This window comes from Pongo abelii, chromosome 6 (genome assembly GCF_028885655.2).
Source record: "Pongo abelii isolate AG06213 chromosome 6, NHGRI_mPonAbe1-v2.0_pri, whole genome shotgun sequence".
Classification (NCBI taxonomy): Eukaryota; Metazoa; Chordata; class Mammalia; order Primates; family Hominidae; genus Pongo; species Pongo abelii.
The window spans coordinates 54,310,690-54,367,391 of record NC_071991.2 but is presented as its reverse complement, the minus strand read 5'-3'; the positions used below and the strand labels follow the sequence as shown (position 1 = coordinate 54,367,391).

At 52.5% G+C, this 56,702-nt stretch overlaps 1 protein-coding gene across 4 annotated transcripts; it reads right to left on the bottom strand.

The window, feature by feature from the left end:
• Nucleotides 1-8,250: 8,250 nt before the first annotated feature.
• Nucleotides 8,251-56,285, bottom strand: CRHR2 (corticotropin releasing hormone receptor 2). Of its 4 annotated transcripts, none has more exons than XM_054559345.1 (13): nucleotides 56,196-56,285; nucleotides 45,553-45,646; nucleotides 38,278-38,403; nucleotides 23,519-23,604; nucleotides 21,822-21,928; nucleotides 21,362-21,479; nucleotides 18,998-19,151; nucleotides 18,460-18,520; nucleotides 16,877-16,949; nucleotides 12,246-12,331; nucleotides 11,898-12,033; nucleotides 11,359-11,400; nucleotides 8,280-9,915 (listed from the first exon to the last, which is right to left on the bottom strand). In XM_054559345.1, exons 1-13 carry the CDS (start codon nucleotides 56,283-56,285, stop codon nucleotides 9,775-9,777), a joined length of 1,314 nt encoding a protein of 437 aa, XP_054415320.1. In that variant the 3' UTR covers nucleotides 8,280-9,774. The 4 variants fall into 4 exon arrangements, with proteins under 4 accessions (XP_009241157.2, XP_054415320.1, XP_054415321.1 ...); XM_054559346.1 differs by lacking the exons at nucleotides 45,553-45,646; nucleotides 56,196-56,285 and adding exons at nucleotides 42,754-42,980; nucleotides 44,647-44,709; XM_009242882.3 differs by lacking the exons at nucleotides 45,553-45,646; nucleotides 56,196-56,285 and adding an exon at nucleotides 38,541-38,819 and having other exon boundaries at nucleotides 8,251-9,915.
• Nucleotides 56,286-56,702: the final 417 nt, after the last annotated feature.

Genomic DNA, 56,702 nt, shown 5'->3' with positions numbered 1-56,702 from the left:
GCCTGAGAGGCGCAGCCTGCAGCTTCGCCCTCTTGGCTAAGAGCCCCTTCACTCTTGCTGGCGACATGCCCCCCTCTTGCTGGATGGGCTATCCTTGCGTGTTGAAGGACACACCTTTGAAAATCTGTTGCCTCAGTAAAAGATGTTGGGGCAGTGGTTCTCAACCCTGGCTGCACATTAAAGTAACTTGAGCTTTTAAAAAAAAACTCATGTCTGGGCTCCTCCTTAAACCAATTTAGTGAGTTGAGGGTGGGGCCTGGGCATCAGTATGTTAAGTCTCTTAGGAGGAGCACCACTACCACTGTTGCACCTTGTGAACTTTCTAGCTGTGTGAGAGGCTGGACCCATTGCTCTCTCAAAAGGGGTTTCCTCTGAGAATATGAATATGTAAGACATTGTATCCAGTGAGACAATTAGAGAAGTAGATGTGAGAGTGGGGAAGTGAGCAATAGGATTTCTGTTTTTCCAGGGAATTTTAGGGAACCTTATTCTTGCTGGATGAGGGTAGTGGTGCCAAAGAGCAGAAGGGTGCTGTGAGCTCTGGGCCAGAGATAAAGTAAGCTGGCTTCTTGTCCTGACTCTTCTAGTGTCTGAACCTAATGATAGTTTCATGAACTTGAGGCTAGGAAGAGAGAGCCCTTCTCTCTTTGGGAGCCAAAGCTCTCTGCGCTCCTTTTTTTAATGTGCAAGACTTAGTGCACAAGTGAGCCTGCATAGAATTTGCCAGCCTGTGCCTGCGTTTGCTGGGTCTTAAAACTCAATCACCAGTAATTAGCACAAAAGCAGTTATGCTAACTAAAACAATTTAGGCAAATTGAAACCTTTTTGGGCTCATCAAAACTCACTGTTCTGCATCTAATTGTGAACTAATTGACAGAGAGATTAAGTACAATGAAATTGTGGGAAAGAAAAAACCCACTGGCAAGCTTTAGAAAGTCTTTATTAATGTTTTTTTAAAAAACTTGAGCCCAGATTTTCCATTTTTTTGTCCAGCCTGTCAACTCCACCTGCACTCTATATCAGAATCGGGCCACTTCTCACCACCTTCATGGCCACCAGCTTGGGGCAAGCCGCCATCATCACCCATCTGGTTTATTGCAAAAGACTTGTCTGAACTCCCTGTTCGTGCCCTTGCCCCTTCATCAGCAGTTTTCTACCTGGCACCAGACTTCATTGGTCCTCAAAACTCAGTGCCTTTCCTTTCCTTTCCTTTCCTTTTTCCTTTCCTTTCCTTTCCTTTTTCCTTTCCCCTTTCCTTCTCTTTCTTTCTTTCTTTCTTTTTCTTTCTTTCAGATGGAGTCTTGCTCTGTCGCCCAGGCTGGAGTGCAATGGCGCGATCTCAGCTCACTGCAACCTCCGTCTCCCAGGTTCAAGCGATTCTCCTGCCTCAACCTCCCGAGTAGCTAGGATTACAGTGCCTGCCACTGTGCCTGGCTAATTTTTGTGTTTTTAGTAGCGATGGGGTTTCACCATGTTGGCCAGGCTGGTCTTGAACTCCTGACCTCAGGTGATCCACCACCTCGGCCTCCCAAAGTGCCGTGATTACAGGTATGAGCCACCTCGCTGGTCCAGCTTTTCTTGTCCTGCAAGAATGGCGTAGATCTACACCCACCCCCGTGCCAACCACCCCCATGCTGGCCCTTTTCCAGTGGCCCCAGCATGCCCAGGACAGGACCTTGGTACTAGGTGATATTCTGTCTGCCAGCAGTGCTTCCTCCAAAGATAGGGTTCCCACAACCACTCCCTCATCTCGGGACGTCATTCAGCAGTCGCCTCCGTGAGGCCTTCCTCAGCTGCTTCATCTGAAGTTTCAATGTGTGCCACACCCCCCCTACAACCCCCACATTCAGACACATCCCTTTCATATCGCCTTCCTTGTTTTCTTTTTCCTCTTGAGCACTAAACACTTTAAACATATTTTACTTTTTTATTTTGTTTAATTTTTGGTCTCCCCATTAGAATGTAAGTTCCACGAGGACAAGGATTTGGGTCTGTTTTGTTCTTGGCTGTATCCTCATTGCCTAGGGAAGTGCCTAGCACTTAGTAAGTCCTCAGTAAATATATGAATGACTTAATGAACGAATGAATCTTTCCCTGCAGGGCAGCTCTACATTCTGTATTTTGGCATAAAAATTGGCTTACGTAGAAATGACTACTCTCACACACAACTCACCCCTTGGCTCAAGCCCCACGTCTACTCTGCAAAAGGCCTGCAGCCACTGAATGGTTGGGCACGAAGGCAGGTTTCCAAACTTAATAGAGTGGTGCCCTTTTTAAAGGAAACAAGACCTCAAAAGCCTCTGTAGTACACCAGTAGTCCCCATGTTGAGAAACTTTAGCTAATGTTGTATACTTACCCTAAGACCATCTTCCATTTGACACTGAAAAAGAGGTAACTGGTAAGAATTTTTAAGGATTATCACTAAAATAAAAGTAAATTTAAAAATATTTGTAACACTGGTGGACTCTGAGAAGAGGTTCCATGCAGAGAAACTGTAAGACTTCAAGTTACTGGGCTGGACGAGGCACCCTGAAAGGAACAGTATCACTGGGTAACTGGTATTGGCATTTCGGGGTTGGACCAGATGTGGCCCTGCCTTCGAGCCCTTTATGACCTGACGGTGAGGACTAACTTCACATACAGCAAGGGTGGCCACAGAGGAGGCTTGGCCCTGGGCCTAGAAAGGTGACATCGCCCCGTACAGTGGTGAGGTGGGTCCTGCAGGACACACGGCGAGCGCAGGGCCTCGTAAGCACTCCTGTAGCCTATTCACATGTGGGTCTATGCCTCCCAAGATGTGTTTCAGGGGGCCTGGGGTGGGGCATCTAAAACACAGCCAGGTCTGAGCACCACCAACTTAGGGAATTCTTGCTAGCTAAATTAGAGTGTTTTAATTTTATCTTGATGTTAGGGGTTTATAAACTTGGGTCTGTAGTTCCTTCAAGGATTTCTGTAGAGGTGTCATGCTCTATTTATACCCATCTGTTTTTCTAGGGGAATGGATCTATCCCATCTCCAAGGGGTCAGCTGCCCAAATGAAGTCCAGATCTGATTGCAGGTCATGGGGGCCTCTTTCTAGATGGAGCTCCTTTATGGGGAACCCCACCAGTATTGGCATCTCATTGCTTCAGATGCAAAGACCTTCACATTCAAGTCTGCAATGAAGAGGGAGGGGGGTGGCCCAGAATCTTTCAAGTTGAAGGATGAGATGGATCTGGAGACACCAGGCTGGGGTGTTAATTTGCTTAGGAATTGGGGGCCTCCATAGAGCACACGTGGAAAGTCCCTGAATGGCCAGAGGGAGTATGGATTCCCTTGTAATTGCAGGTACAGCATTTGGGCCAAGCAGGAAGCACAGGGAAAAGAGGTGGCTGCATGATCGCTCAGGGGCCCCCCACTGGCCTTCCCCAGAGAACACCGGACTAGAACTGGGGTTGAAGGAAGAAATGATGAGTCTTAGAATTTCTCCACCTTCCTGGGTGGGAGGGCCTCTGTGGGGATTCGTGATGCTGGATTGTTTATCATGGTTGGGCCTTAGAGAGCTAGAGGGGGCCTTACTTGGCGCTCTGCAGAGCTAATTAAGAAGCACAATTAATTACTTCGTCGTATTCACAGCAGAAGCTGAAGGACAGTTTTTTTCTGGAACTGGAATCATTAGCTCCTACTTGCCCCTGCTCAATCATTTGTCCACCAAGCAGACACTGAGATGGAACTCGGGACATCACCTCAGAAAATCCTTTTTACTCAGTTTCTCCTTCCAAAGTGCAGTAGCTAACGTTCAGAATTTCCTATGGATCTGGCTTTCATCATTCATTTATCCAAGCAGCGTCTGTGGCCCCTGCTGTGTACACAGACAAATGTGGGGTTTAAGTAGGGTGATCATATAATTTATTGTCCAGACCAGGACTCGTGAGAGTGAAAGGTATGCTATTAATTACACCAGGTCACAGGAATCATCCTGGACTAACGGGGGCAAACCATGTCTCGTCCCAGCTTAGGGAACTGCTGAAGGGCAGCCTGCATTCAATGCCAGTGGGAAGTCGAGGGCCACTGAGGCCTGGGGCCCCTTGGGGTGAGGTTAATCTGGAGACAGCTGCAGGAGAGTCTGCAGGGTGTGATGGAGGCCCTCCTACTCCCATCTGCTGTCACTCATGTGAAGTAGAGAAGAGGTGATGCCCTCTGTCTGGGACTGGCCTCTGGACTTTGGTAAGGGTAGGGTATGGAGCCACAGGCAGATTTCTCCCGCTGTGCAAAGCCAATAGATCTCTGGGACTTCTTTGTGCCTTTGGTCATTCTTGTGGGCTAACCAGCTCTGGGTGGGACAAATAGGAAAGGCTGGTTTATTTAATGAATGTTTCTAGGGTTTCTTCTGAGTGCAGAACTCTTGCTGTGGGCCTAAGAAACAGCACATGCCCCCTGGAATGACCAGCCCAGCAGTGGAGTCTGCGGAGACTGCTGAAGGAGCCCCTAGAGGGGACACTTCTGACTAATGCATAGGATTTGCAGGGTGATGGTTCTGTGACGAGGGAGGCCTGCTACAGCGCTGTGTGGGAGGGCCTCGAGACCTAAACAAAGAAATCCCTAAGAGGAAAATCTGGCAGAAACTCAGTCAACACAGGGCAGTGATGCCCTCTGCCCATTCCTCCTGCTAATTAACATGTCTAAGTGGCACAGCCCCCTCAGGAAAATTAATGGCACCTTCAAGGCAGAGTCTGGAAGCCATCCTGGGCATATCGATGAGTAGATTCACATGTTTTCTTTCTTTTTTTTGAGACTGAACCTCACCCTGTCACCTAGGCTGGAGTGCAGTGGTGTGATCTCGGCTCACTGTAACCTCCACCTCCCGGGTTCAAGCGATTCTCTTGCCTCAGCCTCCTGAATACCTGGGATTACAGACACGTGCCACCATACCTGGCTAATTATTGTATTTTTAGTAGATATGGGGGTTTCACCATGTTGACCAGGCTGGTCTCGAACTCCGGACCTCAGGTGATCTGCCCACCACAGCCTCCCAAAGTGCTGGGATTACAGGCATGAGCCACCACTCCTGGCGTCGCTGTCACTTTCTACAGCACGTGTGTGTGTGTTGGAAAGAAGAGACAAGGGGTGTGTCTTTTTTTGCTGGCCCACACCCCAGCTGTCAGAATCACCTGGGGGCTTGTGAAGCGTGTGGATTCCTAGACCCCACCAAGTATGACTCCTGAAGCCACCCAGTTGCTTCCAGATGTGCTCTCAGAACAGTGGGCCGGGCTCCCTGGCTGAAGGGGTCCCCCCGCTTCAAGCCCCTCCTATGCTTTTGGCCACCCCAGCCACTGGATCCACCTGAGGCACAGCTGTTTACCACCAAACCCTCCCCGACCCTGGCTGAAATGTCACTCTAGGAAAGGACTCCCCTTGGGCCTCCCAGCCCCAGGCCTGCCTGCATGCCCCATGATATGTGCAGGGGATACTTTGTCCTCCTGAGCGTGCCATTTTCTAGTCCCTTCACCTGTCCCTCATAGGACAGCTCCCTTCCCGTCCAGCTGCGTCAGCACACGTCCCCCACCTGCCCAGGGCTTCTGAAGATGCTGGGGAAAGCACAAGCGGCACAGCTAGGCCTCTTTCCCTATTCTGTTTCTGGGGCATCCGGAGGTCCGGGCCTGCATGGGGGTAAAGGGGAAAGAAGTGGGGAGGGCAGCTGAGGTCCTTGTGCCTAGAAGCCAGCTGGCTTGAGGCCACTGTGGGCATGGACTAGGACAGGGCAGGGGGCTGAGGACAGGCGCAGGCTGCAGGAGCCGATGTGTCTTTTGCCTGCCTTTTTCTTGTGCTGTTCTCAACCAAATTATGAGTTTCTTGAAACGGAAACTTGTCTTTCTGTTACTTCCATACCTGGCACACCCTGGTGTTCTGTGAATGGGAAATGATGGAGTAAGGTGTGTGCGCCTCCCTGTCTGGGTCTGTGTGTGTACTCCTACAAGTCTGTCTGTATTCCTGCCCTTGTGTCATTTCCATCTGGGCCTCCCTCTCTGTGGCCGCGGGAATGTCGGCCTCCATCTCTAGGGAAGTCTATATGCTGGAGAGACTTTCTGCGAGTGCCATCCCCCACAGGTCTTGAGGCTTCAGGCCCTCGGGTAGCACCTCCACCGTGGGCATTCCGAGCAGGGGACCAGGAGAGAAATGCCATCCCTGCCATTCACCTCCTGCCCCACAGATGTTCCACCACCCACCACTCCTGCTGCCGTGTGTCATTTACCAGCTTGTACCCCAGCAGGTACTTTCTAGCCGCACTTTGATGATGACCCAGGGACTTGGAGCTGTGCTGGGGTCAGGGCTCTGCCTGTTACTCTCTCTTGGAGTGGGGCCAAGAGGCTGGTGTGAGGACCTGCGGCTGGCTCAGGTCTTCCCCAGTTGTGTAAATCAGGGTGGGTGAAAGGGTTAAACAGGGACCCTAAGGGCCCCCAGGATCTGGGTGCTGGAACTTGCCTGCTAAGGAGAAGGAGAGTCTGCTAATGAGGCCACTTTCCAGGAAGGCCAGCTCCACGAGGTGCTGCCAGCGCCGAAGCAGATGCTAATGAGGACTGGCTTGGCTTGAGGAACAGGTGCCTAACGAGCTTAACAAGTGGGGACCCAGAGAGATGGCCTAATGGCTCTGGTGGCATTTTAAGGGAAGAGCTCAGTGGGAGCCATAACCAAGAGACCGAGTAATGAGGGATTCAGGGCTGGGGTGGGATCAAGGAGGAGCCTCCTCTGAACTGGACAGAGAGCATATCGAAGTGCCTGCTGAACAAAGGTTAGCAACTTTGATGCTCTTCTTGGTGTTGGCCTTGGCAGGCCTGGCCTCGGCAGGCCTGGCCTCCCAGCAGGGATCACAGGCCCTTGGTCCCTCCAGGGAGCAAAGGACAGTTGGCATAACGAGCTGGGGGCTGCATTAAGAAGCAGTGATGAATGCCTGGGACTTGGTGCCAGGCTCTGCAGCGTCTGCTCCAATAAGCACTTGCTCACAGCCTCATCTGGCCACAGAAATCTTCAAGTGGCTTCTTGGGGGCCAAACCATTTGCAGCTCCTTGTTCTGCAAGAGCCACGATGATGCTAATGGATGCGGCCATCATGCTGCCACTGGGTGTGGAGTAAGACTTTCTAAGATACTCTGAGTTCTGAGTTCTGTCACTTGAGAAAATAAAATCAGGGTGCCCCAACCTCCCTGCCCTCTTGACAAGACAAGCAGGGCTCACACTTAACCTGCAGTGCACTCCCGCACAGCTGGTGGTGAGAAATGGAATGAGCTGATGACATGGGCACCCAAAGCCTACTGCAAGTCAGATAACGTTCAGTTCATCTTTTTCAGCCAAATTGAAAGGACACTTAATTAAACAGCCAGCTGATAGGTCATTTTTGGTGACAGATCATTATGTAGTTTTGACCGTACATCTCAGCAGGAGGATAGAGAATTGACTATCTGGAGTGCCAGATCATCCACTGTATTGAAAAGGCTTCTCAGCACACCCCACTATAAACAATTAAAAAAGAAAAGAATTGATGCTGAGTCCTGATTTATTCTAGCAATAAATATTCACCTGTAGATTCATGAGCCATTAACTTCCTATCCATTTCATTAAGCTGTGTTTTCAATAAATTTTCCTTTTTAGGTTTAACTAGTTACTTATAAAAACTTCAGGTGTCTATGTTGTTTTAATCAGTGGCTTACTGTATTTTGTATCAAAAAATAATTGTAATAATTCAACCCAGAAGATTATTTTAAAATCCCTTGAAACTTTGGTCATAGAAAATGAAATATTTTAATTTTCATTCATACATATATTGTGTGGCAGAGAAGTATGACAAAGTGAGCAATAAAACACTTTCAGCCATAAAAGTAATGCATTAGTATAAAATTCTATAGGGCAATGGAATGAAGCTACACATTAAAGAAGGAAACAATGTAACATTTCCCACAATTAAAGCAGAGCTGGCCAGCCTGAGCAACATGAGGAGACCTTGTCTCTACAAAAAATACAAAAAGCAGCCCAGCATGGTGGTGCCTGCCTGTAGTCCCAGCTATTCGGGAGGCTGGGTTGGGAAGATCACCTGAGCCCGGGAAGTGGAGGTTGCAGTGAGCTGAGATCTTGCCACTGCACCCTAGCCTGGGTGACAGAGTGAGTCCCTGTCTCAAAAAAAAAAAAAAAAAAAAAAAAAAAAAAGAGCTGGGTCAGGTGTTTTTAAAATAGATGAGGGTGGGTGTTAAATCACCATGGTGTTCAGAATTCATTTGATGTATTTTAAATTGTTGCAGCAGTTTTATTTAAAAATGTAAATATTTACAAAATGGCAGAAATCACACCTTTGAAGGATTTAAAACTTAAGTAAAAAATACTACATGTCAACTTAAAAATGTGCCAGATGGGATACATGATTTTTCAAAATTTATTTTCGTAGGGGGTACCTAGAGCATTGGTTCCTTTTGGAAGCAATGGCCTGATGCTTTTCCCTCCCTGACTCCTGGGGCTCCACTGCAGGGACACAGGGACGGAAGCCAAGCCTGGAAGCTGCCCTGGTGGTCGACTGAGGGGCCATGTCTACCCTTCCCACCAGATTCCAGAGCCTTGGCCTTTGGGACAGGCCCTGGCTTGCTGGATGAGCTGCACACCTCCTCCAGGCTGAATCAAACTGCCCTTGGTTGGGGGCTGGGGCCAGGTATTAGCCTGGTTGGAGTGATAAGGGACAGACCCGCCTGCAGGTGCTTTGACCATAAAGACTCCAAACCTACCAGAGGTCAGAGAGAAAGAGAACTGGCCCAAGGCCAGGGCCCAAGTCCACTAAGGAAGATGGATGTGGCCCCTCAGACCCAGCCACGATCCTTGGCCTACACCACTCTTTGGGTGCCTGGGTGACTTGACCCGAGGGGAGGCCACTTCCAAGAGGCATGGTTTATTTCACAGAGAGCAGAGATGTTTCTGAAGGGGAGGCCGGAGGGCAAAGGGCAATGGGGTATGAGTTTCAATCACCGAAAACATGGTTGGTTTCTGCTATTCCCATCCCACGCCTCCCTCCTCCATGCCTCTGCTCCTCATTTTGCCCCGCACGATGCAACTTGTTGACCTAAGGATGTGGCTGCCCTGATGGCGTCTTCCTCGATTACCTAATCTGTGGACTAGGCAGAGAAGGGGTCTCCCAAGAGAGGAAGCCAGGCCTGGAAGCCCGCATCCTTCATGGAGCCCCCAAGGCGGGAGGATGGCTGGGGAGGGGACAGGGGAACAAGGGTGGGGTACAAGTGAGCCTCTCTAGGTGACAGCCCCTGGGATAAGGCAGCCAAACTGATCCTTTGCTCCAGCTGGCATACCCCACCCAACTGCAGGGGCACCACTGAGTGTGGAGGCCAAGGGCCGGTGCAGGGCCACACCATCGCCTGGCTGCTGGCTCCATGAGTAGGGCAGAGGAGCCCTGTGTCTGCTACCATAAATAGCTGTGTGTGTTGGACAGGCCCTTCTCTGCTCTGGGCCCAGTAAGGCCCTGGCCAGAGAGGCTGGGATGGGCAAATGCCTGCAGACATCTGACTGGCTCTTCTCAGGGGGTCCTGTGAATTCCCTCTGCTCCCTCTTGCGCTAAGCCTGGTGGCCCCCACTCATCCCTGTCCCTTGGAGTCCCGCTTGGCTGCCGCACCACCTCTTTCCTGCCAGGCTGGAGAGCTGGTCTCTCCCCTCCCATCTCCTGCCCCACGAGAGCCTGCCCAGCACGGAGAACCCAGAGGAAGAAGGTGGAGGAGGACAGGGGAGCTGTGCAGTTGGGCAACCGAGGGGTCACACGGCAGCCGTCTGCTTGATGCTGTGGAAGCTGATCCGCGTGGGTGATGTAGGGATGGACATGGCCCGGGCCACGGGGACTCGAAGGGAGTGATGGTCCTGCCAGCGGTGCCACCTCTTCCTCATGGCTGAGCGCACCTGTGGGGAAGGCAGAGGCTCAGCTGGCTCCCAGGGACCAACCCTGGGCTTCTGGGATAGTCCCCTCCCCTGCTCTCTGCTCTCATGGGTCGACTGCCACCCTCATGACAAGGAACTGACTGCTTCCAAAATCGAGGTCTTTCCCTGATGCTGTTGCCTCTCTCCAGGGGCCCCTTCCTTATCCTTCTCCTGGAGAAGCTTGACTCCACACCTCCTTTACTCCACACTGTCCTCCCAGATCATCCAGTTTCCTCTGGACACACTGCCTTCCCTTCCCTGACCCACTCTGCCACCTCAAAATTAGCATCTTGGGACCAGAGAGCGCAGCTTGGAGACTTGGCCCCCTCAGCCTTCTTGGGCCCCCGCTCCTGCAGGGTGTTGGTGGTGTGCGCCCAGCTCACACAGCTGGTGTGCCTCCTCCTCCCTCCTGAAGACCGTCCCCTCTGCACCCCTCACCTTCTCTACTTCCTGCTAGACTCCCCTGCCTGACTAACCATGGCGTTTACTGCCTGAAAGGGAAAGCTCTCTGTCCTGGTCATTTCTAAAGTTGGCTGTACCTGGTGCCATTTAAGCTTCATTTGTTTGGTAATTGAAGAATTTTTTTGGAAATTGGATGGTGTCTCTCACATCCTAGCTTGCACATGGTTCGAACAGAATAAATGCTCCATAAACATCCCTTGTTTGTTTGCCTTACTGGCCCTCTCTCTTCTTCTCATCCAGCCCACAGGACCCGTCTCTGCTGATGGACTTTGCAAGTGGAATGTGCTATCATCCACAGAGACACAGGCCTGCATAGACACCTCGCCAGTGCCCTGTGCAGAGACAGGCAAGCGTATTCCTCTGGAGTGTTCGGAAGCTCCCAGGCCCTAGGGGCTGTGTCTGCTCTTTGTTCCATGTCCTCATCCACCCCCGCCCAGGTACGAGTGCGCTTCTCCCCTGCGTCAGCTGCACTGGGGCTCTGGGCCTCATGGTTGGCTTGTACACGCCAAGCTTCATGGCCACCTGACTCCCCAGAGCCTGCTCTTGGTGTGTGGGCTTTTCTGTGGCAGGTAGCGGGGGAATGTGCTGGTCTCTCTTCTGCTCCCTGAGTCCATACAGACCTGAGTGCACGGCACACATCTCTTTCTGGAAGCTTCCTCCTGTCACCACCTCTGCTCTGGCTTCTCTCTTCCATGAGGCTCTGTGGCCTGGGCTTCCCTGCTCACCCAGCTCTCTGAGTGCACGTGTGGGGCGCTGGTATGTTATTTCGGGGCTGTATAGTTGACCTTCTAAACTGGCTCCAGCCCCTGTGGGAAGGATTCCTGTTCCCCTAAGGCCGGGTGGTATCTCAAGCCTTCCTCTCCCTGGCAATCCAGCAAGGCTGGGCAGCACCAGTGGAGCCGCCCTGGAGTGGGGTCTGAGGATCTGGATATCCCAGGCCACCCCGAGGGCCCGGCCTCCTACCTCTCCATTGAAGAAGCAGTAGAAGACAGACACAAAGAAACCCTGGAAAGGAGCGAAAGGAGGGAGTGGTCAGTGACCTGCCTGTGGAGCTGCTCTGCCTGGCGGGGTGGCGTTGGGGACAGGATGGTGGGGGGGACACTTTGACCCAGGAACCCCCGGAGTCAGAGCTGGGTGGGGTCCTAGCCTCAAGGTGCAGATATTCCACGGTCCACTCTGAGCGAGCAGTGGTCACAGGCCTGGAGCCAGGCAGACTCCAGTCTCCTCAATATTGTGTGACCTGTCCCAGGGCATTTGGCTGGGCTGCCTGCATCCTCAGAACAGGTGCTGGGACAGTAGGTGCGGGCTGGTAGGACGCAGACACAGGCTGGGATGGGGATGAACGGCCAGGCTCAGGCTGAGCATGTAAAGGCTTCTAACTCTGTGGTTGTAACTGAGCCATGGGTGTGCCAGTCCCACGGGACCCTCTTAGTGAGGGCATGGCTGCCAGAGCAGCCTCAGGAAAGCTCACTGTGGGGACCCCATCTGGTCACAGGCCCTACCTGGAAAGACTGCAGGAAGGAGTTGAAATAGATGAACACGATCTGTGACAGGTCGTCCTCCCCAGGATTGATGAAGAAGAGTATGTAGGTGATGCCCAGGAGGGGCAGGAGCACCAGGGTGGCCTTCACTGCCTTCCTGGGGACGAGAGGTGGACACAGGTCTGAGCCCATGCGGCAGGCAGGGCCTCACCTGGTGGGACGGCGGGAGACAGGGGCGGTGTTTCTTCTGGGAGCTTGAGTGAGCTCCTTGGGTGAGACCTGTGGCAGAGGGCTCTGCGAGGAAGCAGGGGGACGGCTCGATGACCTCCTCCTCTCCCCATTGTGGGGTCAAGGCACCCCCTCACATACCTGTATTGGATTGTCTCGGATGTGGTGGACGCGCGTAACTTTGTCATTAGGATCCTGACGATGTTGAACAGAAATACGAAATTGATCTGGAGGGAGGGTGGACATGGGAAAGAGGGAAAAGGAAGGAGCACATGTTTGAGATGAGCCGAGAGGCAGCCCCTTCCCCGCAGCCCCCTGGAAACCGATGTTCCACGCACACACCTATCCTATCTGTCCCCCTAGCACCTGCCAGCATCCCAAGGCCTGTGCTCCTCCCTTGCCAGGATGGGGAGACAGCCCCATTTTCCAGGGCCTGTGTCTCCAGCCCAGGCCTGAGGAGGAAAGGCGGCAGCCTCTGTGGGTCGTGACCGAGAGCACGGGGCACGCCCTCTGAGGCTGAGAAAGCCCCCAACTCTCTCCCCTGCAAAGGGACCCTACGGAAGCCCCCTTCCCCTCTCTGCCATGGGGTCCCTACTTGTTGACTGCGGGGCTCTCTGAGTCCCTTGCACTGTCACTGGCTCTAGGTCGGCCTAAGGTCCTTCTGACTGAGGACAGCGCTGCCATGGTGGGGCAGACAAGGCCAGATGGAGGGATTAAGAACTCAGTTGCCGAATGAGTGATTAATCTGCCAGCATCCCGCCCCTGTGCCCAGGAACTCCAGAGCCTTCACAGGTACCCTAGACAGGGAAGATTGAAGGGCTGTGGGGCTGGCTCTGAGGCCCCAGGAAGGACCTCATTTATCTTCATTCTGAGTTTTCCCTCAGCACCAGAGCCTCCCCACCCAGCCCCTGGCCCTGGAACTGGCCTGTGTGGCTCCCCAGCCGCTCCCTGCTGGGTATGGGTCCCCATGGGCCTGTGAGTGTCTGTTCATGTGTATCGGCTGTGACTGTGACTGTGTTGTCCCCTGGGAGCTGCGGTGTGGGTCTGTGGGTCTATCCTTTAAGCACTTGTGCAAGTGTGTTTGCCTCACAGAGCGTGTGCATGCGTGAGCATGGATCTGGGGCCCAGGCACATCTGCGTTTCTCTTCACCTGCCTCCGAGCATAGGCAGGCAGGCAGGCAAGGGAGTGCATGTCGGCCTGACACAGTGGGGCTGTTTCCTGACAAAGTGCTTGTGAGCCAGAGGGAGACAAATGTTAGCCCAGGGGTGTCTGCTGGCTCGTGTGTGCACACCCACACACACACACACACACACACACACACCTCTGACGCTCTGTCAAGAAAATCCATTGCTTCCTAAGCTTGGGCTGGGCCCTTCTAACCCTCCCAAGTTCTGAATCCTGGCTGGGAGAGGAGGGACACAGGATACAGGCAGATATCCTGAGACTGTCAACCTGTAGCCTCTGGATGCTCCCCACAAGCTTTTGGGTAGCCCTAGGGGCAGGGAGAGCTCACACCCCACCTCAGCCACTGCCTGCTGCTCTCTTACCACATAGTGGTATGGCCTGGGGGCCCCAGGGAGGACTGGGGATGGAAAGCCTTCAGCGGGGCTGCCATGACCTGATACCCCCAGCTTTCTCCTAGAGCTCACCTAATTTCCAGCTCCTGGGTCTCTGGCATATTCCCCTGGATCATGGGACACAACCTTAACATATAAGTGAATCCTAATTTTCTCATACAAGTAATACAAACTATTTGACCTTTTCTGATTCTTCCTGACTTCCCTGAGAGTAGAAACTGTTGTAATCAAAATATATTCTCATTTCTGCCACATTTTCTTGAATTCAATATTAATCTTCCAACATCCATCAACCCACTAATCAATTCAATTATCCACCCACTTTTATTCATCCATCCATCCACTTACCTACCAACCAATTCATTCAATTACCCACCTACTTTTATCCATCCATCCATTCATCCATCCATCCATCCATCCATCCATCCATCCTTCCTTCCATCCATCCATCTACCCAACAACCAATTCATTCAATTATCCACCTACTCTTTTATCTATCCATCCACGCACCCATCCATCTACCCATCCATCTACCTACCCAATAGCCAATCCATTCAGTTATCCACCTACTCTTTTATCTGCCCATCCACTGGCCCATCCATCCATCCATCCATCCATCTACCTAGCAACCAAGGCCTTGTCTCCATCCTTACACTTGGCAGGCATTTAGTTATGTGGCCCTACTCATCTCAGCTTGGGTCTATGTAACCTGAAAATCCTGCTCTCCTTTGAGCCTGTTTCCCAGCCTCCCCCTTCACACCACCACATGTACCTTCCTCTCTCTCCAGGGAGCCTTCTGGTCACCCTGCCCACACTGAGCTCTCCGGCTTTCCATTCTTGGACTGTACCTCCCTGCTAAAAACACACTCCAGTTCTTTAGTAAGAACTGTCTATTGTACCCTGCCCTCGTTCAGCCTGTTTCTGGTTTTATTTAATTGTTCATTCATTCAATGAATCAATGGACCATGTGTCAGGCTCTGAGCCAGGCATCAGCAATGGCGAAGTGGACAGGCAGTCACAGCCCCTGCTTGTAGAGGGCTTGTGGCCTAGCTGGGGACCTGGAGGGGTTGGGGGTGGGGGAGATGACATCTTTCCTAAGGTGTCAAAAAGACCTGGAGAAATGGCAGATGGGCTAAGAACTGAAGATGAGGCCCCCCTCCCAAGTGAACTGAAGCACCAAGTCCTAGTCTCATGGCTCAAATTTTGACTGTTTCAATTTGCAGTTGTGTGGCCTTGGGTAAGTTGCTTAACCTCATGAGCTCCTGCTTCATTGTCTGCCCCCAAGGGGGCTAACCACAGGGCTTGCCTTGGAAGATCAGCACAGGCTGAAATAGTCACAGAGAGCACTAAGACCTGTGTCTGGCCTAGTGACTGCCAATCCTTTCCCATGACACCAACAGTGACAACAGCAGCAAGAAGTCAGGCTTCCTGCAAACTCAACCACCTGATTCACTTCTCAGAACCAGAAATAAGTGAGTGTCTCTTAGCAGCAGAAATGCAGCTGTGAGCTGCTGGGGAGTGCAGGGATGGCAGGAACACCAAACACGTGTCCAGCCTCGAGGACAACAGGCAGATGGTGGGGACAAAGCAGGAGACCTGCCTTTGAGCCTGTGCTCTGCTAGCTATTAGTGGTGACCTTGGGCAAGCCACTTCGTCTCTCTCGGCTCCTTCCTCTGTAAAATGGAGAGCATAACTCTACTTCTTTTAGGACTTGAGCATGCAAGGGTTGGAAATAATGTAGATAGGGCTTCTGGAAGGGCTCAGCTTGGAATCTGGAAGCCCCTGTTGGTGCAAAGAGCTGGGCCCAAAGGAAAAAACGAAAAGGCTTGTGAGCACAGATGCAGGGGTGGAGCCAGAGAAGGGGTCTGGAAGAGGAAGCAGGGAGCTGGGTCTTGACACTGAGCTCTTGCATTCCTCGCCTCCCTTTCTCTTGGCATTTCCTCACCACCCGTCCAACATCTTTACAGTTGGGGCTTACTCTCTGCCACACCATTGGTCCCCCATCCAGGCCAGCCTTCCTTGGCTCAGTTCCAGGCTCATCAAAAGCCCTATTCCTCCAGGATGGCCCTCGGCAGCTGGTTGAGAGGGAAAGGATCTCATGGGGTTTCCGTACACACTGAGGGGTGAGTGACTCACTGCAGCTGGGAGTCCAAGGACAATCCTACTAGCTGCTGACAAAACCTGGATTCTGCCTCTGAAGTGAACCAAGCCCTGATGGTGGAATTTCCAGCAGTGGGTGAAAAACCTTCCTAGTCATCATCAGTTCACATATAACAAGGACACTCCAAAGATGGAGGTCAAATGAAACCCGAAGTCACAGAAAAAGGAGAGTAAGAAAATAAAAGAGATAAATAATAATTGTCTCCAAGGTAGACAAAAGAAAGCCCCACCAGGCACCTTCTGTGTGCAGGAGGAGATGGCACTCTCGCTGAGTCTCCCAGAAGGAACTGTGGCCCTTTAAGGAAGCTGGTACATACAGGAGCCTGAAATTACTGAGCCTGAAATAAGTCTTACGTAAATGCCAATTTCTTACGGGGCTTTTTTGTATGTCTTTCTTTCTTTCTCTCTCTCTCTCTTTTTTAAAGGTATGATATATAATGGGTTCCTTTTGCAGAATGCAGCCTCTACTTAAACTCTCTCTTAATTAAAGCTTATTGTGGATTAAAGATGTGTGGCAATTATACCTTAGATGCAAATACATTTGGCAAAGGGTGGGGAGCTGGACAATGAACAGTTGCTCATTATGCTTCATCCCAGTATTCACCGCTTCAGGCTGGGGGTGGTGGGCTGGACCTGGAGAGGGTCACTGCGGGCCGAGCGGAACGTAGGTCTGGAATGAACAGAAGCCCGCACGCTTCTCTTGTCACCAGCTGCCTGCTCACCTGGCTGTCTCAGCATTGTACAGTGTCAGACCGGGAGGGCACAGGAAGTCTACCCATCAGATCCTTTCTCCTCCCAGAGAAAGAGCCCTGAGGTCACCAGAGTGGTGCGGGGCTGCGCCAGGGCATCAAGCATGAGGAAGGGAAGGCCGGGTGGTGCTGGGGCGCAGGGTGGCATGGACAGGGTATGGGGTGGCATATAGAGTGTGTGCGCAGGGCTGCCCATGCCACATCTTTCCCAGCGTCTCTGCCTGGGTGGGCCCACTTCTGTCCTCTTGGCACCCAGTCCCATCCCAGCCACCACTGAGGACTTACCAGGAGCACGAGAATGATGGGGCCTTGGTAGACGTAGTCTACCAGGTCACCAGCCTCCTTGCCAAACCAGCACCTGCGAAGACGGGGTGGTGTAGGGGGCCTCCTGAGCTGGAACTGGGGGCCCCCCCAGACTTGGTCCTTCAGCTTTACCCTTCCTAAGACCCAACCTCCAGGACTGCCCCTTCCCAGAAAGCCTTGGTGGAAATACCAGCTCCACTGACCACCCTTACCCACCAGGCTGTCTTTTGCTCTGCATGGTGGGTCTGATCTCCCCAGCCCAACTGAGGACAGGCCATGGGTCTCTTTCTCCTCCTCTTTCGCCTGTCCCATTGCAGACTGCTAGGCATAGGACTGGGCATGCAGGAGGCACAGGAATAAAGGGAGAGCTGGGCTCCCCCTTGCTGGCCCAGGGCCAATTGCCTTAGGCCACCTGTTCCCATATTGCTTGAAACCCACTGTTCCGTGTGCCAGGCACTCACTTGGCCACACAAAGCAGCAGATGTGGAAGTGGAGCCTTCCTGCCTCCAGCCTGGGATTTTGCGTCTTTGAGCCAATGCTTGTGCACCCGGTGAGGGAAGCTGCTGCCTAGCTGGCCTCACTGGCTGTCAGAGGCTTAATTCATTCTCTGGGGATGCTGGTCAGGGGAAATGCTTTAGGGTCTGGGTCAGCCAGCAACTACTGGACCACAGGGAGGGGCCATCAACTTTGGGGAACTCACTCCTCTGAAATCTTGGAGGTCATCCAGTGCAGACCTGCCTCAGATAGGATTCTCCCTGTCTCCCAGGGTTTCTGGTCTCTGCTTGGACCCCTCCTTTGACAGGAAGCTCACCATCTACCAAGGCAGCCCTCTTCTTCTTGGGCAGCTTTTACTCTTACAAGCTCTTCCTAATGTTGAGCTCCTGGAACTCTATTCCATTCTTGCCCCCACTCTGAGAACAGATCCCCTCTGCTCTCTCCAGGCTCTGAGACAGACCCCTTGGAGATTTGCATACAGGCTAATGTTCCCCAGTCCCCGCTGCTCTCAGCTGGTGACACCTGACTTTCTGGCTGCTCCTTGGCTGACCCATGGCCAGAGTTGCTGTCATTTGGGCTGTGGCTCAGCATATCACAGCCTCTGGCATAGGGAGAACCTCAGGATGGGACACTGCACCCAGGCAGAGACTGAGACTTCAGAAAAAAAAAAAAACAAGCTCTGTTAAACGCTCATAGACTCTTCAAATGCTCATGGACAGCTCTGGTTGTCATGTACGGCCTTGGCCCCTTCCTTCACATGCCCTGGGCAAGAGCTGCCACATCGAAGTCTGAGGAGGCCTTACAAAGACCAAAGGGGTCATGCGTTGGGTGGGGGGGCACTTCAAGGAACCACAGTTCCTAACTTAATTCAGCAAAGTTCCTTGAGCCCTACCACGTGAGTACCTCTGAGTGCAGGGCTGTTTTTTTCAATTTAAGGACAACAGGAACGTGGATCTGTCTAGGTGTGGCTACAATTCCTGCTCCACGGCTTGGCCAGAGCCCAAGGCTGACCTGTCCTAACACCCCTACGCCCTTCCCCATGATCCTCCATGGCTGGCACATCCACTTACTGTTCATTCTCATAGTAGAGCTTGCCGATGGCCCAGGTGACGATGATGGGGAAGGGGATGCCTGAAAGAAGGACAGACTTGGGCTGCAGGGGACAGATGGACAGGGACCTTCTTGTAGGACATACTGTGGGGTACCACAACAGGGCTAGGATCATGTTTTTACTCTTCCAACAGCAGGCCACCCATAACCCCAGGGGTGCCCTGTCCCTCAACCCCTGGCCCATGCCCCTGCCCCTCTCTCCAAGCAGGGATGCATGATTTTGTGATAGAGAAGTAGAGCCAGCCAGTTTCTGAGCCAGAGACAAAGGCCTTTGGACAGGTCCTTCCTGGCAGGGGGAGAGGAGCTATTTGAGGAATATCCTTTGGAGGGATCCTTTGCTTGTTCCTCACCAGCATGGAGGGAAGTAGCTGCATCCACGGGACTGTGCTGGGGGTGGAGGGCAGGGCCGGGCTCTGGTCCTTGGACCCAAGACAAAGGGAAATGGCCTGGTGAGAAGTCCTCCCCCCAACTAGGCCCTGCTGCCCCCGGGACCCTCACACCATCCGATGAAGAGGAAGAGCCACTTGCGCAGGCGCTCAGTGGAGTAGGTCATGACGATGGCCGTGTGCAGGTAGCAGCCTTCCACAAACATCCAGAAGAAGTTGGTCACCACGAAGTAGTTGAAGATGGTGGTGATGCAGCGGCACCAGACCTGTGTGCAGGGCAGAGAGGCTGTCAGGAGGCAGCTTGGGGCCCAGGCAGGACATACCCATCCCCAGGCAGGGCAACAAGACACAGGACTTCCCAAATGGGGTTCGTGGACATGCCATCAAATACCAGCGAACCCCACTCTGAAAAGCCTCATCCTTCTCCAGTGCTCTTTCACTCTTGCAGATTAAATTAAGGTGCCATTCTCCACTGGGGCCAGTGTGTTTTTTTAACTTCTCTCTAATTCTTTCCAATTTTTCTTTCTAGTAAAGAGAGCAAGAGTCTGGCTCTGAGCTTTCTGTAGGCAGAGGCTGGAATTCAACCATCTTATTGTGTTTCCATTTTAGTTTTTTTGAGTCATTTTCAATTCATAGCAAGTCAGACCCGCTTCCTTTTGGGGATGGGATATGGAATTTCATTTGGAAAAAAATGAAAAAAAAATGAGTAAAGCGAGTCAAGGGTGTATGAAGTGGGGCTGCGGCCAGGAAGGGGATTCTCCAAAGACTCTGGGTTTGGGAACTTCTGGACTTGGCACAATCATTACTAGCTCTGGAGGGAGACTTGCAAAGTACACGGCCCCCGGCAAGTCACTGCACCTCTCTGAACCTCAAAAAGTAACCCTGCCTTCCAGGGTGGTTGAAGGAGATAGAGGACGGCAAAGACAGGCATGAGGGTAGCTGTGTTGTGGCTGTGGTTGTGCCTGCTGTGGTTCCGTGCCTTCCCAGCAGAGGGGAATTTGTCCCTGTCCCTCTGAGCAAGGCTACCTTCCCCAAGCACCAAGGCTACCTTCCCAGAGGAGGCAAGGAGGGGAAGACCCTGCCCCTTTAGAGCCACGCAGTGGGCCACAGCAGGGCCAGGGTCTACGCATTGGGCTTCCAGGCCAGAGCTCCTCTCAACAGACCCCACCTGGTCATCTTCCCCACAGGCTCATCCCCAGGGCACCCTGAGAGCCAAGGCTGGGACATGGGGAATGATGGAGCCAGCTCAAGGTCCGGGGAGCTGTGTGTCAGGGGCTCTACTTCTGCACACAGCCCATCCTCTCTGTCTGGCTCTGACAGCCCCAGTTCTCAGATAACCTTCCTGTGCTGAGCTGTTGGCTGCTTCTGGGCTTCCTTGCACAGTCCCTGTGGCTGTCTGTCTCCTTTTTTCCGAGAAAGTCCTGCTGAGGTGGGAAGCTACCAAGCCCCTCCTCCCAACCCTACTTTTTGTCCGTGGTTGATGATGTCCTATTAGCACAAGCCCACGTTGGAGCTGGAAGGCACCCTCAACTTGAGTGAACCTGTTTGGTTCTGAGGCAGGGTTCTATGTGGGGCCATGTTAAGGATCACATCAGGCTGGTGTCTGCTCAGGCACAGGCCACCCAAGGGAAATGTACTGAGAAGTCTCTGTTGGTATGCCACAGGGCTCTGTGATGGCCCAAGACTAGTCTACAGTTTCACAATGGCTTGGACACAGTACACAGCAATGGACAGAAATCCAGAGTGGACAGTTAGCATGTGGGATAGCCCCTTATGTAGGGGTATCATCACTGCATGTGACCTTGGCGAGTCACTTAACCTCTGTGAGTCTCAGTTTCCATGTCTATGTAATGGGGAAAATGATCCCTGTTGGTCTCATTGGGATTAAGTGAAAGAAAGCTTAACAGAGGTTAGTTCTAGCCTCGTTTTCTCAAAGGCGTCTTTGAGGGCACCTGAACCCACAAGATGAGGAGTGCACTAGGATAAATATGTCTAGAGTCAGCTTTGTGAAGCTCCCAGCCTGGCAGCTTCCTGCTCCTCCCAGCCCAGCTCTGGTGGGACAATGGGTAGGGTAGAGGTAAGCTCAGGTCTAGTTTTGCACCTGAGCCACAGCCCAGATGACAGCATTCTGGCCATGGGTCAGCCAAGAAGCAGCCAGAAAGTCAGGTGTCACCAGCTGAGAGTAGCAGGGACTGGTGAACATCAGTCTCTGTGTGCAAATCTCCAAGGGGTCTGTCTCAGAGCCTGGAGAGGGCAGAGGGGATCCGTTCTCAGAGTGGGGGCAAGAATGGGGTGGAGTTGCAGAAGCTCAACATTAGGAAGAGCTTGTAAGAGTAAAAGCTGCCCAAGAAGAGGGCTGCTTTAGTAGGTAGTGAACTTCCTGCCAAAGGAGAGGTCCAAGCAGAGACCAGACAGATGGGTGCCCCCGGATCCCAGAGCCCCCCAGGTCTAGCCCCGAGTCTCCCTGAGCAGTGACCTCATTGCTCTCGTGCACTTCATGGTCAATGAGCTGCAGCAGGAACCACATGACATTTCGCAGGATAAAGGTGGTGATGAGGTTCCAGTGAATCACATTCCGCAGACAGCGGATGCTCCTGTGGGAGGTGCAGGTCGAGGGTCAGCCAGGGTCAGGGGTCAACTGGGACTGGGTTCCCCCTGAGGCCAGGTAGAGACTCAGCCTGGGATGAGGGCAGGGCTGCACTAGGAGCCACTTCCCACCCATGGCGGCCACAGTTGGGCCTCTGAGTCCAGCTCCCACTCTGCACCCCACATGCCTGCTGGTGATACATGCCCTGGCACCCCACCCAAACCCGCCTTTCTCCACTGGCCCTTTTATCTGCTGGGCCCCAGAATGGAGGTGAGAATGTCTGGGAGAGGTGAAGGGGGTGCCGTAGGAGGAGGGATGAGGAGAAAGCAAGGTGGAAGGGTGGACTCACCGCAGGCCCAGGAAGAGCAGGAAGGCAGCCACCAGGGCTGCCACAGATACGCAGTGGCCCAGGTAGTTGACGACAAGGGCAATGTGGTAGTGCAGGTCATACTTCCTCTGCTGGACAGACAGACGTGGGCAGGGCAGATGGGGGCATGGGCACATGGGGGTGGGGCTGGGTACTCCAGCCATGGCCACCTTTGTGTCCTGACCTTGGGGGCAGAAGTGTTCCAGGTGTCATTGCGAGGCCTGGCTCTTAGAGTTTGTTCCTGTTGGCCCTGGTTGGCTCTTGTTGTTATAAATGGCTGTGGTCAAGCCTTCCAATATGCATTTATTTTTATTTTTTTAAAGATGGGGTATCACTCTGTTGCCCAGGCTGGGGTCCAGTGGCTATTCACAGGTGTGATCATAGTGTACCGCAGCCTTGATCTGCAGGCCGGAAGCAATCCTCCCACCTCAGCCTCTCAAGTAGCTGGGACTACAGCATGTGCCACTGTGCCTGGCACCAACACGCATTTTTGGGGGCACATTTTGAGAGATATGGGTACAGATTCTTTTAAAAACTTCTAGACTCTAGAATGCCTCTCCTGAGTTTAGTCTCAGCCCAGATCCCAGCTGGTGGAGTGACTGAGGGTGAGTTGATTTTTATCTCTGGACCTCAGTTTTGATGTCTGTACAATGGGGCCAACCTGCCATCCTATCTCAGAAGCAATGGCCTATGGGAGGCCTGGGGTGGGGTGCACTGAGATTAGTCTGCCCTGGAGACCACACGAGGGGGTGCACTGTCTATAGAAAATTTAGAAATTCTATCCAAACTGAATAAAAGTCAGTTGTCTTTTAATTATCACCAAGTGTTGGCAATTTGAAACAAAGTTAGTGATGAAATACTCCTTCCTGCCAGGGAGAGCCACCCCTCCTCCCTACCCACCTGCTGTGTTGATTCTCCACTGCTGGAGGGGCAGAGAGAGTGGGGGTGGGGACCGAGGGCTGGAGGACCCCCTGCCCCTTGAGTGGCCTCCCTGCAGAACCCCTGTGGCTCACATTTTGCAGAATCACTTTCTCAGGGCGGGTGAATGTTTTTCCCTCTCAATTTGGACTTCATTTGGGGCAAAGTCCCAGCCCCACTGAGGACTATGCTGGGTAATGAGGAGGGGATGGAGCTGAGATGTATCCTTTCAGGTCAGGAATGAGGCGTAGCGTCAAGGAGAGGAGTTCGGTGCCTCAGCAGCACCGAATTGAATTCCAGAGCGAGAGCTGGAGCAGGGCTCCAGAGAGGCAGATCAGGACCCAGCTTCTCATAGGGACAGCCCTTGGGGGGCTGCATTTGTTTCCATGTGGAATCACAGAATCAGAATGCCAGATGGGGAAACTGAGGCCCAGAGGGAGAGGAAGGTGTGCAGTCACACAACCTCTAAGATGTTAGGAGCATTGATTACATGGTCATTCCCTTTTTGTGTCACATGCCACCTTGGCTTTGTCCTCCAGCAGCCCAAGCTCTCTTGAAGGTAGGACTCTATGTCCCCCTTCTCTACTCCCCTACAGTGTCACTGAGCACAGGGCAGGACACTGGGGGCAGGGGCAGGAGGTACAGAAGGGAGTGACTGGGTGACACAAGGACTGGTCTGCCCCCCTTGGGATCTTGTGTGCTCAACCTGAGTCCAAATACCTGTGTGAGGCCTGGGGTCACAGCAGGTGAGGGCCACTCACCTTGTCATCCAAAATGGGCTCACACTGTGAGTAGTTGATCTTTGAGGCCCACGTCCCATTCTCCAAGCATTCTCGATAGGCATTCCCTACAAAAAATGCCAACTGCCAAGAGTCAGGTCACTCCCCTCCTCAAGAACCCTCCCTGGCTCCCTGGTGCCCACAGGATAAGGTGTACACACCTCAGCTCTCCCAGGGCAGGAAATACAATGTGCATCTGAAAGTTTACATGTAAGTCACTTATGTGAAAATAGTACAAAAGGCTCATCTTACAAAATAGCTAAAGGCATGCTAAAACCCATTTTAGATACAGTCTTTGACTAGCATTTTGTACACTTTCATTTTGTTCATTTGCTTCAAAACTGAATCCAATTGTGAGGAGTGGGTTGTGCCTGAAGATTCACTGCTTTCAGCATGCCACATAATTTACATCCTCATCTCAATTGTTTTATATTTATGAGATCCATACTTCACCAATATCAGTACTTCCATTTTAATAATAGCTACCATTTATATAGCATGTGTTTCCCATGTACCACTTCCTCTGCTAACTGCTATGGATACACATGTCCATTCAATCTCCACAACTACCCCATGAAGTAGGCATTAATATGAACCCATTTCAAAGAGGAGGAAACTGAGACATAAACAGATTAAGCTACTGGCCAAGGATACAAAGATGACAAGAGGATTCAAACCCAGAAGTTCTGGCTTCAGGTGTTCTGTTCTTAACCTTTAGGCCATATCAAGTAGTGGCAAACAGGAATGAGTGAATGCTGGGGACTCAGGGCTGGGCCACTGCCCTCCGGCTGCTGCTGCCTGGGAGGCCACCACATGATATTTCTAAATGTTCAAGAACCAGCCTCTGTATTCAAGTTGGAACATGATGTGTGAAAAGACGTCTCAAGCAGCAATGTCCTGTGCACAAAAGTGCAGGTTTTGTCAAGGGGGAAGGTAGGAAAGTTGAAAAATGCTCACATTTGCCTTTCTCTCTATCTCAGCTCCAACTGTCAAGGTCTGGCTCCTAAGCCACCCCCTCCATACGCCAGCTCCAATCAGGAGGAAGCCCTCCCACCTGAGAAGGCCTGGCGCTCTCGAAGCCTGCCTCTGCTCTGCCTTCATCACTAGTGTGTTTCTGACCTCCCGGGTGGGTTACAAATGCTGAACATTCCATTGTTTGGGGGTGATTTGTACCAGGGTTCAGCTCTCTGACTAATGGGCAGTTGTCTGTGAATTTTTCTTTCTAGCATATGTTAGATGTACAATGTAAAGCTAATTAAAATAAATAGCTCGCAGAGCACAGAGTTGCAGAGCTGGAGGGGGAACCTTAGGTTGTTTTTGGAAGCAGTGTGTTCTGAAATAATTAAGTTACTTAAAAACCCACTTCCGTTGAGCCCGATGAGTTGGAAGCAATGGAATTGGGAAGGAGCACTTGCCGAAGAGCAAAATCAATGGGGAAGATTCTATTAGCTTAATTGTTTTTTAGTTTGGTGCCTGGAGCTCATCCATTCTTCAAACCCGGGGACGTGACTGGCCTATTCCTTCCTCCTGGGCCAAGGCCCATCCCTGGCAGGGCCCTGCCCTCCCCCTGCCAAGTGAGTCAGGGAATGCCCTGGTCTGATGCTGATTCTGACTCTCAGGAAGAGGAAGCCTGCTCCCCACCCCTAGCCATGGCGCCCAACTCCCCAGGTGGGCTCTAATTTGATACCTAGGACTATCTTTCCTTACCAACATTCGTGCTCATGAAAGAGAGAGGCTACTTCAACTTGTGAGGGTCAGTGATGGTGATGTCATTGAACTAAAAAAGTAAAAGTATGTAAGGAGGATAAATTCTTTTGCGAAATGAACAGTCCCTCCCTGATGGGGGTTTACAGTGCCTCTGAACAGTCTATGTGAGGTGAGGCAGACCAGGATCCTGCCTGTGCTTCAAAGGGCAGAAAAATTTATCTTCTATGTGTTCATAGGTATTATCCAGCTCTCCTGAAACTCAGTGCTAGGCCCCTTCCTTCAGGAAGACCTCCGTGATTGCTTCCACTCTATAGCTCTCTCTGTCCTGAGCACCTCCAGTCCTGACTGCCTGAGCCCCCACACTCCAGCCCTTGCCCCATGACCAGCCCAGAGCTGTCCAGGTGAGTTAGTCTGGTCACTCTGATCAGTGTGGGGGCTCCCTGAGGACAGGGCCTCAGAACACTTGTTTCCCGAATATGATATCTCATGGTGGCACTGATCATGGGGTGGGCTTGCAGGTGGGAGGGGGTCAGGATAGAAATGCTGCACATCAGAGACCTTTCCTCCCCCTCACACCAATGCCCATGGGGTCCCAAGTTCCATGGATTCTGTCTCCTCCTTTTCTTTTTCCAGAGTCAACTCCCCTCCCGCCCATCCCTCCATCTGCTCTCTAGTCTTCTTGCCTGGACTGCTACAACAGCCTCCTCTCCTCTCGCCTCCCTGCTTCTTTTCTTGCCACCTTGACCATGTTGATTTCTGCTTAAAGCCATCAGTGGCTCTTTATTGCTCTCAAGGATAAAGTCCATTTTCTTAACATGATAGTCAAGGCCCTTGACACCCAGGTCCCAGCCTAACTGTCCTGACCCATCTCCAGCATTCTACATGGCCACTGGCATTGGCACAAATAGGCTTGGCACATACCCGCTTTGTGTGGATCCACCACTTAAAGCACCTGCTCCTTCTTACCCACTGCTTACGGATGAACTCCTACCCATCTTTAACCCCACACTCAAATGCCACCTCCTGCGTGGAGCCATCCCCAACACCCCTAGGTCTGAAGCAGTCCTTTCTTTGTTTCCTCCTCTATCCGTTCCTTTCTCTTGTAACATAGTTTTTCCATTTTACTGCCCTTGAACCACAATAACACATACATTTTGTGTTATAATCCAGTACACACACACACACACACACACACAGAATCCATTTTCAAAAAGCAAGATTTAGCTTGAGCACAGCTGTACTATTTTCCTTTCCAGCCTATTCTAACGTCTTCTATTCATTTCACACACACTGATCATGACCCACTAAATTGACTCCACAGTCCACTCTTGTGTCACAATCCATAGTTTGAAAAACACAAATTCTGTTTTAGTGCATTTGCCGTAATTCGCTATGAACTTCATCTCTTTGGACCTAATCCTTCCTTTCTTTGCTACTGGACTTGAGCTCCTTGGGGATAGACAAGTAAGTAGAAGCCATATTGGAGCCATCAGATCTCCCTCAGGACAGAGCCATTGAGGAAATGTCGACTGAACAGAATTGACTCAGACCTGCTGACCCCTGGGAAAGCAGGTGGGATGCAGAAGCAGGAGGGGACTTCCCTCTCTGGCAGCCCAGCCCTGCCTGCAGATGAGCTTCTGGTTACAGACACTGGGTATCAAAGGACTGGAGGACACATGTGCCCCACTCTTTGGGGGAGCTGTCTGCTATAGCTAATGAGGGCGCCAGGCCCACAGACACAGCCTCGGACAGGAGGGAGTAAGACAGAAAGAATCCCTTCCACCCCCTGGGAAATGTAGATGGATGGGCACACACTGTGACGGCTGATGGCAAGGCTAGAATTGTGGGACTGGATGCAGAGAAGTGGGTGCCTATTACCATAACAACACAGGTGCCCCTGCTGAGGATCAATGCTGATGATGTGGAGTATGGGCTTCCAGGGGCATTAGGGTCTGAATGATGCAGGCAGAGTCTTCTCTTGCAGGACTCTGTAGTCTGGGAGGCCTGGTTTCCATGCCCAGAGTGGCCCAGGCCTGCCAAAAACCCCCATTACAATGGGCTTTCCCCGTTTCAGATGCTGACACTTTGCAAAGAGTTCCTGGTTCAGGCAGTTACCTGGGGTGGTCCTGAAGCCTGGCTGGGACATGAGAGCCTATATTCCAGCTGTAGTTTTGTCTCTGGATAGTTAGGTGACCATGATTAAGTCCCTTCTCTCTTGGTCTCAGTTTTGCCTCTTAGAAAAATTACAGTAAATTGATTCTCTATGATTTTATTGGCATCTCAGGTGGATCAATTATATGTTATGTGAGACTCCCTAGTCTACTAAATGCCAGTTAGCACCCCCAAGCTATTGTGACAACTCCAAGCATCCTGACATCACCTTCAAATGGTTGGCACTTCTATCTCTGATACCTTCTGGAAAGACATCGACCATAGGAGACAGGGACCATGAGGGACTATTTTTGGTGGTAGTTTTGGGGGAAGGAGTACAAGGGACAGGGGTAGGCATGGGGAAAAGAGTTAATGGGACTGTGGTAAGGCACAGCAATGGGGTCATTGGCTATTTGCAAAGAAAAGGACAGGAAGTGAGGGAGAGGCTGGATATGGTGGCTCATGCCTGTAATCCCAACATTTTGGGAGACCAAGGCGGGTGAACTGCTTGAGCCCAAGAGTTTGAAACCAGCCTGAGCAACATGATGAAACCCCATTCTCAAAAAAAAAAAAAAAAAAAAAAAGCCAGGCGTGGTGGTGTGTGCCTGTAGTCTCAGCTACTCAGAAGGCTGAAGTGAGAGGATTGCTTGAGCCTGGGAGGCAGAGGTTGCAGTGAGCTGAGATTGTTCCACTGCACTCCAGCCTGGGTGACAGAGTGAGACCCTGTGATGATGATGATGATGATGATGACAGAAGAAGAAGGAGGATGAAGATGGGGAGGAGGAGGAGAAGAAGAAGAAGAGGTAGTACTAGCAGTAGTAGTGGTGAGGGAGAGAAGGTGATGACATTGAGGTGGGGAGGGCCAGAAGCAATATTTACAGAAGGAATGAAGTCACTACATGGGATCGGAACTTCCAGCACCGCGGACAGCACAACTCCATTCTTCATCCCTGCCTATCTCTAAGGTTGGGGACCTCGGAGAGCTCCTAAGAACCAGCCTTCCCACCCGATATTCAGACCTTGGCCATGGACCCAGCCCATTGAGGTCAAGCTAATTCATGCCCCTTTTCAAGGCCCAGCTCCAGCCCCAGCTCCTCCAGGTAGTTTCCATGACTGTTCCAGCTCCCCAAGGGTCCAGCTGCTTGTGTCTGCCTGGCTCATGCTAGGCTGGGATTGTTCTTTCACTGACCCCTATAAAGGTGTTGTACTTTCCTAACCAGCCCAGGTTCTCTGGAGCAGAAGTTTACCTTATTTTGTACAAGGCTGAGAACCCCTAAAGGCATGGCATGGGTTGCTGTCATCTCTGGCCCTTTCTTAAGCACTGCACAGAGCTGAGCACACAGGATCTCAGGATGGACCAAGGCTGATGCTGTTTCCTAGGTTACTTGGGAACTCATTGAAGGTAGGAGGCTCAGAGTGGGCCAGGAGGACAGTCTGCCACCTTGTATGCCCATGCTCCACCAAGATGCATGGCAAATACAAAACAGTCACACATACATGCAGGAGGAAGCCAGGTCTCACACCAAGACACCATGGGTAGGCTGACCCAGCTGCCAAAACTGCAGACATTGCAGTCCAACCCCAGATGGGGGAGGGATGTCAGTCTCAAACAGCAAACCTGTGGGCAGCATCCTCCAGGTTCCTGGCATGAAAGCTTTGACTGTTCCAAGGGAAGCAAGTTGGAAACTGAGTTATCAGGCATCTCCTTGGGAATTAGGAAGGAAGGCAACTTCTGCATTTGGTCTGGTGTGAGAGAAACTGACACATCTGGGGTCACTCAACCATGAAGAGGCAGAAGGTCTCTCTCCCCTGGGACACGGTTCCTCACAGGAGACCCTGGAGTTGGTGTACCTAGGAGAGAGAGGCTCTCCCTGTGACCCTGTGTTTCAGCAGGTTCAGCCAGTTATGCCATCTCTTCAGTGTCATTGCCAATTGGTGTCCAGATCCCCAGAAGATAATACCTTAGGGGCCAGATATCCCACCCTCAGTTCCCTTTACTGCTTGTAGTTAGGCCACTCCAGATCCAGCCATCTTCTTGTCTGGCTTGGGGCCTATTTAGGAAATCTTTGACCATGACTTTGAGTCACCTTTCTTACCTACTTTTTTTTTTTTTTTGAGATGGGGTCTCACTCTGTCACCCAGGTTGGAGGGCAGTGGTGTGATCTTAGCTCACTGCAGCCTTGAACTCCTGTACTCAAGTGATCCTCCTGCCTCAGCCTCCTGAGTAACGGGACTACAGGCATGTGCCACCATGCCATGATAATTTGTTAATTTTTTTGTTTGTTTTGTAGAAACGGGGTCTCACTATGTGGCTTTGGCTGGTCTCAAACTCGTGGCTTCAAGTGATCCTCCTGCCTCAGCCTCCCAAAATGTTGGGATTGCAGGCATGAGCCACCATGCCTGGCCATCTTTCTTGCTTTTTGTGGGAAAAACCTCTCAGTCAATGTCTCCTCCCAGCTTGGCCTCCACTTTCTGGACTGGATTGCTTTTCATCCCCTGTTAAGAGACTTTTGGGGAAGGCGGCCAGAGCTGGGGTGGTCAGACATATAGTCCTAGTACTAACAGCATGGTTTTCCTGAGCTTCCCAAACGAGGTGCATCTCCTTGAGTCAGCATCCTGCATTGCTTGGAGGCCACTGCAGGCTAAGGAGGACTGACCAACTTTGAGGCCCACCTTGCATATTTCTGTCTTGATCCGATCAGAGCAAATTGGTGGTCAGAGGGAAACAGGCAGCTGGTGATGTTCACCCAAGCTCAGACCCAGACTGATGTAGAAGTGCTGGATTGAGTTTGGGAGTCTACTATTGCCAACCCCAGCCACTGGGTGGGAAAGGCATCCCCAGGGCCCTTTGCTGGTGATGTCTGGGATTCAGGCCAGCGAGCTTGGATTCCATTTCTTAGTGTTGTATGGACACAGCTCTCTGAGCCTCGACTGCCTGTTCTGGACCTCCAGAGACCCTCAGCTCCCTATTTCCACAGGACTTTTCACTCATGGTGCCCTGCCATCCTTAAGCAGGATCATCTGTAAGCATACTTACAGGAGACAGTGGGGAAACTGAGTCATAGAGGCACTGAGCAGTTTAATGGAGACCATACTGGGTCTATGAAAAAGGGAAGGGGGAGTGGAACCCAGCTCACTGTGTAAGCTCTGCCCTCCCGAGAGAGGGGCAGTGGGAGGAGGCCCCTACCTCATGCTCCCGCCTCTACTGTACAGGGCTCCCTCCTTCCAGCCATCCTAGCAACACTCAGTGGGCTCGTCGCCATGACGCCACCCTGTGGAGGAAGGTGGGGAGAGGACAGAGGACCCCTGTGGCAGAAGCTGCCTTGGAACTGAGAAACATCACGAGAACTCATCAAGCCCTCCACCCACCTGGTGCAGATAAACTGAGGTCTGAAGAGGGGAGACAACCTGCCCAAAGTGAGAAAAGCAGTCAGTAGGATGGCCAGAATTAGAACTGGCTCTCAGTCCATAGTTCCTGTGAAGTAATGCAGGGAGATGACAGCTGGCTGGCAGGATGCCAGCAGCATCCCTCCAGGGGGACAAGGGGCTGCCTTTCTCTGCAGGCTTTTAGGGACCAGACCTTCTCAGTCTAGATAGACAGAATTCCCCCTCCCAGGACAACCCCAGAAGCCACAGAGTTCTGGGGGCTCTCAGAGACAGCAGGAGACCACCACCCCAGAATGAGGATAGTCATTCTTGGTGTGAGCAGGACTTTCCCCTACCCAAGGACATGATGGCCCCTCCTTCCAGGCCCCAGGCCACCTTCAACTCCCCTCCCCTTGCTGACAATGCCTTAGCTGTCCACAGGGAGCCCCAAGCAGCATCATCTCCCCTATGTGCCATGGCCCCACGAGGTCAGCATGTTCTCTGTCCCCTTCACACAGATAAGAAAACTGGGACTTGGACAAGGAGGGCCTGCCAGTCCCTCAGTGAGTCACGGCAAACCCAGGACTTAGATGCAGCCCTGCTAAATCTGAGCCCAGGTTCCTCCCACTCTCCGCTCTCCTGGCAGGTGCTGTGTGTGAAAGGGACCACCTGCCTGACTCTGGAGCACCTGGTGACGGTGGGCAGTCAGAGGGGCCCAAATGCCTGCACCTGGGGCCCAGCCAAGAAGCCCTGTGGGGAGCTCCCTGGGGATCACTGAGATGGGGCTCCTCCTTCAGCCCATCTTCAGGGCTCCAGGCTCTGCTGTGGCACTGGTGGTAAGGAGTGCACAGGGAAGGATGCTGGGACCTCTGACTTAAGGAGCAGGAGGGAGGAGAGGAAAGGGCCAAGGCCCAGGTCCCCAGCCAGCCCTTGATTGAGATTTAGATGGCACATTTTGAAAATCAAGCAGTATCCTTCCAGAGTATTCTGGTCCTATACCATAGGGCTACGGACAAGCAGCTGCTGTCTCTAAAGCCAGCAGAATGGAGGCCCTTGCCCTGGTCCAACATTTGAGGCCTCCATGACCTGACTTCTGCTTCCCTCCCTCCTCTTCCACTTCTGCTCCCACCCTCCCTTCCATCTGACACATCATTAGCTCAATTTTTCAAGGCACTGTTCAACAACACTTCCTCCATGAAGTCTTCCAAATTTACTCTCCCTTCCTCTTGGAATAACTCCGTTCCATGTGCTCTGACTGTCTTCACTGTGCTATTTTACTTGGGAGCATATATCAAAAAGTTCTCTTTGAGAGTCTTCCTGTCTGTCACTCTTTCTAGAACAGGAGCCCCTGGAAGGCAGGCTCAGGTCTTATGCATCTTTGAAAAGTTTGTCTCTAGGCTCCTCAATGCTTTCTGGGGGAAAGGGTAAAATACTTACAACCCCAATAAGGGGTGAGCCTGAGCAAGTTGATTAGGTGGCTGGAGGATTCCTGGGGAGAGCAGGAGACAGGAAAGATCAAGATGCATGCAGAGGTGGGTAGAAGCTAGAGCAGAAGCCAGGAGTTTCCAGAGCCAGCAGAGGCCTATCAGGGCCCAGACTTGCTTTAGGACTCTGGGCAGCTGTGTTTCCCTCTCCTGGCCGGTCATTTCCTACCCTTAAGTGGGGAGGGGAAGGTTGGACTCAGCACATAGAGGGCTCTGCAGCCGGGCAGCTCTGCGGTGTCTGGATGGCCACAAGGGCATCCACTTCTGCTCTATATCTCTTCCTTCCTTCTTTTCTTAGCTAAACCTCTGTGATGGCCATGCCTGTCCCACCTTCCCTCTCTCCCAGCAGGGAAGTTGTTCTCACACATGGAGTAACCTGTGGCCCTTGGAGAATGGAATAGAGTCAGGGTAGGATCAGGTCTCGCTGGAGTCTGAGAATGCAGACCTGAGTTTCCGGATTTACAGCTTCTACTTCTTCAACCCAGAGGGCAGGGTCTATCTGGGGTCCTCCTGAGGCTTGCATCCCTGCACTGCACCTGTCCTTAACAAATGCGGCATCCCAACTGCTCCAAGACCTTTAAAGTTTACCCCCACTCCCTCCAGAAAGCCTCACAGGAATGTCCCAGTGTCCACCAAGCCCCTCTTCCTGATCTCTGACTGTTGATTTGCAAAAGCCTCATTGATAAGCAGCCTGGGGCTTCCAGAGGGCAGGTCTCAGCCTTTCTTGTCACCTCTGACTCTTAGGGCTGAAGAAGGGATTCCTGCGTAAGCAGGCAGACCCAATGGGAGAGACCCCTCTGGGTAGAGACCACTCAGCTTATGTGTTTCCATTGTAACACAACCAGTGCTTCAGCATGTCTCTAGAATGGGGTTCTGGGAAGTGGGGACCCCTAACCTCCCCATGTGGCTAGGTTAGATGGGATGCCCCTTCTTCCCTGGTCCTGGCAGATGCCTCAGTACAGATGACCCCAGCCGTTCCCAGTAGGACATTGCGGAGCTTGAGGTCAAGGAGGCTGAGGCTGAGCCAAGCTGCACTTAGTGGTTCCACAGAAGGAAAATGGACCATGGCCAGGAGGGAGGTGGCAAGACCCTCCTTTGCAGCCAAAAGGACTGCAGGGACAGGCAAGATGAGGTGCAGGAGGAGGGCAGATAGAAGGAGGGATGGGAGTGGGGAGACAGTGGGTTTGGAGATGGAGTGGGGGGACGGAGAAGGCAGTAGGGAGAGATGGAGAAAGAGAGAGAGGTAGAAAATGAGAGAATCTGAGAAAGACATAGAAACATACACCCAGAAACAGAACCACACATAGAGAAAAACAGAAACAGACAGGGAGACAATGAGAGAGACACAGAGACAGAGATGTGGACACAGAGATGGGCTCAGAGGAGTCCGTGTAGAATGGGAAGAGGTGGGAGGAAAATGGAATATAAGTGCCCCACTTCTGGCCAAACCACTTCCATGCTAATCCACTTCCTTTCTGCCTACAGATAGGGAGACAGGCCCACAAAAGGGATGAGACTTGCCCCAACTAAATTGTATATGGACATTTAGGATTGTTTCTAGCCACCCAGGATTTGAACCTGGGTTCGGGGAATCCTGGGGGAAGACCGAGGCTATCTCCCCGCCTAGAGCTAAAATGCCAGATCCTTACTTCCCAGGCTCCCTTGTAGCCAGAGCTTTGGCATGGGATTTGGGGCTCCACATACTCCCCCATCCATCAGATGCACCCACCCGAGGGAATTAGTGAACTGGGGGCCCCCAGATGGAGACAGGGAGAAAGCCTCTCCAGAGATAACTGCAGGAAGCTTAAGACTCCAAGTTGGCCAGGTGCAGTGGCTCACGCCTATACTCCCAGCACTTTGGGAGCCAGAGACAGGAGGATCGCTTGAGTCCGGGAGTTCAAGACCAGCTCTGGCAAAATGGCAAGATCCCACCTCTACAAAAAAATTTAAAAATTAGCCAGGTGTGGTGGCATGTGCCTGCAGTCTCAGCTACTTGGGAGGCTGAGGCAGGAGGATCGCTTGGGCACAGGAGTTTGAGATTGCAGTGATCTTTGATCATGCCACTGGACTCCAGCCTGGGTGGTAGACTGAGACTCTGTCTCAAAAAAAAAAAAAAAAAAAAGACTCCAGAGTAGTGGTGGTAGTGGTGGTAGTGGTGGCAGTGGTGGTAGCAGGGCTGTGGCCCACCTGGTGGCTAGGGCTGGTGGTGTTGGCAGGGCCTTTCAGGGAGAGGGAGGTCCTCTCACTGGGCCAGCTCTGCCCTATGTTCTTGGCTTGGGGCCCCAAATCCGGTTCTCTAGCCCACTCAGTGATTCCATAAGCTCCCCAATATCTTTTTAAAAAATTTCTTCTCTGCTTAACCTAGCAGAGTTGCTTTTTGAGAGGCAGCAGAACCTGGGTTTGAAATCTTGTTCTGTTACAAGTGACTTAATTGCTCCACACCTCAGTTTCCCCATGTGTAAAATGAGGATAATGCCATGTCTCTGTCACTGGATGGTGCAAGGATTAAATGAGTTAAACCACAGTACAAACACGTGGAAGCTCAGCCACTGAAGCGCCAGCACAGGTTGTGTAGAGAACACCCGAGGAGACTCGTGTGCTTAACTTGGCTCTGTCACTGACTAACATGTGTGGCCATGCACTAGTCCCTTCCCTTCCCTTGGCCCTGCTGCATCTGGAAATAACTCTGGGTAAGATGGCTCAAGGCTCTGACCCAGCCTCCCAAACTCACACACTGTAGCTATTTGCTAACCCCACATCCTGAGGACTTCTAAATGCCTTATCTCCACTCTTGGTGCTCTCTTGAGCTTTTCCCCACCCAGCCAGCTGCTTCCTGAACATCTCCACTCAGCTGTCCCTCCAGCTCCTCAAAGTCAACACATCCCCAACTGTGCTCAGCTGTTTCCTGTGTGCCCAACCTTTACCTTGCCGTCTCTCACCATATCTTGTCAATTTCAAATGCCCAAGGTTGCTGGCGTCTTCACCCTCGTTTGCTCCTACAGCCTGCGGTCTACCTGGGTCTGTGTAGAAATCCCCTTACTTCTCCCTTCCCTCCAGAGGACAGTGTGCTCCCAAAATTGAGCTTCTCTGCTCACAAGCTCACCCAGGCTCCCTCTCCAGATGCTGAAGCCCTGTAGAATGGCCTGCATCACCTGACCGCCATGCCCCTCCCCAGCCTCATTGTTTCTTTCTCCTACTCCCTGTTCTCCATACAACACACTCCTCCCAAGGCACAAAGCCCAGCCTGACTCCTTACCTTTGCTCAGTCCCCTCAGCCTAGAGGGCCTCTCCTGTGCCTATTACACACTCACCTGCTAAAATCCAACCTGTCCCCAGAAGTCCAGCTCAGAGGGCTAAGTCCTCCCCGATCCTCCAGGCCGGAGGTATGAGTCTTCTTTCCAAACCTCTAAACTCTCCTCGCAAACCGAATGCCTCTTGTGGAGGCAGTACTGCCCCATGGTTAATAGCGAGAGCTGTGGATTTGCCTGCTTGCACTGGTGCATAGGAGCTGATTAGGACATTGAACAAGTTACTTCATGTGTCTGAGATTCAGTGTTCTTGCCTGCAATATGGGCATACAAGCAGTACGTATCTCAGAGGGAGTGTGGGTGAGTGGGATTATGGATGCCTGAGATATGGATACAAAGCTCTCTCAGTGGTACCTGGAAAATGATCAACACTTGATAGCTTTGTGGCAGATTCTCTGTGCTCAGCTGAGTTGAAAAATCGCAGAGACTAACATCTAAACTGTTATCCCCACCCGGGTGATTCCTGCTCTCTAAGGAATGAGGCTTCAATGCAGGTTTGGCTATAGCATAACAAAATTGGGGCAGGAAGTGGAGCCTGAACGCTGCTGTTCTTCCCCTAGGCTTCTCATGGAGTTTTCTCCCTCTGTCATTCTTTTTAAAGGAAGGGTCCCATGGAAAAGGCAAACAGAGAAGAAGGAAGCAGCACTGATGTGAAGAAAGGGGAGGAGGGAAATCAATCATGCATTTCCACAGCCATTAGCAGCCTCTGCTCTTCTCACCTAGGCTGACCTCACACCCCAGGTGCTGGTTAGTGGTAAGTGCTCCCCACCCTCCACAAGCTCCTCTCATTCTCCAGCAGTTGCAGTGCAGGCAGCACTTTGGTCTAAATGAAGAACATTGTTCATTAGATACCAGGGGCTAATTGGCCCTACTTTTACCAGCCTGGGTGGTGCCCCAACCTTTTATCAGCTTCTTATTAGACTTAATTGATATGAATGACCTGATATGTGCTGTCTGCAGCACCTTTGGGAAGTCTTTCTTGTCACCCCGCCCCCACATCCCCATCCCATAGACCTTGTGCTTCCCCCCTAATTAGGGCATTCATCATTCTGTTCTTTTTGTCTGTTGCAGTTGTGAGTGAGAGCCTCAATACAGTGCCTGTGCAGTGGCTGGCACATAGTGGGTGTTCCACAAATTGACTGAGTATTACTGTACTCAGCTTGGCTATGAAGAAGAGACCCAGGCCCTGCCCTGGGAAAGGGGGGCCTCCAGGCTGGTTGGGGAGAACAAGGCATAGCCCAGGCTGGGGTAAGAACAAAAGCAGAGCTCCCTGAGGTTCACAGGCTGTGGGCTGAGATGCTCCATCACCCCACTTTACCCTGGATGGCCCTTAATCTCCAGGCCCAGTCTGAATCAGGCACGCTGATCTCCATTGCCCCACCCCACACAGCTCACGGAATCCTAAAACTACAGTTTTATAAGGTCAGGACTAGGAAGGCACAGGGAAATCATTCCTTCTGCTTGCACACCTCCTAGCTTGGGGATCTTACTTCCTTCTAGGGAGATCTGTTTTAATCATGGATGGGAAGCATGTGCTCCCTGGGCCCACCAGAGCCCTCAGCTGGTGCAGCCAGGAGAGTGCGGCTTGGCATCAGGTGCAGGTACATCTCTCTTGCCTTCTAACCATCTCTCATGGCAAAGCCCTCAGCCTCAGCTTCTGAAAGCTTGTGTGTGTGTGTGTGTGTGTGTGTGTGTGTGTGTATGGGTGGTGGAGGTGGAGCTGGGCCACAGCTCAGACTCAGCGTGCTTGACAACTGGGGTCCGGCTGGAGATGTGAGGGGGGGTTCTAGGTGGGGCAGTGATTGCTGCCCCCACAGCCTCCCGCAGACCACACACCTGGCTCCCTTCCCATGTTCCACAGGGCACAGACAGGCACCTACACACACACGCACACACCTAGAATCCACACTGAACGACCCCACCTGGAGGCTGTGTAACTCCAGCAACCTCTACTGCCCTTTTCCCCAGAGCCTCAAGCCAGTCCATGATTTGCCAGGAGGAAGGCAGGCACAGGTTGTTCTCCTTGAGAGATGGTGTTGGGGTGCTGATTCAGACACCACTCATTATGGGGGCGCAGGAATAATGCTGCCCACAGCCCCTGACTCAGCCCAGCAGGTCAGTCCTGGGACCTCGGATTAGGGAAGATGCAACACCCCGCACCCTCTGGCTTGGCAGAACCTACGCCTGCATGTCCTCCCCTCAAAACATGCGCTCGCCCCAGCCCTCCTGCCTCCTACCCTCCTCCTCTCCTCTCTGGTAGTAGGGTCTGGTCACTGCACTCACTCTGGGGGATTTGGGACTTAGCATATCCGCCCTCTTGGGATAGGTCCCCCTCCTGGGCAGGGGAAGCATTGTCTAAACAATGAAGCCCTAATGGGGAACTTCAGGCAAGGGAAACCTACAATGAGGGAAGGAGGTTTACTCTCAAAGAGGAGGAAGTATTTCCTTCTCCCCTTTTTGGGCTGTCACCGCATGGAGCACGGGAATTGTGGGCAAATCACTGGCTTACTGAGATTAGACGCTGTATTGGGGGTAGAAGCAGAAGGACTGGGGGTAGAAGCAGAAGGCGCGCCCCCAACATTGTAAGGGGTCCTTAACGCCAGCGGTCTGCGGTACCGCGGCCCTCAGCAGCTTTGTGCCGCTGGGTCCGGAATCCTCTTTACTCCCTAAACCGCCTTCCCAGGAGGCCGGTGTAGAGCAGGCAGCGAGGGCCGGGGGCACTCACGGGTCGTGTTGTACTTGACGCCGTTGAAGTACTCGGGGCACGGCCTCTCCACGAGGGCTCCGGCAGCGCTGCGGGGCCAGCACGTTCCGATCTGGTCCAAGGTCGTGTTGCAGTAGGAGTAGGGACCTGGCAGCGGGAGAGAGCGCAGTAGGGCTCAGAGGGGCCCGCAGGGACGCGGGGCTCTCGGAGCGCGGGGTCAGGGGTGCACCCAGCGCGCGAGAGAAGGAGCCTGCGCAGCCTCCGACCGCTCGCCTCCCGCCTACCCTCGGGGTCCAGGGGTGGCCCCCAGCCGTCCAAGAGCAGCTCTTCAGCCAGCGCCAGGCTGCAGTTGGCCTCCAGCAGGCTGTGGAGCAGTGCCGCGTCCATCGCGCCCCGCAGCCGCGTGCGGAGAGGGAGTGGCAGTGCGCGCCCGGCGTGGCTGCGAGGGAGTGGACGCGAGAGTGAGCGGCCAAGAGGGCGCGGGGTCCTGGCCCCTGCCAGCCCAGCCCCAATCTCCCGGGCAGCCTCTGGGCGCCACCTCCGGTCGCCCAGAGCTGTCAAGTGGGGACCTTCCCGGAGAGGAGCCGGCGAGCGCACGGAGATGCGGGTACAGCCGCTCCGCCGCGGCCAATGGCTGTGCCGGGGGGCGGGGCCGGGCGGCTCCTCTCGGAGGGGCTCAGTCTCCAGCCCCCGGGCCCTCCACCCTGCCCAGAGTACGGCTTCTCAGTTCGCAGCTCTCTTCCAGTCGCGGCGTCCAGAGGAGGGCGGTGGGCTGGAGAGCGTGGGCCTGGGGTGACGGAATGCCCTGTGGGGGGATCTCAGGCCCCCGAGCTGCAGGGGGCAGCAAAGCACGCCCACCTGCCCGCCTGCCCGAAGAGAACACCGCAGCTCTGCTAACCGAGGGACAGCCGCGACCCAAAGTTCGGCAGCTGTCCGCCTGAGCTTCCCCTCCCTGAGCGAGGACACTGGAGGGAGGCAGGGACGGAGAGCCCATGGGCAGATCTGCATCCTCCAAAAGCCTCCATAGGCTCTGGGAAGGAAATGTATTGAGGAGGCTTGGAGGGAAGCAGGGAGACACCCAGGAGTCTAATGAGATCAAGTGGCCTGAGTGGGTTGAAGACCTTGGATCAGGCCGTGAAAGCTGGAATGGAGAGAGATTTCGGAGGGGCAGCCAGACCTGGTGAGGAGGAACTGGAGTGGGTGGCTGGTTTTAAGCAGGAGCCCGGAGGCAGGGATAATATCAGGTCTCCTGCTTGAGTGACTGGGTGGCCATTTAATCAGATGGAGTAAGTCTAGGGGAGAAATTGGCTGAAATTATCTGGAAGGCTTTATACACCTAGTTGTTAGTGCCTTGGGCACCAGAAAGAATAAAGGAAGAAGTGAGAATGTGTCTCTCTTCCTCGAGGCTTGGGCAGGGCCTCACCTGACCCTGGTTTCCACACCAGTAGCGGGGCAGGGGCGGGGAGAATCAGGCCCCACAGCAGGTGTGGAGGAGCTGGAAACCTTCCCAGAGAACTTGCCCAGGCCCCCCACCCCACCCTGGCCCAGAATGCCTCCTTGGTGATCTGCTGTGGCTGCACCCTCAGAGTGCCCAGGGCGGGCCTGCTGTGTCTGCCAGCTGAGTGGGGCATCAGGCTCAGGAAGCAGGGCCTGGGGTAAGGCATGCTTCCACTCAGGCTGCATTTTGGTCCAGCCTCTGACTCTGCTCTCCCTGCCATGGTACCCCAGGCAGGATGCTTGCCCTCTCTTCTGGGGCTTTCTCCATCATTGAAATCTTCCCCGAGGCCCCTCTCCTCTCTGAGACTCTCTCGTTCTGAGTTATGAGATGGAGAGTCTGGGGAAGACATACATGTGTGTTGTGTGTTGTTTGTTTCTATCTTTAGAGGGCAAGAAGAGCTGGAACCTAGTCTCAGAAACCAGTCCTGTTCCCCTGCCATCCTCCACATAAACCTAAGCTGCTAGGAAAGGCTAAAACCACCATGAACTAGCACCATGCCCTGGGTAGAGAGAGGCGAAGCAGCAGGCAGGCTGCTTTTGTGTGCTCTGCTCTCACCAGCCTCCATATTAATGGTGCTGTCACTGCCCAGGCAGAGTGAGTGAGACCACACTAAGACCAGGGCTGAGCCCTGGAATCTCTCCAGGGCCTGCTGACTGGCAGGTACAAGGTGTTGAGCAGCCAGCCAGGTCTATCCTCTGCCTCCTCTGCCTCCTGAATGGACAGTGAGAGCCCAGGCTCAGCTCTGGGCAGCTGCAGAGGTAGAGGTTCCTTGGTCTTCATATTATCCAGTGCCAGGAGCAGGGCAGGACCTAGGCAGAGTCCTACCCTCTGTTCCTAGACCCTGTTACCCAGGGTCCCACACGGGCCAGAGTGTGGCTAGCAGGTCAGCCCATGTATTCACAGGGAAATAGTGTCCCTCATATACAAGGGATAGCCCTTTACACAGCACAGTGCAGCACGGAGGAAGGGAGAAATCCTAAGCCAAGCTTAAGTTATTATCCTTGTTCGTTACTGGAGCCACCACCTAGGTGGTGCCTAAAGCACCTATAGATGCAGCTATGTCAAGAGGTGGTGTGCTCCCAATGACCAGAGGCCAGGGACTTCTCATCTCATGCAGATTTCTGCAGAATGGAGGGTTGGCCTAGGTGAACTGGGTCGCTCTTAACTGGAAGGGCTCACATACCAAAGACTCTTCTGGGAAGTGACCATTTCAGTGGCAGAGTCAAATGCTGTTCTGCATCCTGAATGAGCAGTTGGGGTCTCAGCACAGACCCACAGACCCACAGACCCAAGGTCCCCTGGATGTGGGGCCATTTCTTTATGGATCTTATTATTATAGGCACAGTTGTCATTCTAGATGTGACAGAGGGAAAACTAGAAAAGGTAGCAGTTTGGGAACAAATTGATTTTACAGCTCACTTTAGTGTCTGCGAATAGGTAAATGAGGAAGAAATTGGGAAGAGCCCCAAAATTCCCTCAATTTTACTAAATCCAAGTACAAACAAACAAAGACGGGGGCATTTTTGCTAACTAAAGAAGCAGAGGTAGATTAGAGGTTTTGGGATAGTGATGGGTTCCCAGGGATGCAGGCCAGCCCCATCCCAGCTAGAGGCCAGGAATTAGGGGATAAGTATTTGGAACAGTTTGTGTGTCCCCAGGCTGCTGGGGACAGGTTGGCAAATAGGTTCAGGGAAGTGTAACAGGTACTTTGGAAGACCCCTGTGTACCATGAGCAGCAGAGTAAGGCAGGTGCCTCTGGTGCCCTGCATGCCATCCCATGGCCCACCTCTGATGTCAGCTGCAGCAGAAGTGGACAGTTCCAGGCCAGCTCAGACACACTTGCAAAGCCTAATACATGGCATCAAACAGGCATATAGGCATAACAGAATCACACACAGAGCCACAGTTATGCATCTTCACCATACACACACATTCTCTCTCGCATTCATCCCCTACCACTCAAATGTCAGCTGGAAAACAGGATTTAAAGGGACAGGATGCATCTTTGCTTCTCTAAGGGACTGTCCTTGGTTAGACTACATAGACAGGGAGTCTATTCAGGCACAGCTGGAATAGTCGTGGTGTTTCCTGGGAATTACGATGGGGTTGCTAAGGGCACAGAGGTTCCAGAGGGGCCTGAAGGTGCTGCACTCTTGCCCTGTAGCACTGGAGACAGGGGTCCCGGGCCAGGCACCCCCTCCTCACCCTATCCTACTCCACTGCGGGACGGAGGAAGTGGCCTGGTGTCTTCATGTCAAACCATGGGACTAAGCTGTGGGGACAGAAAGGACCCTCAGTGACATCCAATCCCACATTCTTGTTTTACAGATGGACAATAGGATTCCCAGACAAGGAAAAGAGGTTTCCCTCCCTTACTTCTCCCAGGCCATCCTCATCTCTGCAGCAGCCCAAATGGGCTCCCTGTCTCTTCATGGCAGATAAAACAATGTTTTATAATTATGATCCTGTCACTCTTCCTCATAGGAGTGCCACCAACCCGTTGCCCTTGAGATGGAGACCACCTCTTTGGTATTGCAAAGAAGGTCCTTTGTGATCATCTATCCCTCATCCTCACCCTCCTGCTCCATTCAAAAGGCCCTCCAGAACAATGTATTATTCCTGGGAACCATCTTTGGTATTGCAAAGAAGGTTCTTCATGATCGTCGTCTCCCATCCTCACCCTCCTGCTTCATTTGAAAGGCCCTCCAGAACAATGTGTCACTACCAGGAACCATTTGCTATCTCTGTTCCTTGTTTGTATTTCTGCACTGGAAATGGCCTTACAGCTCCACACTCATCCTTCAGACATGCAGCTTCTTGGTGACCCCATCTGCTGGGTGCTGGCCTATGTCACATCCAGGTTGCTTTTTATTCATTGTCTCATCTACCAGCCCATGCCTCCCCAAGGGCAGGGCTGGTCCTGTTCACTAACCCATCCCCAGCACCCATTGGAATGCTCTAGACTTCAGCCTAGTGAGTCACTAAGAAAGAACAGATACCTTGGCAGAAGAGCTGAGGAAAGCCCAGGTCCCTGTCTTCAGGCCAAGGCTCTCTTCCCATTTGACCAACCCTGGTGTATGTGTGTGTGTTGCATTGAGGAATTATTTCAAGGTATCTTTGAATCCATTCGGATTCTTGGCCTGGTGTGGTGGCTCACACCTGTAATCTCAGCACTTGGGGAAGCCAAGGCAGGCAGATTGCTTGAGCACAGGAATTCAAGACCAGCCTACAAAAAATAATAAAAAATAAATAAATAGTCCATTTGGATTTTTATATCATCTATGGATAGGATAAATAATATGCCTCATAATATATGCCCTAATATTTTTCAAATATATGTAGCTGCCTCTGTGATGAATAAAATAGAAATAATCTATTTAAAGCCTGCCTGAAGTCATAATTGTTCTGTGATTATGCATGTGTTTCCTTTTTCAGGGGCATACAATTGAATTGATCATAGATTCATAACCCTTTGTCATTATTAGCCTGTGCATTAGCCCATGCATGGCTTAACTTTATTTTTTAGTCTTTATTTTATTTAGTCTTTTTATTGTATGTAGTAGACAATATAATAAGCCTACCACCCAACTGGAAACTACATCATTACCAGTCACTTATCTATTTATTTCTATTTTCCTTCCCCAGAGGGAACATTCCCTTGACTATTGCATTTGTCATTCTCTGGCTCATATTTTTTTTCAGTTTTCTCACAGGTGTGTACATCTAAAAGATACAGTGTTTGGTTTTACTTGGTTTTGAACTCTGTGTTAGTCGTGATGCATTTCCTCAAGCAGTGGACACTGAAGAGAAGGTCATTATCAATTTGGGGACTTGAGAAATGATTCCTGAAGCTCGAGAGGCTCCCTAGCAGCCTCTACATCCACCATCCGGTCATGGTTCATGCTGGGTGATGCATCCCTAGAGTGGCTGCTAGGCAGCGTCACCAGCTATGCGGTGGTTGAATATTTAATGACATGGGGAAATGTTCACTCTGAGTTATAAGAGGAAAAAGCAGGTGACAAAACTATGGACACACTATTATCCCATTTAAAAAAAAAGAAAAAGAAAATGAAAAAAAACAATTGAACATGAGGCTCTATGGATGCATAAATTCTTGAGGGATATGAGGCATTATAAAAATTCCTGGGTTGTGGGAGAACGAGTACTTATTGTCTTCTCCTTTGAGTTAAATTTTTTTGTGCCCAACTGTATAGAAATCATGTGGATCCCTTTTGCAAATGGATGAATGCTGTTAGAAGCTGAACAGGCAAGGCTGTATGTTTGGAGAAGCTGGGACCCTATCCACTGCACTCAGAGCGGGGAACATCCGCCAAGGGAGACAGGGAAGGGTCTGTGCCACCTGCTGGAGGGAGGGCAGAGGAAGGCAGGGGGAAGGCTGTGGGTCTGCTGACAAACCCACGCTGCCTCTGAGGGTGAGGGAAGGTTGGGCTTTCCTGAAGGGAGGGCCCTCCGTTTCCTGTCTGATGCTGGCATGGCCTGTGCTGGGTGTCCCTGTGGGCTCTGATTCAGCCTTCACTGTGAGCGTCCGAGGTGGACTTAGATCCATTGCTAAATAGATGAGGAAACTAGCTTCAGATGGTGTCACAGGCTGGACTGTGTTGCTCCAAAATTCGTATGTTGAAGTCCTAACTCCCAATACCTCAGAATGTGGCCTTGTTTGGATTTAGGGTCTTCGACGAGGTGATTAAAGTAAAGTAAGGTAAGTGGGCTTTAATCCGATAGGACTGGTGTTCTTAGAAGAAGAAGAGATTGGGACACAGACATGCAGAGGAAAGACCATATGAAGACATAGGGAGAAGATGGCCATCTGCAAGCCAAGTGGGGAGACCTCAGGAGGAACCAACCCTGCCCACAGCTTGATCTTGGCCTACCAGCCTCCAGAATGGTGAGGAAATCAGCTTCTGCTCAAGCCCCTAGTCTGCGGTGCTTTGTTCCAGTGGCCCCAGGACACTAACACAGATGGGTTAGGTGAGTTTCCAGGGGCTGGGCAAGGCCGCTGGGTGGAAGAGCTAGGATCCAGACTTGGGTCTACCTGATCCCAACACCTGAGCTCTTGACTGCCCCAGTGGAAGGAGAACAGGCAGAAAGACTTTCTCTTTGACGCCTGGCTCAGGCAGTGCCTGGAGGCTGGGTCTGGGTGCTGGCCAGCACCCTTGTCTCCTTGTGCCCTGGCAGTGGCCCCAGGCCCAAGCGAGGGTCACCCCCACTCCCATCCTGTGGATGCAGACCTGGGAAGGCCAGGATACAGGGTGGGACACTGGAGACATCTCTCTGGAATCCAGCAGAATTCATGGCTCTGTGCAGCTCTGCAGTGGCTGGCCCTGACCCTGTGAATCAGCCACTGGAAACCTCTGAGGGGCCAGAACTCAGGGCCGGGCTGCTGCTTTGCAAGTCCTTACCAGGAAGTCACACCTGTAGCCACGGCAACCAGAGAATGTTTAGCACCTTCTGCCAGTTTGCCCGGAGTTGGAAAGCTGAGGGGTCATCCCCTTCTTGGACTCCTGAATGCCAGCCCAGCTGACTTCCATCATGGGAGCTGGGAATGGGGAGTGGCTTCCCAGCCAAGCCCTTCATTATCAGTGGCAAGCCTGAGCCTAGAATGGGGCAGGGGCCTGCCTAAGGGCCCCCAGCAAGGCAGAAATCAAACCAGGACTGGAAACCAGCACCCCACCCACCACACTGCTGAGCCTGGGCTGGCCCAGGGAAAGCCTCTTCCTCCCCCAGGGCCCACCCACATCTCCAGGGGCTGCTGCAGGGTGGTGGCAGAGGGTACCTACCTGAGAGGTTGGTGAGGGTCATGATGATGTGGCAGTACTGCTCCAGAAGTGCCCACAGGGGCTGGTCTTTGGGCACCTGGCTCTGCCCGGCTGCCTAGGGGACAGCAGGGATGAGGGTCAAAGATCAGGCCCAGGCTAGCCATTGACAGCGACTGTCTGCCCCCATCCTATCCTATCACTCATCCCTTACTCGTCTTAGTACAGAGAGGGAGAAAAAGGAGGGAGATGCCCATGGCCACATGGAGCAGCAGCAGTCTGGCCTGGGCTGGACCCAAGAAAGGCCTCAGAAGTGGCCCAGTGCAGTATTGCCTCCTAGGCAGGGGTCTGCTCTGTCTATCCCTCAGCCCCCAAGGCTGTCTCCTCCTCAGGCTGGGATGTGTCCCTGTGATGGGGCTCGTGTCCTTCTGTCAGCAAAGCCAGGTGGGGGGTGGGTTCCATTAGTTGTTCATTCAACCAACAAATATTTGCAGAACACCTACTGTGTGTCAGACCCTGGCTGGGGGACCTGATGGGTGTCCTTCAGGTAGTCCCAGGCCAGGTAGGGATCCTCTAGACTTAGAAAGTGCAGAAGGAAGAGGAGGCAAATGCATGATTTAACTTTGTTTCCCTGTCACACAGGTAAGCAGGCACTTGCAACGAAGAGCATTAGGTTAATACATGAGAGAGGTGCCTAACCTGGATTCAGGAAGACAGGGAAGGCTTACTGGGAGAGGTAGCATTTTGGGGCAACCAGAAAGATGAGTAGGGACAAAAGAAGGGACCATAGGGCCAGCTTAGGCACTCACTAGGGAAGAGATGTGATTGTTGCAATAATGGCAATTCCATTCAAAAGATAGAAAAGCACCCAGTATCCCATCTCCTAAAAAATCATCAGAGTGGGTGCTGGATGTGCATGGATAAAGTAGATGTGGGCATGTGCACCCGTGAAGGGACCATCTTCTGGTGGGAAAGATGGATAGGATGTACAGCTTTACTGCATGTATGATTTACTGAGGAGGGCAGGGGTAGCATCACAGAAGAGGTCATGCTAATGTGGGTTTTGAAGGATGAGTAGGAGCTTGCCAAGCTGATCAGGCCAGGAAGGGCATTCTAGGTAGAGAGCACAGCATGTGCAAAGGCAGAGAGGCTGGAAAATGCATGGTGTATGACTGAATGAGAGCAATGCACTCTAAATTCTAACCCTTGGCCCCATTCCTCCTAAGACAATTCCTTTTCTTGCTCTATGGTCAGCGTGTGTGTGTGAGTACATGCACACACGTGTGTGACTTTTGTGCCCCTGACATTCCTGATTCTGGGATTCGAGAAGGCACTGCTCCATCAGTGTGCAGCCCCTTCTCTTCCTGCTGCCTGTCAGATGTACTCTTCCTGGCAGCTGGGTCAATGTTTGCCCCAGGAAGTCCCCAGGGGCGAGAGCCCAAAAGCCCTCAAACATCACGTTCTCCACATTGTGCTCAGTCCATTTCCTGTGTTGGGACTGGAAGCTGCATGCTCAGCCTCACTACATCAGCCTGGAGCTTCTAATGAATGATCCCAACTGCTCAGACAGGAGAGTGCTGCCCCCTGCACCCCTCCCAGAAGCCTAGGGTGAGGCAGACACCACTTAGAGGCATTCACTGCACCCGTGTTCTGCCAAACTCTCACCCCACGAGGTACAGAGGGAAATTCAGGGGAGCAGGTGTGTGTGTTGTGTGTGTGTCTCGGCACTGTGGGGGCCTCCTGAGCTGTCAGCCAGGAGTTCTGGCCTCTTGGCCTGCAGGACAAACACTGGGGGCCGTGGTCTTGCTGTCCACATATCAAGGGAGCTGCTGAGAGTTCCTCAGCTCCAGCTTCTCGGGCATCAGGAAGAGCTTGCTGACCCAGTGAGCCACTGCCAGGGGTTGAGGGGCTGGGGAGGGGTGGGAACACTCCAGACACTGAGACCTTCCAGGAAGAATTCTCAGGCCCTACTTTTGGCTGGGTCTGGGGTGACTGAGGGCTCTAGGTCTGACCCATCATCCTCTTTATGGCCCCCATCACCCTTGTTTGAGAAGCAGCTAGTAATGCCTTCCGTGGGAGGGTTCCCAGTGAATCCCAGCCTCTGGAGGTCAGAGTACGGGCAACCCAGAGGCATGCAGTGTTCACGGTGCGCCCTTAGGCAGACACAGCCATTCCATCTCAGATGTTAGTGCCTTCTCTCAAAGCCCCTGAGCTGTGACATTTGTAGCCCCATCACTGAGGTGATCTCCTGTTTGACTTTACCGGGGGTTCTGACACCTGCTTTGAACCCATGATGGGGTCAGGGCATCCTCCCCCAGGACTCAGGCAATGTGGGATGGTCCTTGCCTTGGATTCTGTGGTCTCAGGCTGTGGCCATCTTCTGGCTGAGCAAGCATTTTGTGAGGAGTGGGCACAGGGTTACCATACTCTGCAATTACTGCTTGGCTCTTTGGGTCTGGGCAAAATTTGGGACAGGCATATCAGAAGTAATTTTTGGAATAACCCCAGATCCCGGCTTCATCTCCTATAACTTCTCTGCTGGCCCCAAAAGCTGGCACAGCCAAAGGTACTCATTCTCTTCAAGGGGCTTGTTTGGGTGGATTTGACTCAGTCCGAAGTCGTAATCTACCATGCAGGTGTCAATTTTGGGCAGAGCCCCTGGTGGTGGTGGTGATGGGTAGGCAGGGAGGAGGAGGAAAGAGAGGCTGCTGTCCTCAGAAAACACATGGTCCAGGAAAGTCAGGGACAGACACATCTTGGATAATCCCATTCCAAGGACTTGAGAAGAGCTGTCAGAGTGGGTAGAGTGCACACATCCTTGTGTGCAGAGTTCTGGGGATGCTGGGCTTAGCTGTGTGGTCTTGGCAAGCCACTTAAGTTCTCTGAGGCTTGATCTCCTCATCTTTAAAATGGAGATAATACAAATCCCATAGGATTTGTATGCATTCAACAAATTACTGTAGGTCAAGAGCCTGGCACGTAGAACGCACATGCTGAATGGTGACTCTTGGCAAGGACTTTAGGAGGGGGCTAGTTAGAGAGCTCAGTGATGGGAGGTCAAGTCCCCTCGTTGGGACTCCCAAGGCCCAGCTCAAGCTCTTCCTGCCCAGAAAAGCTTCCCGGAAACCCTGAGCCCTCCTTCCCCAGCTCTCCAGTCAGTGTGGGACTCTGTTTGCCCTCAGCAGCTTTCCCTTGGACAATGGGCCCCCGAAGGCGCAGCCTCCACCTCCCCCACTGAGCTCACCCCTCAGTGGTACTCAGTGAATGCTCATTGAGGAAACCGAAGGCCGTTTGGAGAACTGGACATTGGAGTAGAATCTAAAAGGATGGAAGGACTTGGGCCATAGGTACGGCAGTAAAAGGAGGAGAAAGTGACCCAGGCAGGAGCTGAGAGAGCAAAGCCTCAGAGGCAGGCGAGCCCAGGGCCCACACAGGAAACTGCACCATCTGGTATGGAGGTGCCAAGAGAAGGAGAGGGGAGACAGGCAGGAAGGGGAGGCTTCTTTCATGCGAAGTTAGCACTTACTCTAGCGCTAGACCTGCCTCTAAATGCCCTACAGAAGACAGCAGATTTAATCCTCACAGCAGTCTCTGAGGTAGCTGCAAATAGCCCCATTTCACAGATGAGGCTGCTGAGGCAGCCAGGGAAGTGAAGTCACCCATCAAAGTTTCCACTTCAGGTAAGGGGCAGAGGCAGGATTCAAGCCCAGTCAATTGGTAGGTTATGGCTTGGTCAGGTACCCATGGGAAGAGCTGATCCTGGGTGAGGAAGTGAAGACCTGTGGGTCACGGATACTGAGAGGACCCCAGCCCCAGACGGGGTGGCTGTGGGGCTCAGGAGCCTGCTCAAGTGAGAAGCCCCTTTCTTGCCACAGACGAGCAGGGGCCTTGGAGGCAGAGATCTGGGTCACGGGAGGCAGACCCAGTCAGTGGGCAGGACCTTGCACAAGAGAGATGAGGAATTATAAATATTAGGTCTTAGCCCCCGGTTCCTGACACAGAGTCCCTAAAACCTTTGGAATTTCCTGGGTGACAGGAGTGTCATTTGTTCTAATGAGGTGACTCCTGGTGGGCTCCCAAATGGAGCTGGTTACCAGAGAAACCAAGCCATAGTTAGAAGGTTGGAGCTTTCAGCACCTTCCTACACCTTGGGGAAGGGAGAGGGGCTGGAGATTGGGTTAATATGCCTCTGTAATGGAGCCTCCATGAAACCCCTCAAAGGTGGGATTGGGGGCTTCTGGTTGGTGACCACCTGGTGGTGCTGGGAGGGTGGCATCCAGTGAGGGCACGGTGCTCTGCGCCCTCCCCACAGCTTGGCCTGTGTGCCTCTCCAGGCACACAGCTGTTCAGCTATATCCTTTGTGATAGACTTTAAAACAAACCTGTAAATAGAAATGTTTCCTTGAGTTTTGCAAAATGTTATAGCACATTATTGAACCCAAAGAGAGGGTCATGGGAACTCTTGATTTATATAGCCTGTCCGTCGGGAGAATGAGAAGTCCTGTCTTGTGATTGGCATCTGAATTGGGGGCAGTCTTGTGGGACTGAGCCTTTACCTGTGGGGGCTGATGCCAACTCCAGGAAGATAGCATCAGAATTGAATTGAATTGAATTGGAGGACACCCAGTTGGGGTCCCCAGAGAAGTGGAGAATTTCTTGGGGCAGAAAATCCACACTTTTGGTGTCAGAGGTGTGTAAGAGTGTAGAAAAGAAATAGACTGTTTTCCTGTTTCCATTTTTCTCTCTTCTGAGGGGAACATCTTGGACATCTGTGCTGATTAGCTCTTGGCTGTTCTAGGGCAGAGAGCTCCCCACCATCCACACCCCCAGCCCATGAGACTGACTGTAGGCTGTGGGAGCCTAGGGTCCACATCTGTGTCCCCAATCCCTAGTTCAGAGCCTGGCACATAGCAGGTGCTCAATAAATGTTTGTCGACTGACTGACTGCTTGGATGGATTAATGAAACCATGGCCCCCTCAGCCAGGTAGAGCTACATCCCCACCCCTAATTCTGGGAGCCTAGGTTCTGGGCTTTTCCTGCTTGTTATATTTCCTTCTCTCTGAACTTTGCTCTGAGCCTAGCCTGTGTGAGGGCCCAGGTCCTGGTTCCCACCTCTCAGTGCCTGGCATGGGAGGCCCTCACCTTAGAAGAGGCAAAGGAGAGGCCCTGGCTGGGGAAGGACGCAGGAGTGAGAGCCAAGACTCCAGCTGCTCTTCTTCCACTTTGGGTCCTATCCAAACAGAACCTGTGCCCGGGGCCCAGACAGGCCTCAAAGGTGTCGCCTCCCTGGAGCCTGGGGGTCTGGCCCAGTCTAGTGTTCCCTCCAGGGCCTGGCGACAAAGCTTCTGTCTAAATTTAGCCCGTGGTCTAAGCTGGGGAGATTTACAGGACCACATGTCCTGGGCCCAGGCTGCCAGGGACCGGAGGGGAATGGGGTGAGCTCCCTCCCTGCTTCCTCACTCTGCTTCCCAAGGTCAGAGAAGGACTCAGCTGGGAGGGGCAGGATTCCACCCCATGTTTGCTTTCATTCAGTGGGTTTCATTGAGCCTGAGCTCAGGCCCTGCCCCTTAGGGAACACAGAGTTAGAGGAAGGAGCAAGAGGAGAGGGAAGAGGAGAAGGAGGAGGCTTGGAGGGGAAGACTGGAAAAGAGGGGAAGAGGAGTGCTGAGTAGGAGGAAGAGGAAAGGGAGGAAAGGAGGAAGGAGGAGTGGGGAGGAGAGGGGATGATGAGGAGGAGAGAAGAAGGGGTCAGAAAAGGGAGGGGGAGAATGGGGAGGAGAGAAGGAAGGAAGGGGAGGAAGAGGAGTATGGGGGAAGGAGGTGGAGGAGACTGGGAAGAGAAAGGGGAGGAGGTGGGGGAGGAAGGAAGGATGCAGGAACGAGGAGGAGGGAGAAGAGGGTAGGAAGGTGGACATGAGGAAGGAGGGGGAGGAGGAGGCAGTCAGGCTCTGCACAGACATAGGGGGCAGTAATGGGAGCTGAGACTGGCCGAGGGGAGGGTGAGGGCTGGGGAGTCAGATAGTGGGTCATTGTTTTCTGGTGTGTTCAGGCAGGCTCCTTGGAAGAGGAGACTTTAGATACTCAGTTCTAACTTGTAGGGTGTTGGATGTTGAGTGAGGGCCCCCTGGTCAGCTCCCAGTGGCTTTCTTGTTCCTGAGTCTCTGCTCGGCCAAGTTTGTCTTCCTAGGATGCCCACTCTTCCTTCCCAGTTCCCCTCCAGCTCCCCCCGGGAGGCTTTAGGCCTCTCCTCATTCTGCTGTTCTCTCTTCTCTCTGAACGCCCATGAATCCCTTTCTCCTCAGCCCTGCTTATCTCACCTGTGCGGAGCCCTGGGCCCTGAACACTGACTGGAGTAGGAGGGGGAAGGGGAGGGGAGGGAGAGGTGACTTGGCCCAACACATGGGCAGGAACTGGCCAGCAGGAGGTCCCGTGAAAGGTCACTTGGCCTAAAGCTATCTCCTTAATTATCAACACATCTAATGTCCAGTTTGCATAAAAGTCACATCTCTTCTGATTTGTTTTGGCATCTGTCTGAATGTCCTAAAAATAACTTGACATTAAAATTAAATAACATTAAAATTAAAATTTTATTAAAGGAAAGGAATCTGGAGTCAGGCTGCGGGTTGGATTCCTGGCCCTTGCCCCATACCAGCTGAGCTGCCCTGGGCACATGAGCTCACCTCACTTCCTCATCTGCAAAATGGGGATAGGATGGTTTTAACTCATGGCGTTGATGTGAAGCTAAAAATAGGTGAGGTGCATCAGTGCCCTTGATAGGCCCTGTAGGGCTGCTAAGTAAAATAAAATAAGCTTATTGAATAATCTGTCCCCCATGGGTTTGTAATAACTAAAAATTAGAATTTTGAGAAAGACAAACATTGCATGTTATCACTTATTTGTGGGATTTAAACTTCAAAACAACTGAACTCATGGAGACAGAGAGTAGAAGAATGGTTACCAGAGGCTGGGAAGGGTACTAGGGGATGGGCTAACGGGTACCAAAAAAAAAAAAAAAAATAGAATGAATAAGACGTAGTATTTCATAGTACAATAGGGTGACTGTAGTCAATAATTTAATTGTACATTTAAAAATAACTAAAAGTATAATTGGATTGTCTGTAACACAAAGGATAAATTCTTGAGGGGATGGATACCCCATTTTACATGATGTGATTTTTACACATTGCATGCCTGTGTCAAAAAATCTCATGTACCCCATAAATATATATACCTACTATGTACCCACAAAAATTAAAAATAAAAATTAAGGCCAGGCACAGTGGTTCACACCTGTAATCCCAGCACTTTGGGAGGCCGAGGTGGGTGAATCACAAGGTCAGGAGATCGAGACCATCCTGGCCAACATGGTGAAACCCAATCTCTACTAAAAATACAAAAAAAATTAGCTGGGTGTGGTGGCAGGCGCCTGTAGTCCCAGCTACTCAGGAGGCTGAGGCAGGAGAATCGCTTGAACCCAGGAGGCGGAGGTTGCAGTGAGCCGAGATTGTGCCACTGCACTCCAGCCTGGGCAACAGAGCGAGCTCCATCTCAAAAAAATAAAATAAAATAATTAAAATTAAAATTTAAAAAGTTAGAATTTTGGAAAAAGTGACTGTAGATAAATTGGCTGTAGATAAAATGGTTTAAATTAAATGAAGTGGAATATGACAGCTAAGAAGATAAAGAGTAGTCCCATAATTCTTAAAGTGCTGCAAATTTGAGACTTAGGAGGAATACAAAATTAAGTAGGCATTGCCCTCAGACAGATTTAAAAAAAAACTGAAACACCAACAAAATGGCAAAAACAGAGACTAAATTAGCTAGTGAGGCTAGAAAACGCTCAGAAGGGAGTTAAATTTTTGGGAAAAGTCATTCAATGCGTTAGCTGCTGGCAAATGGCCCTGGAGCCCCGGCTCTGCAGACCCTCAGTGTGTGTGTGTTAGGGGACACTGTGGACTCGGTCTTTGGTGTGAGCCAGACAGGTCAGGGAGGGTCCAGGGACTGCCAGGGACTTCTCTGTGTTCTATTCTCTTTGTTGAGCCTTCTTGGGGCAGATGGGCCCACCAGAAGCCAGGACCTGGGGCAAGAGGTCACAGAGGCACCATCCTGAGACCCTGGGGGGTGTCTCGCTGTCCAAAGCTCCAAGGAGCTGGACTTAGTCAGCAGGGGCTGAGAGGCTCCTGCGATCTTCACAAAGTGGGAGGCAAGTGGCATTGCTGAGCCTCTTTAAACTTGTTTCCTGTCTGTGAATAAGTGACCCCACCTTCCCGGTGTTTGAGTAAGGCGCCTAACACCACTTAACAGCTGCTAGATTACCACCTGCCTCCGGAGCAGCTTCCCGAAGGCCTCCACGGGGAATAGGGAGCACCAGGGTCAAGGCTGGGTGGGTTTCTCCAGGCCCTCAGTGTGCCCAGGGCCAGGGCATCCTCTTCCCTCAAAAGCACCAGCTGGAACCCTTACAATTGCAGATCAGACCAGGCCCCTCCCCTGCTCAGAGAGCTCCCCATGTCCTCAGATCCCACCAGGACCCATACAGCTCTGCAGTCTCCCACATATGTCTTTTCAGGGTTGGGGCCCTGGGGCCTTACCCCCAACCTGCTCCCCTATCCCTTCTCCAACCCTGCTATGCTGCCCACCTCCCACCAGGCTTCCCCATCCTGTCAAGGGCCCTCATACCTACACATGCTTCTTCTGAGCCCATTTGCTGGAACTTGTAAATACAGACTCCTTTCTTTCCTGCCACACCCCCTTCTGGGCTATAAACTCCACAAGAACAGGAACCAGATTAGCGTTCAGACCCTGGATCCTCCCCATGGGCAGTCCTCCTTAAACACTGGATGAATAACTGAGAAGCCTCCAAGGCTGGACTCTCCTGGGCTGCCTTCCCTCCCCACTGCCTGCTCCAGGTTTCACCATCTCAGGACCCAGGAAAAAGTCCCATTGCCATGAAGGCCCCGTGAGAGGAAGGCTGGGCTTTGGAGTCAGAAAGGCCAAGGTTTAAGTGCTCTCCAGCCGCTTACATGCTGAGTGGCTGTGGGTAAGTAACTGGTCTCTATCCCACTCCGGGATCCCCAGGAGAGCTAGGGGCAGGGCCTGGGATGACCTCAAGGGAAGCTGAGACCACAGTGTTGCGCTGAGACCACAGTGTTGCCCTGAGAATCCTAGGGCACCTCTGGAGCAGCCAGCAGAAGCTTCCTCTGTCTAGCTTGGGCAGCTGGCAGCATGGCCCCCAGAGGGACGGGCTGAGGGGCAACCCTTGCCCCAACACTTGGATCTCCTGGAAGGCACCTATCTGGAGAACAAGTGGGAGAGGGCAAGAGACCTCAAAGCCCAAGATGTCTTGGGGGGCAGAGGGGTGGATGGTGAGCCCCCTGCACAACCTTCACCCATCCCAATTGCAGTCTGCAATGTCACTCAAAGGACTCAGCAGGTCTGGGGGCCATCTCCCTATCAGACACTGACCACAGCTCAGCATACTACCTGCCTCCCACCTCTCTCCTCCACCTGGCCAGGCCCCCAGGAAGGCAGGGACCCTCATGTCCTCATGCTGTATCTGTGGCGCCTGGCTCAAAAGCATAGCTGGCATTCACTGCATGCTCACACCACACCAAGCATGATGCTGCTTGCTTTACTTGTGTTACCTAAATGTTCCTCACAACAAGCTTGTTCAGTAAGCACCGTTGTCATCCTCATTTTACTGAGGAGGAAACTGAGGATTTGAGTAACCTGTCCAAGGTCACACATGAAGCAGCAAAGCAGGGATTTGGATTGGTTTTGTAGGCAATTATCTGTTGAATTACCGTTGAATGTATTATCCTCCTTATACATATAGGGACACTACGCCCCAGAAAATGGTCCCCAAAGCTGGTCTGTGGCAGAGTCAGGACAGCGACAGGCCTCTTAGCTTCCACTCTGGCACTACTTCCCAGATTGTGAGGCCTAGGACAGGTCACCCTACCACTCTGAGCCTCAGTTTCCCCATCTGTAAAATGGGGAGAAGGCTGGAGATGGACCACTCCCACCAGCCTCTCCCCCACTTCTTCAGCTCTCTTTTGATGGTCACTCTGTGTCCCTTCTCCCCACCTTCCATCGGCAGCCCCTGACTCTGGACAAAGGCACGGGGTGTGGCTGGATGAAGCTCAGAGTCTCGAGAAACACTTGGAGAGGCTGGTTCTCCCAGAGCCCACTCTGTCCCCATCGCTCATCTGGTACTGGCTGCCTGATTGCAGGCACTGAGAGGAAGGATGGAGACAAGGCAGCAGGGGCAGGAGGCAGCTCTCTGCGGGTCCCTGGGGGTAAGAGTCAGAACTAGGGGTGGGCTGGGGAAAGAAGTCAAGGATCTTGCAGGAGAAATGGAGGGGGGATCATGGGGGTGGGGAGAGAATGGATAGGAGACAGGGAACCTTGGACCCTGAGGTAGTCAAGTTCTGGATGCTAGGATGTCACCCCAGAACCCTCTGCTTATCCACAGGGGTCTCCCAGTCTCATCCTGGCCAGCCTCACAGTTTCATCTTCTCTCCCCCTGCCCCCTCACCCAGGCACGGGATCTCCAATTCATCATCAGACACAAGGATCCCCGATCCAGCCCAGCCACCAGGCCCTGAGACCCCCGCCCCCAGTCATGAGAGCTGGGAGCTCCCTGCACCTGGCGCCCCACCTCACTTACGTATTGGAGCAGCGGTGGGAGGAGGCAGAGCAGGCAGAGGAGGAGGTGTGGGATGTAGAGGAGGCCTGGGGGCCCTGAGGGACCCCTCATGCCAGTAGTGGCTGGGGGTTAGGGGCTGGAGCCTGCTGCCCGGCACAGTGGTCACACCCTGGCCAGCCCCACCCCACCCGGCCCTGGAGGGGAGGCCAAGGTAACGCCTGGGGCACGAGGAGGTATTCTCCACCCACTTCTTCCACAGGGCAGCGGTGACCCCGCCCCACAGCCTACAGCCTCCAGGTTATTTATAGCTTGTCCCGGACAGCTGCTGCTACCCAGCCAGCCAAGGGGCTATGCTCTCCCTCCAGCCTGCAGAGAAGGGGTTAATGCCTTCTATCTGCTGCCAGCATTGCCTGGGGCTGTAGCTCCCCAGGTGGGAGAGAGGAATTGAGAAAGGGAGGAGGGGCCTAGGCTGTGGTCCCTGCTTGAGCACAGGGTTGGGCTGCCCTGGGTCTCAGCTGAGCCAGCACT

What these genes read in the sequence shown, in the direction of transcription:
- CRHR2 (XM_054559345.1), bottom strand. Translation starts at nt 56,285, where the DNA reads ATGAGGGGTCCCTCAGGGCCCCCAGGCCTCCTCTACATCCCACACCTC. An exon ending in AGCCCATTTTGGATGACAAG is followed by an intron (nt 21,929 to 23,518) that starts GTGAGTGGCCCT and finishes TCTGTCCAGCAG; the next exon opens with AGGAAGTATGACCTGCACTA. An exon ending in CTTCCTCTTCATCGGATGGT is followed by an intron (nt 18,521 to 18,997) that starts GTGAGGGTCCCG and finishes TCCTTCTTTCAG; the next exon opens with GCATCCCCTTCCCCATCATC.